This window comes from Condylostylus longicornis, unplaced genomic scaffold (genome assembly GCF_029603195.1).
Source record: "Condylostylus longicornis isolate FDR11 unplaced genomic scaffold, ASM2960319v2 ptg000153l, whole genome shotgun sequence".
Taxonomy (NCBI): domain Eukaryota; kingdom Metazoa; phylum Arthropoda; class Insecta; order Diptera; family Dolichopodidae; genus Condylostylus; species Condylostylus longicornis.
In genome coordinates, this window is record NW_026578121.1 from 1,537,152 (window position 1) to 1,609,240 (window position 72,089).

Consider the following 72,089-nt stretch of genomic DNA (forward strand, 5'->3'; position numbering starts at 1 on the left):
AAAATTGTTATATACATATTATGTATTAGTTAATTATATACATCCATATGTACATTATAGATATTAATATTATAAAGAAGAAAAGAGTATAAAGATTAAAGGTTTTAACTACAATTTTTATGAAAATGGATTTTTTTTTGTTTTCGGTATAAAATAGAAGTGTTATATGTTTATGTTCCGCGTGTTTTTTGGTTTCTTGTAATATTCTACTGGTATATGAGTATATGGAAGTTAAAAAGTGTTATAATTTAAAAGTAATTTAACTAAATTTATTCAAAACTTCATAATAGTTGTAGCTGACACCTCGGTTCGCTCTCATCTTCTTTAAAGTATACTAATATCTTGTGCTGTTATATAACACCTCCAATGAATGTATATAGAAGGTGAACTCATATAGACTGTTATTTCTTTTAAAATAGAATAAATCCATTCATTTATCGTGTTTTAAGAAGTAAGGGGACAATGAACTAATTTTTTCTTTTTTTTTTTGAAAAAATGAACCAAGTAGTACAAACAAAATCGCGAAACTGAACATGTTAGCAAACTTGAAAAATTTAAAATTTTCTATACAAATTAAAAAAGGAATCAGTACGCTAGAATTTTTTAAGTAATATGTTAGAAATCTGATTCTGATAATGCAATATTAGAATATGAAGATTTTTATATCGTTACGATGTTGTATCGTTACAACGGGTCTAGCTGACCCAAGTGTACCATCAGAGAGGGGGGGGGCGCCGTGAAACCTATGTTGTTATTAAAATGATGAACATCCATTTAGAATATGAATATTTTCCAATATTAACTTGTGATCCAAAGAAGTACAGAATTCCTAATACTTCTGGTCACTGTATGGGAAGCTTTTGAATAGAAATCACTCTTTAATTTTTGGTCTTCAATTAATCTAAATCAAAAGTAAATGTGATATTGGTGCTTTAAGGTTCTAATCCAGATATTAAACACTTTTTTCTTCAAATTGTTTTCAGGATTTGTCAAAATATTCTTACCTTTTGTTTAGTTATACTTCTCTAGCAGTAAAAATCACTTAGCAAGGCTCCCAAACAGTCAACATACTTCAAATATATAAAGAATTTTCGGTTACTGCATCAAGAGGTCCATGTACTTTAAAAACTACACTGCACTATTATGGTACAGACTGAGGAAGAAGAATAATAACAATAAAACAGTTGAACTGAACAACATTGTATTAAATGTATTAAACTTGTATTAAAAAATTATGATAATAATAAGGAAAAACTAAAAATGACAAAAAAGAAAAGGAAGAAGAGGAAAAATAAAGGAAAGATAAAAATAAAATATAAAATAAATAATATGTAGGTATAGATGTGCTTTTATGTAATCGTGCATGTATACAAGATTTATGTAAAATAAAAGGAAAAAGGTAGTTGATTTTTTGCTTCAAATATTATTTAGAATAATAATAGTTATTTTCGTTTTCGTTTTTTTTTTTTTTGTTATATCAAAAGAATAACTATTATTCTGCATACGACATCGCATGTACACAGTGAAATCAGAAAAAAAATTTATAATAGAAAAATTAAATTAGTTAAAATAGGGTAACCAATATGTCCTTAATTTCTTACGATTCTTTGTTGAAAATTCTCTAAATTTTTTTATATAACAGTTTTTATGAGGTGATTTATAAAATTTTTCGGAATCTAGAAAATATTTTCAAAATAAATTAAGAAAATAAATCATATACCCTTCATTTGGAAAGCAACAATTCATTGAATCGAATCCAGTTTGAGGAAAAAAAGCATCTAATTATTTTTACTTAAGATATTTTTTCTACAATAACGCGCTTCCCATAAATTCTGAGGTTGTAGGATTCATTATTTATTTCAATTTCTCTTTTCTAGAACACTAAAGTGTTATGGAACATATTTTCATGTCTTACATATTTCAGACCGAAATATTTATTTGTATTTAATGCAGACGCGTTTGTATAACATAACAAATTTTGTGGAGTTCTTAGTATATTGGCATTTATTTTTCATATTAGGTAAAAGTATAAAGCCATCTACTACAGAGTAAATGTTCAGTAATATAACAATTAAATAAGCTGGCTGTATAGGCAGTTGTAAGTGTTATACATCTAAAGTGTTATACGGTTTAAGTGTTATACGGTTTAAGTGTTATACGGTTTAAGTGTTATACATTTTAAGTTTTATACGATTTTAGTGTCATATAATATTAAGTAAACTTTATATACATAATAAAATTTCTTGTTATATTGGCCTAATATTTTTTAGTTTCTTAAAAATTTTTATAAAATACTAAAATTATTTTCTGTATAGGAAGAAATTTCTAAGTGTTATACATCAAGAGTGTTGTACAGTTAAAGTGTTATACATTTGAAGTGTTATACGATTTTAATTTTTCATATTATTACAATAATGCTGTTTTTTACTTAAGGTTCATCCAAAATTTTTATATAAAATTTTTTTTGTTATATTGGCCTACTATTTGGTAGTACTCGTATCTTAAAAATTTTTGTAAAATATAGAGAATTTTATAAATTATAAAGAAATTTTCAATACTTTTAAGAGAAATTAAGTTTTAAAATAAAATTTTATGTTTTATTTTGTATAACACTTTATGCTTAATTCTAAAAATTCTACCTAATTATATATGGGATTAGTTCAAAATTACGCAGCTAGTTTTACAAAATAACAAATAATGTGATTGTAAGTCCGAAAAATATTTGATATTCGTAATGAAAAATCCTACTTTGTATAAATAATTAAAAAAATTTGAACATGAGTAAAAATGATTAAGAAAAATATATAGCTAATTTTTTTTTTTAATTTTATAAAAGAATCATGAAAATAATTTACTAATATGAGTATTTGAAATTTTTTGTCAGCAATATTTTTTTAATATAAATTAATCAAAAATTCTGTAAAAAGTTCTTAGTAAAACAATTATTCCATGTCCGAAATATTCGACATAATAAGATAAAAGAAGGCAAATTTCATATTTATGCTGAAAAACCTAAACAAAAAATAGAGGTTTAATTAAGCAAAATTAGTTCAGGATGATTTTTTTTTAACAAAAACTTTTTTAAACATAGTCAGCAAATTAATTATTCTAAATATTCTGCACACGGTGGTAATAAGCCAAAATATAAAGATTAAAAATATTTTGTTGTTTTCTTTTTTTACATAGTATAATTAAAATAATCTTCGTAATTAGCTTAGAATGCGGATCGATAAAATGATGAATAAACAAAAATTTTGTATTTTGCTGATATTGTCGAACAATGATGAAAATATACGTCCCATCTATGCCACCATATATGAATGCAATATACAAAATATCGCAATAAATCTTATACTTGTACATATTTTGACTTATGTAGAAATTAAAATCCTTATGATGAAAAGTTCCCTTAATCAACTTACATTTTTTTTACATAATATACAATAAATAAAAATAGAAATTCCTTTCAAAAGAACAAAAATATTATAACAATAAAAAAAAAAAATAATAAATACTGTTATATTCATTTTATTTGTAACTCTCTTTCAAAATGTTAAAGAGTAATTTAATTTATTTTCCGTAGTTTTATTTTCTGTATATGTATGTATATAAGTATATCTATGGGAAGATATATACATATATACATATGTATGTATATATATTTTTTGATTTATTTCAAATTTATTTTCTTAAGTAAGTAGTGCATATGTAATTACGGTATAACAAATATTGTTTTTATAGTAGTACAGAGTGTATTTTTATAGGAGTTATTTAAAATGATTAAGAAATCAAAGATTTTGACGCTAAAATTTGATGAAAACGAATAAATTTTAGAATAAATTTTAGGGTAATAAGTTGAAATTTTAATAAATGATTTGTTGTTTTTCTCTAACTATGCCTACAAAAATTATACTATAATTTTGTGGGCATAATTAATATAGTTTTATATTCAAAGATATCGAACTTTTGATAAAATAGCAATTGATGTTTTTATACAACCCACATATGTAATTTACAAAGAATACTCTATAATACGCTCTAAAATGGGTAATTAATATTATACAAAAATTTTGCATAACGTTAGGCGAATCGAAGTTGAGAAATGTTGAGATAATGTAAAAGGTGAAATACTCATATACGAGTATAATAAATTAATGTTTTTTTCAACAAAATATTATTTTTCTAGATTTTCAAATAATCAGTAATTCAATAATTTATTGTAGATGATTTTTGCTCATTAGCGCAGCTACACTGAATTTATAACAAAACAATGTAGTTTTTTTTTGTTAAAAAAATCTAGCTAATTAGCAAATTTTGTGATTAAACAATTAAATCAAATATGTTTTTGAATGAAACCAAATTTTTTGATGTCCATGTTTGCTCAACATTCAGTATTGGGTATTCAGCACTGAATTTGTATAAACTCAAAAATCGAAAGCTTATAGCTTTGTTTTAACCACCATGAAATTGTACTTAATAATTTCTAAAGGACAAACTAGAAATTTAAAAATTTTGCGTAAATTTCATTTCTAAAAAGTTAGAATAGGAGAAGTCTAATAGAAATTAAAAGTAGATATGAACGTTTTATGTCAACTAAAGTGTAAAATTTCGAAAGGACTTATAACTTTTCTTTTACATATGATGTTTCCTCTTGTCAAATCACAATAACCGAAATCAGATTTGCAATAATTACGTGCTTGGAAACTTAATTATTTTATAATTTATTTAATTTTAGCTTGATAAAACTAAATGTTTTTGGTCCAACAAAACTTGGTTGTACTCTATAAGAATGGTTTCTACAAGAATTGGAAATTAATAAAAAAAAATTTTTATGAACCAATAGAATTACAATTTCATTACATCGAGATAATTTCAAGTGAGATGTTACATTAAAAACATCATAACTCCTGAAAATATGCAATATTTTATGTTATAATTATTTTTATTATTCCTTATTTCTTCATTTACTTCAATTATATATAACAGAATTCACTTAATTAAATGAAATTCTCTAGAAAATTTCAAATGCTAAAATGCTCTTTTAATTTTGCTAACAAAAGGGGAGGCCCCAACAATTTCTCCATTTTCACATGCTTTATTTTTTTCTTTTAAAACTACAAATTCCAATTAATAAAAATTATCAAAAAATCTATTTCTTGAACAAAAAATATTTTATAATTAAAGAAAAAAAAATTTTATTTTTTTTAAACAGATTTTTGCAAAAAATTTTAATATTTACTTATATAAAGTGTCTCGAAATAAACAAAAATTTTATGTATTTGGTGAACATGACATTTATGAAAGTGTTATAAATTTTTTTTTTCTGTTTTTTTTTTTTATTCGTATAATCATTTTAAAAGAGTATACAACTATATTATATTATATAACATTTAGAATATAAAAAATTTTTCATCTTTGCCAAAACATTGTCAGAACAATTATAATAATAGTAGATAATATTGTTAACGATTGATTAATTTTTTGGTGGTTTCCTCTTCCGCAATAAGTGAATTGTTCCTCCTAAAATTATAATTAAAAAAAAAAAATATTAATAAATTTAATTGAATTTCTTATAATTTTAATTTGTATATTTTATTAAATTTATTAAGTGTGTCAGGAAACATAGGGTGCGTTTGGAACAGCATGTAAATGCCGAGACTTCTCGACTTATAGAGGAGAGAGTTTGGGCAAGAAGACTGAAACGAGTGAGACTTCTCGATTTAATCTAAAATGCTACATTCCTTCACAGAATGTACACATAAAAACACAATAGAGTAAAATTTATGGATAGTCAATTTGATTTGTTTTGGAAGTTTATGACTACCCAGGTGTGTTTTAGATTGGGTTAAAATCCCCTTACTATTGATAGGTTTAATGATGATTTGGGTCCGTTTATCTTTTTCTTTTCGATGATTTTTAACAACTGTATTAAAGAAAATTAAAACAAATTTATGAAATTATAAGATCTGTTTAGAAAAAACAAGACGACTTGAGACAAAACAGACTTAAGAAGTCTTAAGTTTTTTGACCCGTTAATTGACCTGTTACGTTGGTTAATTAAATAATTATTATGAGTGTTGTTAATTATAATGAGTTTTATGTTTATAACATAATTCAAATAATTCGATATTTAATGAAATATACAAAAGAAAATTTTCAAAATGAAATTTTTTGAGTTAATCAATCTTAATTTTTAATGAGACTACAATAGAGTATATTACATTCACATTTATTTTAATAAAACAATCAAATTTGAAATTCTTCATAATTAAATATAAAATCATAATAATTTTCATTCAATTTTCTATTTATTCGAATGGAAAATAATTTTTTATTAAAATTTTTGAAGATTTTTTTTTTTCTCACTCTTTCATTTATATACGCATATGTAGGAGAGCAATTTATTTTTATTTATTAACTGTTATTAAAAGGTGATTTATTATTATATATATATGTATGTACTGAAATTTTTGTATAATAACAACACATTTCAATATATACAATACATATATTTGTATATAATTATATAATATACGATATTATTACTGTAATTCTTATATATATGTATATTTATATAAAATTATACACTTACATTTTCATGGTGGGTATAACATTCAGTTAAACGTCGTCTTTCTAAAAAGCTCAAATTTAATTTATAACAAGGAAATGGAATATCATATAAAATTTCTTTTGGTTCTGTTGATGGTCTTCTCGGTTCTTTATTATATAACATTTTTACAACAACTAATAATAAATTTGATTTTGGTATCCTTTTAATATGAAATGGCCTCGAATAATTCTTTTCAAGTGCAGCATTATATTTTATATTATCGAATAAATCTTGTTGTTGTAATATATATAAATGTGATTCTTTATCACATGATCTATATTCGACAATCGGTTGTTTCGGTTTTATATATTCTTCTTCACCATCTTCATCATAATGTTTTTTTTGTTTTGGACTATGTTGTATTATTTCATCATAATCTTGATTACTTTCTTCATCATAAACTATATAATTATGAAATTTATTTTTAATATTGAAAAATTAGTTTTTGTTTTTTTTTTTTTAGCTTACATGGAATTGCTTGAACATAATAATTTAAACGTGCCCAATACCACATTAATTCTGTTACTAAAACATTAATTATAGATCCAATAACTTGAATTGGCTTCGTTTTTTTTTTTTTCAAATGAAATTCAAAATAAAAAATAAAAAAAAAAATTATTAAATTTCCTGTTGAAAATTTACGATAAAAATTTTATTAAAAAAAAACAAATTTTACTGTTAAAATTGTTGAACAATCAGATGATTGTTGTGTGACTTCTTTACAAACAGCTTGAAAATCATAAACAATAACTTCTTTATAAATTCCAAAATCAACCATTGCTTCCATAACAGCACCTTCAACATCACCAAAAAATTTACCAGTATCATTAACATTTTCCGATAAAATTATATAACCATTATTATCGATAACAAAACATTCATGATCATCGGTTGCACATGTTTTTGTACAATTTCCACACTAAAATTATTTAATTTTTAAAACAGCTATAGCTAGATCTATATAACAAAGAAATTATTTAAAATAATTACATCAACTTTAGATGTTATCGTTGCAAATCTTTGATACATTAAAGAATGTGAAAATTGAAAACCAACAACACTTCCAGGTGCTTCTAAACCACCATCTCTTGGGAATATTGCATGTGATGATGTTACTTTTAATTCAGAATCTTCTTCTGGATCTGATGCATGTGGTACAGAATATACAAAACTATCTGGATCGATTGCATGTTGAAGTATTGCACTTTTATACCAAGTTTCATCAATTGCTGTTGTATGATAATCACCAAATTCTTTATCACCTTTAACTTCAACTTCACCAAATATAAATTGCCATCTTGTTAAACCGCTCATTGTTGCAACAAAACGTAATGTTGCATTATACATTTTAATTAGAGCACGTTCTTTTTCATCAGTGAATTCCCATGCACCATAACTAGAATTTGTTACCTAAAATATTTACAAATAAAGTCATTTAATTTAATTTAAAAATAATTTTAGTTATTTCAAATACCTTTGCGTCAAATATAAGTAGCTCAACCAGTTCCTTATTACAATAGTATGCGTCGTCATCTAGTGATTTACGGCCACAATCTGTATATGGAATGAAGAAGAATAATATTAGCATTAGAAGAATTATTTGTTATACTAATCAAAACTTGGAAAACTAAATTTAATGTCGAATTTTTAGCCCCTTTTATTCGATTACGGGATTAATTTCATAAGAGATAATGCTGCTCTTAGTTTCTTTTGTATATTATTTATTGATATCGTAAATTATTATTGAAATTTTACACGAGAATTTCTTACAATATAAATTGTTGTTCTTTATATGTTTGGGAACGCATTGAATCTCGTATGTGAAAAAGAAACACGTAAAAATTTTGTGGAATTGTTAAAATATGAAATATAACTTTAAGGTATCTGAGAGATTTAATTGGGAAATTATGTGACAAATGACAATTATGTGACACTTAATATAGAGAATTTCTTTTGAATACCTCCTTCATCTTCATCTTCATCTTCCTCAGAATCATCATCTTGTTCATATTGTTCATGCCATTCCCATGTTTCACTATCCATTATTTTCCCCAAGAAATGTTTTAGCTCATCTTCTGGTTTCTCAAATTCATGTCCTTCAAGATAATGATATTTACAATACACCCTACAAAAAAAAATTCTTTTTTTAAAATTTTTAAATTGGATTTTTGTTTTTTTTGTATTCTTTATATACCAATCTGGATGAATTTTCCAATTTTCTCCAAGAAAATAATCCGCTATATTAATTCCTTTATTAATATTCATTTTTGATTCTTCACCAACTTTTATCCATGTTTTACCATATTTACTTGGTAAAACTAAACCTAATGAGAATGGTGTTTCTGGTATTGGTGCATAAAAATAATCTTGTTCCTCCTCAGATACTCTTCTCATTTTATCATAATGAAATTTTATTTGAACATTTAAATTTTTACCAGTTTGTGATTGTACCATATTTCGGCGAATTTCTAATAATTGTTCATTTATTTCTCTTGGATCATCATCGAAATCATCATTAATTTGTTCAATTTCAACTAAATCTATACTATTATAATTGACTTTTAAACGCTTTTGTTTCGGATGATCTAAATCATATTCATCTTCATGAATATACTAAAATTAAATTAAATTATATAATTAAATATATTTATGAATTAAAAATATTTATTTTACCGATGGTCTTAAATCAGGATGCAATAAAACATAACCATTATTACTAATTACAAATGAATAACCATTGACACCAAGCTAATTAAAGAAAAAATCTAAAATATAATTTCAATTGAACAGCAAATTCTATAATATCAACCTTGTAGGGTAGAGTAATTCTATCAATATCTTCAACTGGTATATCAGTTCCAGCTACACCTAATAAACGAGCTTGATTAGCTGTTGAATTCTCTTGAAGATAATCACGATTAAATGCTGGTATTCCAACAGCAATTAATAATCTTGGTGCTTCATCATTTTGAACATCTTCATCACCATCACTTTGCGGTTTATACTATTAAAACAAAATATATAATTTTAAATTTCTCTTCAATTTTTTCTATTAGACTAAATTTTTATTTACAGTTCTATCAGCAAAAGCATGTGTCCAAGTCGGTGGATGTTCTTCATTTTGTAGGACAAGCGGTGTAGCTATAACATCTACATATTTCAGTACTTCTCCTTGTACTTCGTCCAATGTTTGTACATGTGAATAATAACCACGATTTAAACATGCCATCCATTGTATTTCTCGAACTTTTGTCACTTCTTTACCCAATAAATATGTGAATATTCTGACTTTCATACCTTTTGTTGAATTATCTGGTGAATCCCAATTATATTGTTGATAAATTTCTGTAAAATTACTTGGTATACCATCTGTTACCAACATAATAGCTTGATTACATCCAACTTGTGATTCATTACAGCCTCGTTCGATGTAATACTAAAAACAAAATTAAAAAATCAATAAAATTGAACAATTCTTCGGATCAAATGGTGTGGTTGGAGCTTTAATTTAAGGGTCCTACTCAATTTGTTATTTTATAATTCTACTAACTTTTCTAAGCAATTCGAATGCTCTTGGAAATGCTATAGTTAAATTAGCATATCCTTCTGGTTCTAATTCACTTATTGCCTCATAAAATACTTTAATATTTTCTGGTGTTGCTTGTACTAAATTATCTTTAAAACATGGTATAATATCATCTGTTGTCTTTGAATAATTAAATATTGTAAAAAAATCATTATTCGAAAATGTATTCATTATTTCATTTATCGTAAATTTGGCAATATGATTACGAAAACCTCTCATCGATCCAGAATTATCCATTAAAATAACAATATCTTTTGAGCAAGTTGCCGTTTCAATATACCATGATCTTTTTCGGCAATCATATGTATCAGCTTCGGTTTCTTCAATAGTATCATCGATATCCCACTGTAATGCAGGATAATGTCTTAATATTCCTGTATCAGAACAAAAATATTGCCATGATAATGCTGGATCGGTTTTATAATTTTGTACAAAAACATCATCTAATTCTTCTGACCACATAATTGTTCTAAGTACATCTGGACCTAAAAAAAAAAATACAATTATTTTATTTGATAAATGGGCAATAATTGAAGAACAAAAAAACTTACTTCTATCAAAAATATTGGCTGGAACATGTACGGAACTATAGTTTGTATTTACATATAAATTAAAAAAATGTGAATCCTCATTTAAATCTAAATCTTTATACATATATGCATAGTCTTGTAATGTTGGAAACATTGATATATTTGTTGTTGGCTGTGAATTAAATTCAGAATATTTACTAGAATAATATTGAAATTCTTCTTCAGCATATGTTCTATTAAATTCAAAATTTATTGATACATTCTCAGCTTTATTCAGAATACATCTAATTGCATCAATTTTACGTGCTAGCATTCGGCTAACATTTTTTAATATCGATCTTATTAATGATTCACCATCTTTCTTCTCCACTCTGGCATTATATTCTTTGTATTTCTATGTAAAAAGAAAAATATTTGATATTAATATTTTAAGAGGATTAAAGGAAATTATTTAAGTATGTCTAGAATCTTACAGCTTTAATCTCTGGAGATTTTGTCATTCGTTTACCGAGATCCCATAATTCATCACCAATTTGTTCAGCCCACTTTCCGATCCTGAAAACAAAGTAATTATAATTAATAAAACAATAAAATAAAAAAAAAATGAAGTTTTTATTCTTAAAATAGAATTACGAGTTTTAGGACGCCATACGTACAAAACCTACGGAAGGATTATCGATATCACTATCAACTAACAAGTCGAGAAAATATGTAGTACACGCGAGGGTTCAATTGACTACAAATGAAATCTTATAATATTGCAGCGGGTGCTTTTAGCAGACACTTTATAAATTAAGTAATAAGCAAGGATCTTAAAAAGTTAACGTTCCATCTTCCGCTATTTTCCGAAATTGCCGAGATTTTGGGTTTACGGGAAACGAACTCGTGTTCTGCGAGTGTGCACGTAAAATTCAGAAGAAGAATAAATTTTCAATGGGGTTTCATTTTGAGGGTACGAAAGACATTTTAGAGTAGTTTGTAATAAATATGAAATTGACAAGGTTAACAGATTTGAAATGGATGGCCGATGGATTTTTATCAGCAGGAAGAATCATATATGAAGCTACATCTCTTCTCTTACTTTTTTCCCTGCTAGATTAATTTTCTCAATACCAATTTTTGCTGTAAATTAATGGCCCATTTCTGTCAATTAGTATGCACAGTTTTAAATAAAAATTCATATTTAAATTAAATTGCATAAATATTTATTCTTCCATTCGAATAAATTTTGGAAAATTTGTTGTGGAGTAAGAACAAATTTCAGTTTCAGTAAGATAAGCACATTTTATAAAAATTTGCTTTACAGTTACTTGATATTACTATAGAATATTAAATAAAATTTTTTAACATTTCAAATCAAATCAAATTGAAATTTATTATTTTACATTTGAGTGCCCCAAATAATTACAAACTTATTTAGATTGTTTAGTAAGCATATGGTTTTATAGAATTTTTTTTCACCCATGTACTTTACGTGATATTATAAACAAAACATCAAATATTAAATGTGTATACACAAAATTATTCAAAGTATATACATACATACATACACTACATGTCGAATAATATTAAAAGAAAATAAAGAATAAAAGTCCTTGATCCTGTGTCTTCGGTAAGTATTATTTTTTTTGTGTTACGGTCGGTTAAAATTCTGTTTTTATAAAATATTTATATAATAACAATGTGCCCTAATAAAATATATATATGTGTTAGTGAATGTATATATAAGTATATGATTGTATACTTAAATAGCCATATGATATGAATATAAAATTAATATTAAATTTAACCCTAATGTGCAATACTATAGATTTGTTTTTGAGATGTATAACAAATGCAGCGGTATTAATGTTCTTAGCATTACTAATTGTTACTAATTGTCGTTAGTAAGTAAAATAAAATATGCCAAAGCAATAAAATCTTAAAACTATTCTAAATTTAGCTGGCTTTATCAAGGCTTAACTATGGAAGTCAATTGTGATTTGGTCGACTTGTTTTTAATAAATCGTTTTTTACTGAATTTAATAAGTCGGAAACACAAACATTATAGACAACTGGGAGTAACAATGCACCGTAACCAGTATACAGATCCCCCCACCTCTGAGTACGGAATTTGAGGCATGTCTGTGGTGTTTGTATTCATATATATTTGCTGCATTTTTCCCAATAGTTTTTGTTTAATAACAGAAAGTGCATACGTGAACTCTTTGACATTAATGGAAATCGACATTTTTGTTTGTATGCAATTCTGTGAACATACAATATTCGGGACGTCCGTATATTGACTGGAAATTCATCTTTAGTTTTGACTATCTATATAATTTTATTTTATTAAAAAAAGGAACATTTGCAAAAAAAAACTAACTTTTATCAAACTTTTATCAGGCAGAAAACTGTTCGAAATAACAATTTTTACTGAAATAAAAGCGCGAAAAATATTCGATATTTTTCTTAATTTTGTTATCGTTCTGTGCCTGTAACCAATAATCTACAAGAGCAGCAAGCACATGTATAATATTAATTAAAATTAAATTAAAAAATTTCTTTATATTTAACATATTTACATATAATAATAAATTAATAATTGCTTTCCTATAGATTCCTTATATTTATTGTTATACATATACGTATAACAATAATAAAGAATTTAAAAACATTAAGTTTGAGGTTAAAAAACTAAAAATTTTTTGCACATGAATGTCATATTATTATACAGATATAATGTGTTATATTATGTATTACTCATATATAATTCAAGTATATACATATATATATATATATATATGGAGACACTTATACAATGTAGCTATTTTAATATTAATGTACTCATAATATTATATTTAAAAGAGCACATTTTATATTATTTTCTATATTATTACAATATGGCTATTATTTGTATATATATATATATATATACAACTATTAAAATATTTAATGTACCCGCACATATGTTTAAAATAGAAAAAATACATAATTAATTTCTATTATTTTAGATAATACACACATGCATATATATATATATGAATAAATGTATATAAGTATATATAAAATAAATTAAGGTACACATTATATTCAAATAAAAATAATAATTAAAATTTTAAATAATTTAAATTGTTATATGCCTCTTACAATTGTATACTCTTTACTTAATTATTATATTATTAATGTTGATGAATACATATATAACATAATATTATATATATATATATATATTTATATATAAATCTGACACATGTACTATGTATATTTATTTAAAATTTATTTAAACTTACGCATCATCTTCAGGGGTAGCACCAACATTTTGATTTATTAATATAAATATAAAAAAAATTAAAATTAAATATATTTGTATAGGATTATTAAGAATAGAGGAGAGTTTTGATGATTTTGGCACCTGATTTGAGGCAAATAACTTCATTTTCTATATGCAATATTAATTTTGTTTTTTTTTTTTTTCATTAAATTTTTTATTTATTATATTTTGACACTAATTTTTTTTTTATATGTGTTATACTTGTAGTAACATTATTATTATAATTTATATTATTTGAAAATAGTTAAAAGAGAAACTGTTATATTATTATTAACTGTTATATTTATAACTGTTATACATATAACAAAATTGAAAATTTTATAAAACTTTTATATTATTATATAAAAATAAAATGAAACTTTTGTTTTTTTTTTTTTTTATAATTTTTTTGTGGTTTTCTTGAGTTTATTTGTTATACATTTTGTGCGAATTGTGAATATTTAGAATAAAAAATATGTTTTTTTTTTTTTTCAATATCAAGTTTAGTTATAACCCGGATGCAACATATAATAAAAATATGCAAAACACATGTGTGTCATCGTATGTGTGTGTGTGTCTGCTATGTGTGTAGAATTTTGTTCGTTTTATTTTTTTTTTAATTCTTTTCAAATTCTTGTTGTCCCTCTTGTATTATTATTATTTTTTTTTTTTTGAAAACTAGGTGAAAAATATTATAGAGTTGATTGAATTGAATTATTTTATATAGATATTTTATTCTTTTGTATAAAAGAATATAACAGAAACAAAAATAATAACAGCAAACAACAACAACAAATTAAAAAGTATGGCAAAGATAACAATGAAAGAAATGAAATTTTTATTTTTATTTTATAGAACAGAAAAATAAAAAAATATCAGCTGTTCTATTAATAGTTTTTTCTTAAAAAAAAAAAAAAAAATTTTTTTTTAGATTTTTTTTTTTTTACATTTTTAAGGAAACATTTTTAATTTCACTTTATTAGTCTTTGTTTTTATTCTTTTCTTCTAATTTTTTTCAATTTAAAACTTTTATAAATTTCTTAAATTTTTTTTTGAATAGAAAACATTTCACATCACATAATTAAATTTTTTTTTTTATTTTATGTAAAAAAAGGAAATGAAAATCATTTTTTATTTAAATTTTTTAATAAAAAATATAAAAAAAAATTATTTTTTCTTTGTTTTTCTTTGTTTTTTTTTATTTCTCTATTTAAAAAAGTATAAAGTAGGTAAAAAAGTTATTTGGCATTAAAAAAAAAATTTTTTTTTTAATTTTTTTTTTTATTTTTTTTTTTAGGAAAATATTATGAACTTAAGACACTTGATTGAATGTATAAAAATAACTAAAAAAATAATATTTCTTATTCTCTTCGAAATTTTCAAATCGAATCGAAATTAACATAAAAAATGTGCTTTTTTCATTTTCTTCTATATATAAAAAAAAAAAACTTTTATATTTTACTTAAATATTTTTTGAAAAAGCTTTTATATATTTTCATAGTTTAATATTCTAAATTGGCGGCGGCGGTAAACTCCGACCCGATCCAACCCGAACAATTTTTGAAATCACAAAACACACTATATATACGAGTATGTTGGTGCGAAAAAGTTGCACATGCTCTCTTCTTTTGTTTACATCATGAAAAACACCGTGTACGTATATATACACTCAATAGAGAATATTTGCGTGTTTACTTTCAGAGAATATAGAAAAATTCACTTATTTATTTCGTTTTTGAAATTTCGAAAATCAAAAACAAATAATAACAAAAAATTAGAATGTTATATGTGGGTAACGGTATATATGGAACAAAAGAAAAAAACAAAAAAGAAATAAATAATAAATTTTAATAAAATTAACACGCAAGAAATGGGCACACGTTATATACACAATATAAAATATGTATGTATATAAAAATAAGGGCATTTAGGAGAGAAAGTAATGGGAAGAGTATATGAAAAATAGAGCAAACGGAATAAAAACTGAATGAGAGAAGAAGAAATTTGTTAAAAGAATAATAATTTTGAATATTTAATAATATTTGCTAGTATATTATACAATATAGTATTTTAGTAATTATAACAAATTTAATAGTACAGGATTGCAGAGGTAGAGAACAAATATGGATTTATAAATAAAAATATATGGTGGAATTAATACTGAATTTTTGGTTTAAAGAAAAAAGCGGATGAATGAAGAACTAATATCAAATTTTATTTGAAATAAAATTTGTTAATTATATTTAATCTTTTTAATGCGGTCGTATATATAAAATCATATTTGAGTAATGGTTCACTTAATAGTAACTATAATATCCAAGAAAACCAGTTAGGCCCACTAAGTTTTTATAAAAAATTTCTTGAAAATCTATTCATTATTTTATCAAAAATTTTAAACCGGGGGCTGTAGGATCATTTCTTGTTGCTAAAATCTTATGGACACTAAAATTTGATAACTTTGTCGCCTCAACAACTCAGTTATATTTCAAATTCAGGTATATAAATTTTCATGAAAATCGGATTCTATCCGAACTTGTGATATAGGGATACATACCTCATATAACATACCTCATTGTTTGATTTATATGAAAATTTCAGCGTGTGAAATTTGTTATTTTGGATAATGGGTTGGTAAATTTTAACATTTAAAAATATTTATTTTTGAAATTACTCTTTGTTTTTAACCTATTCAACACAATTCTTTTTAATTTTATGAAATAAGATATGTAATAAAAAATTTACTTTGATAAAATACCGAAAACATGCAAATGACAGTGATGTTATACTTGAAACAATTCAGTTTTTTTTTTCTTTGCTAAATTTTTCAAGTATCACGTGTATTGCTTAGTATTTAATTTACGAAAAATGTGCCTTATCTTAATTAACTTTCATCTTTTTTTTTTATTTCGCATCTTTATAAAATAATGTCCTTCATCTTATTTCTGATTCTAGTAGAAATATATAAGTAGGTATATGCAATATAACATATGTATATACTATAGAATTTTCATATTATTATTGATTTAATTAAATTTTAAATATTTTTATGATAAAATTTGGTCAAAATTATTCTAAAATAGAATTAAATACTATTATATTCACTATTATTTTCATGAAATACAATTCTTAATAAATTTTAGGGATTTTAGATATTTAAAAACTATTACTTACCTATACTTAAATATGTGATTTACTGCAAAAAACATACAAATACTAAACGAAATCAATATATAGTTGTTACGTATAATGTTGGGGTACTTTTATACAATAATTCTCAAGGCGAATAGTATTCGATTGCAGAAAATAATTTTTAACAAATTTTCTCTTCATTTTTAAATCTAATATTATCTACCCATACACATATGTTTTTTAATTAATTGATTTATGAGATATGAGATTTAAATAAATAAATTAAAGATATAATAAATAAAAATTGTATAACTCAAACTCTAAAATAGTTTTAAGCTAGAATTTTATACAAATTAAAAAAAAAAAAACAATTTAACCCAAATTTTTATATATTACTTAACTAGAAAATACCATTTTTTGAGTTATTACAATATAGAAATCAAGCACAATTTTGTATACATTCCGATATTAATATGTAAATATTATTAATCTATAATAATAATAATCTGTTATACAGATATTATATAGTATAATATACAGTATAATAATCTGTTATACAAAATTTAAATTGAATGCTGCTGGATTATTATTATTATTTTTCTTTTTAATTCAATAATCGTAATTAAATTTATAAAAAATTAAATTAGGATTTAAGACAGCTTAATTTAATGCTAGATTTTAATGTCACATACTCACACCGTCTTCTCTTTTGACCGCTCTGTTTGTATTTATCTCTCTTTCTCGATTATATTATGAGAGAAACATTATAATTATATTGTGTTGTGGGAAATTTTATAAAGTAAAAGTACACATGCACTTTTCAACTAAATTTCAATGAAATTTTATGTATTTTTGGTGTTGCCAGATGTACAAAATTAAAATAACTTTAAATTTATCTTTTTCTTTTATTATAATTTTATTTTCCACTTTTTTTGTATTATTTTTTTCTTTCTCTTGTTCATAAATATGTTTTTTGTTTTCTTTTTATTTTTACTCTTTAGTTTTAATGAAGAATATTTTTCTTAATTAATTTTTGTATTTTTATAATATTTTTAGGTTGTTGAAAAAATCAAAAATGCCTACTTTCTCTTATATAATATTATAAAGGTATGTATGTATATAAGTATATATTTTATAAATAATGTATAACACAAAAATAAATTTTCAATTTTCTCCCATTTTTTTCACTGTTTTTTTTTCTCTGTTTCAAAAAATATAAAAAAATTTTAAAGGGGAAAATTCACTTGGTTTTTTTGGTTTTTCTCTTTTTTTAAATTTTATCAGAAATAGTTCTACATTTTTTTTTTGTTTGTTTTTTTTTTATTACATACCTATCGTGATTTTAAAATTTAAAATTTTTTATCTTTTTATAGGTCATACACAACCAATATTTTGTTTTTGTTTTTTTTAATTTTGTTTTTGTAAATTTTTTATTTATAAGTAGGACTGACTATATTACAAAAAATTAAAAATTTTTATTTTTGTTTTAAAGAAGCTACTATACTTTAAACATTTATCATAAAATATGAATTTAACATAAAATATATAGGTAGGTAACTATTCGATAGATTTAAAATTATAAAAAAAAAACATTTAAAATTTATTTTTTAATTTTCACATTAATTTAATAATTTTTGTTTTTTTTATTTCTCATCTGCAATTATTTAAAATTATATATGTACACTATATTTTATAAATTTTACACACATAATTATTATCAATTATATAATTTTGTATAATTAATAATAATATTTAAAATTTTATTTTGTTTTTTATTGATGCCATTAATTTTATTAGCTCTTTGTGTATATTTGAATATAGTTGAGTAAATATTAAGTATAGCTGGCAATATTTTCATTTTAATTAATATTATTTTTAAATTGATTGCATATATTACGAATGAAATTATAGATTAATAAAAAAACATTTATAACATTTTATTGGATTTTTAATGGATGGCATTATTATAATTAATTGTAAATAATCTAATCAAAATTAGATTAAAGAATGAAAGGAAATAAGGATACCATAACAGCATAATAGGTTTTATACAGGCTTTGCAAAATATATTCGAAAACTTTAATAGATTTATTAAGTATGAATTACTGTATAGATGAAATAAATTTAAAAATAAAATAGAAATCAATTCGCATTGGGCAACATACTTTAAAAGAAATTTTTTATTAAGAAATTTTTAAATATACAAACAGTTGAGATCATTGATTTTCTAGAAATTGAGATCATATAAAATTTCTGACAAGAACAAGTGAAATCATTTTGCTTTTGAGAAATATGTACATTATTCTAAAAGTATGCAATCAAACTCAACTTCTTATATAAATATCAAAAAGTGTATTGTTCTTAAATCTACACAAACTTATGTAATTAATTTTTTCTTCTCATAAAATTGGCATCAATATTAGACCATATATTATTATAAAATATTTAAATTTTTAAATTTGTGATATGATTCACTTATTTTATGTATATATATATAGCATGCCATTAATGTCAAAAGAATGTCTATATAATAATATTTTTCTACAAAGTATATAATTTGTTTGTTTTTGCTTTCTGTTGAGATTACAATGAACTTGCTTAACTTTTTTTTTCTTTTTTTAATTTAATTAATAATTTAATGAGATTTTTTATATTAAATATTAAGTGAATTCTTAAATAATATTTACAATTACATATGTTATTATAATTATGTATGTATATATTTTTTACTTATAGACTAATTAAAGTTTCTTCTCTATTTTAATTAAATTAAATTTTTAGATTTTTTTTTATATATATATAGATAATTTAATTACATTTATGTATATAATATTTTTTAGATTGTTTTCAATAATTTTAGGTTTGCTTTCTTTCTTAATAATATTTTTAATTTAATTTTAATTTTTTTTTGTTTTTTACTAAATTTGCTAAGGGTTTGATGTTATATCATTATTTTTTGTTGATTTACTTATTAAATAATTGTGCTCCTCATTTGAAAAATTATTTAATTTATTTGAACATCCATCACTTGGATCATTTGTCTTATGTAATAATGGTGTTTTTGCATCTTCTATTTCAATATCTTGATCTGTATTCGCTTTTATTTCATTATTTAAATTTTCTCTTCCATTATGTAAATTATGTTTCTCTTTGGAAGGACTCTCTAAATTATTATGACAAACTAAAAAAAAAAAAAATGTGTAAATGTAAAATTAAAAAATTTTAAAAATTTAATTTTATATTTTTGTTTCTTAAATAATATTATTTTTTCACCTTTTGGTTCTTCATTCATTAAATTTTGTACATCCGGATCGGCGGGTGGATTAACTGTTTTCAATGATTGGGGTGAAATTGATGTGTTTCCTTCAACTGATTTGCCCTAAAAATAAAAAAAAATTAAATTTTTAATTCAATTTGCTATTGGTATTAAATTTTAATTTAGTTACCATTAAATAATAAGTCATTAATTGTCCTTTTCCTTTAACAGCTACAAGACCTCGCTGTATAAATTTATAATCAAATTCTCGCAATATTAACATTGTTTCTTCAGTAACCTGCATGTAAAATTAAATATTATAGTATATTGTTAAATTAAATAGATATTGATTTTAACAAAAATTTCGTTAAATAATTTCAAAGTCGCGATTTTACAATTTTTTTTAAATAATTACTTGAATATAACCAGCTTTTCCAGTACTTTCCATTCTTGAAGCAACATTAACTGTATTACCCCATATATCATAATGTGGTTTTCTAGCTCCTATAACACCAGCTATTATTGGACCATGATTAATTCCCATTTTTAAAACAAAGTGATTAAATGATTGTTCATTAATCCCTTGTAAAGCTTTCTTTAATTCTAATGCAAATTCTACTAAATGTGATAAATGTGCCCATCTTACAGTAATCGAATCATTTGGTGCAATTTCACGTGCTGGATTTAATCCACTTGCAGCCATATAAGTGGAACCAATTGTTTTTATTTTAATAACATCTTGAAATTTAGGTAATTCTAATAGCTAAAAAAAAATTAAATAAATAAATATATAAAATTTTAGTTTTTTTTTTTTCCGAAATTTTATATATACCGCATCAAAATCTGAGATCACTTCATTCAAAAATCTAAGGCATTCAAGACCTTGATTGTTAACTGTTTCTTCTGAATAAAAATCAGTAAAATTAGGCATACTAGCAAATAATACACCAACTTCAGCATAACTTTGTGAATAAAGATAATCATGTGATCTTTTACGATTTTTCATAAAATGTTCAGCCACATGAACAGGAAGAATGTTATAAACTAAAGCTTCGTTGCGTCTACGCATATCACTAACCTTTTCATTTTGTCCAGCAACTTCATTTTTCCATTTAAATATAACACGATCTTCTTTATCCATCTACATATATATATAAATTAAAAAAATTAATAATGAAATTAAAAAAATTGTATAAATATAGAAAAATGCTAGTAAATTTCTTTTAAAATCAATAAATTTTCCATTTCTTAATTGATGTATGCTCAACAATCACTTTTTATATCATATTCTTGCATCTCATAATTCATTTTACTTGTCTCGAGTACTGTCATTTTTCTCATACTACGATAATTCAAATGAATTGTGTATATTTATGTAGATATTTTTGTATGTAAATGAATGTACGTCAGTTTATGAACGCAAGGACATGATAAAATAATGAAAAAATTTTCCTATTGCAAACATTCCTATGGTGAAGGTTAAAATTCTAAAATTGTTTGATGTAAAAGGAAACATGAAATTTTTTGTAATGAATATTACGTGAAGCATGGAATTTACCGTGACTTCAATAATGCGCTTAAGACGTAAAATTTTACAAAGTATCAAATTCCAAAAAGTTTACTAAAAGCTCTTGACATTGTACACTTTTCCAAAATGCGTTTTATACGTAATGGAGACGTAAAATAAAAGTAAATCGGGTATCGAAAAAATCGAGCACGCTTTTCTTATACCTTGTTATATAAATGTTACCAGAAATAACCGATAAAATAAACTAGCATATATTTTCAGCAATAAAGTGGTAGCTATCAAGTTTTTTCCAAAATAAAGCATAAGAATGCTATTTTTCCAGTGGTGTGGTAACGTTTGTTAGTTATATAAAATTTAGTGTCATTTGTCATATTTCAAATTCATAAACAAAAAAGTTTTTTGAAAACATTCACGTACATGTTAATTTTTAAAATTTGAAAAAAAATGGAAAAAGAGCAGATTTAATATTGATTTAACATTTAATTTTAGCAACTACTTGAACTGTTGCTACTATTAAAATCAATTGAATTATTTACAACAATATTTGCGAACACATTCATTTTTTTAAAATTAACATTTGCACAGAACTTTAAATTGAAATTTTTAAACAAATGTCAAAGTTGTATTGATATGGTAGAAATTGTATTCCAAAATGTATCAAAAGCTTTAGTAGTTTTTTTTACAATGTAAAGGTATTGAAAGCTCTGAGACGGTACTAATACCGTATTAATACCGTACTTAAATCTTTTTTAAAGCATTATTGAAGTCACGGTTACCTTACAATTACCATTATTATTACCATAAATTTTTATTACGATAGTGTTGGAAAAATATAAATATGTATAATATGCACTTTTAATTGAATTATTCTCGACACTTTACAAATAGAAATTAATAAAATTAGAGATTTTAAGTACAAAGGATATTTAATGTACATTGACAATCATTATCAGTTGCTGTTATTTTTAACAATTACTTAATTTATGATTGAATTTTGTATAATGCCGTGTAAGTTGTTTACATTTCGAATTGGCTATAGTAAACTCATTTCGTTGAAACGTTAGTATACTAATATTCAAGTGCTGCACTGTATATGAAGTGTGTACAATAGATATTTGAAATTGCTTAACCATTATGTGATTAAAAGCTTTTAAGTTAATTGTTCATTACTTTTATTCTTTTTGTTCACTGTAAATAATAAAATATAATTTCCGGTAACGTGCGATATTCAAATACAATATTTTATATACACGAATGTATATGCATGTACACTAAATTATCAATCAATATCGGAAAGAATTTTTTTTTACCTAAATTTTCATAATTTTTTTTTTATGTAGAACTAGAATGATTTCGATGATTAATTGACACTTTCAATATTGTTAGTTAATTTCTAAATTTACGGTTTTGTTTTCCTCTTGAAATTCTTATGTACAATCAAAATTACTCGTACTTTGTTTGTTTTTAAGTTTTATTTTTTAAAATTCATAATGACTTAAATAATGACAGAAAAATAATAGATCTGTCAACAGTAATAAATTACAACATTAATAAAATTTATAATCACATATTAAATATCAACATGGGGGAGCAATCATGTTGAAATCATGTTGAAAATAAAAATGTCAATAAAAATCAACATTAACACTAATGTTCTTAAATTTAGTTTATGAAATTACCGCAATATTAACAAATAAATTTATATTTAAATACCACCTAGTGGTTAAATAATTAATTATGAAATATCATTAAATATTAAAATTATTAATAGTGCCTACAGACAGAGGGCGTGGGGGAGGATGTCAATGAAAAGTATTAATTAATTTTTGTATTTTAAACTAATTAATAAAAATATTTACTTACATGTCTCGCTAAAAATGATAATATTAAAGCAGCTAAAAGTAATGTTAATGACACAGAGTATTTCACAGAAATATTCCTAAAAAAAAAAATTTTAAAAATTAACTAAGAAATTTTGAAATTTTTTTTTTATACTTACGGAAATGATGCATAAAAATCTTCAAATTCATATGAATAATTTAACAAAAATATATTGAAGATGCAATGTAATACTAAAAAAAAAATGAGAGTAAAAATATTTTGTATTTAAAATTTAAAAAATTTTCATAACTTACTTGAAATTGAAATCATTAATAAAGCTTTACATATATGCGTTAACTGAGCGATCACAGCTATTGCAATTAATATTAATATACAAAAATTACTCATATATGATGGAAAATTTAAATTATCTTCTGTAAAATCGGTGTCAAAATTATTTATTTGTTTTTTAGTAAAATTAGGTACAGTTTCTTTGATTATTTCTGAAATATTTTCAAAGCTGTTATTTACTGACATTGCTTTTGTTGTAAAATTTAAAGAATCAGTCTTATAGTTATACAATGAAGCATAAAACCACTAAAATAAAAAATTAAATAATTAATATAATTTGACATTTTATTGCATTTGATAATTACCATATCAATTAAATTAGATAAACCCATTGTCAAAATTATTAGTACAGCAGTAGTTTTTCTAAGCAGTACAATATCATTAATTTTTTTACTTATTTTGTAAAAAAATTCAGGAAAAACCTAAAATACAAAAAAATAAAGGTTTGTAATAACTAAAATATTTGGGTAATTTGACAGATCCTATACATGCCAAGAGTATTAAAAACAAAAGTCATCATCATAATCTAATAAAATTCCAAATACCTTTTGAAAACTTTCTGCCATTAAAAATAATACTAAAGCGGCAATAACTGTAAGTGGTACTAAAACTATTAGAAAATGTTGCCATAACCTAAAAAATCGTTTTTATTTTTTTAAATCAATTTTTACCAAATGTCAATAATAACAATAAAAAAATAATACCTTGGCAAAGCTAAAGAAGAATATAAAACATCAGTTATTTGCACAATTGGAGCGGCCATTAGGAGATATGGTGAACATGATTCTCTTTGTGTTACATATAATTTTTCTAGTTCTTTATCTTTAAAAGTCAAAAATATCGTTGTATCTTTTGACAAATCCCTATATATAATGATAATGTTATCATTTTTACTGATTGTCTTATATAGTTAGAATAAATTGTTACCTAATGTCATCTTTTTTAAATAATTCGTTGCGCAAACGTTGTTTAAATACTTCTTCTTTGTTTTTGGTGTCTTCTGAGTTCGCCTGAAATTTTTTAATAATAAATAATTAAGATTTTATATTTAAAACAGATAATATGCCAAAAATTTATTAAAAAAAAAAATAAAATAAAACTTCCAATAAAGCCTTACTTTTGAGTCTTCATCTGGAACTATTTCTGTGGCATCCGGTTCAGTTGTACCATCATTATCATCATCGCTTATATCACCAGATGTACCTGATGGTGTTATTCCATTTATTTTATGTTCAGATGAAACAAACTAAAATTAAAGAATTATAATGTAAGTTAAACTATGACAATTACACTCTGAATAATGGCTGAATTATTTCAAAATATTCTCATTTAGAAACTAATTTCATTTTATTAAACTTACCGGTTTTAAAACACTTGTTATAAAATATGTTTTTAAACCAGCAATTCTAAGTGCTTCTTCTCTTTTTTCACCAAAAGCTGGTTCAATACCAAATTCACCATTTAAAAATGCCAATGTTTTCTCCGATATATGAACACGTCTTCAAATCCAATAATTTGAATTGAAATGTTAAAATGAATTTAGAAAAAAAAAATAATATTAAATTTAATTTTACCCAGCTTTCCCACTTGATTCCATTTTATTTGCTAACTCAACATCTTTTGAGTAGACATCAAATTGCCATTGACGTTGTCCTAATATTCCAGCTAAAATAGCACCAGTATGTATTCCAACTCTCATATCAACTGGACTATTAGTTTTTTGCTGCACGTATCTGAAATTATATTAAACAATAATGATGGTTTAATAATAATAATATGTTTTCCCAATATTACATTTAATATTGGATCGTTAATACTTACTTTATTGCTTTTACCATTGATAGTCCCATATGTACACATAATACAGCATGGTCAGGCCGTTCTATAGGCGCTCCACTTATACAATAATAACAGTCTCCCAAAATTTTTATTCTTAATTGTTGATATTTCTAAAATAAAAAATTCAAAATTAATCTTATAATTTTAATAAAGCTGGTTATGCTTAATTTCCGGAGCCGTAAGCATTTGTCATTGTTTTATTTTTTCTTAATTGTGAATAGACAATCTTCAGTCAAAATAATGTTTTACTTACCTCAGCTAACTTATCAAATCGTGCAAATAATTCATTTAACATTTTTACTAAATCTTGTGCGCTATATGTGGACGAAATGGCTGTAAAACCAACAATATCTGCATATAAAATGCTATAAAAATTTAAAATAATTAATTTTTGAATTTTGATTTAATATAAAAAACAATCTTTAAGTTATTTTTGACATTAATTTTACCTAACATTTTCATGCCGACTCATATATATTTTTTTAAATTGTTCAGAATTTTTTGATCCGAGATCCTGTCGCATTTTAACAGCAACATGTTCTGGCAATACTGATAATAATAATTTTTCCTTAAAAAAATTAATTAACAATTTTATAATTTGTTTTCGGGTATTATGAATTTGTTTACTTGTTCTTCTGATTGTTCTTCAATTATCATTTTAACTTCTAAACTTTTTTTGGCTTCTAAAAATGCTCTTTTCTGTTTTCTTTCACCAACTAGAAATGCTAATAATCCAATACTGGTCGATGATAAAATTACAATTAAAGTGGCTGTAAACTAAAATTTCATATAAGATTTTATTATTTTTTTTTTTTAATGAAATTGCTATTCAATTAAAATACTTACTTGCTCTCCAAAATAGGAATCATGTATTGCATAAATAAACATTAAAATTAAATAAACTATTTTGAAACCCAAGCCATAGAAACCTCCAATAAATATTAATTGTAAAGGAAATGTTACATAAATTAGAAATACAATTAAAATGGTCCATCCTAATAGTTCTCTAAAAATGCAAAAAAAAAAAAAATTTTATTAAATTAAATTTATAAAAAAAAATTTAGGTTTTTTTTAATTTACCTGATTGTTAAAATTGGTTTTAATATAGAAAAGAAAACTACTTGTGCTATAACTAAGAACCAAATAGGAAATGTTAAAGGTTTCCATATTTTCTTATTTAATTTCGAGCCTCGAAAATATATCAGAATTAATAATATTAGGCTACAAACAGCATTACCAGCAAAAATACCTAAAATTTTATTAATTAAAAAATATTTTAATTTATTTCTTTATTTTATTTTTAAAATCGTGCCCCCCAACTATAAATTCTCTCATAGATTTCCTACAAATTGCAAACTTCAGAATTAATTTTCATATTATTTCGAATAAATTCGGCGAAATCTATATTGCTACGAGAGAATTTATGATAAGGGTGAATTATAATTATGGAAAAATTAAAAATTTTAATGAATTTTTATATTCACCTAAAGTTTTCCAACAAAATCCATGTGGTGTAATTATACACCAAATGTCAAATAATATTATTGCACTCAAAAAAACTACCATGGCAGGTTGTCTTTGTTTAATTGAATATGAAATGTACAAATCATTTAGAACTTCTTTTGATAAATTAACATCAGGTCCAGTATTAGAAATTGGGCCGCCATTTTCTTGTTTATTATTACTGTTAGCAATTTTATTATTTTGTTTATTTTGTTCAGTTGGTTCTTCTTTTGACTTATTTATTTCATCTTCGAATGTGACAGTTGCTTTAGTAGATGCCATTTTAATATTTTTTTTGTTCCTTATTTATTTTGTTATAATTTAATTTTATTTTTTAAATGATTCTAATTGAATAATGATGGAACTAATTAATTTTAATTATAATAGCAATTTATCGAATTGATCAACTTTTTTTTATTTTACTTATGATTTTAATTTCATTATTTGAATATTTTTCATTTTGATCAAACATAATTAAAATTATTTTTCTTTTGTTATTAAAAAATTTCTTTTTAAAACTTTCACACTTTCACTCTCTGCAGAATTTGATCTATATAAAATAATTTTTAAAAAATAATATTAAATTATTTAAAAATTAATTTAACTTTTATTTTTAAATTTATAAAATAAAAAATTAATTTAAAATTATTACTGTACAATGGCAGCTTTTAAATACTTGTGTTGGCAAGAAGTAAAATAGGAAGAGGATTAACTCAAAACGGGAATTAATTTTATAGAGTAGGTATACATTTGGAGCTTGTTTTCGGTAAATGATTTAAACATGCAGAAGCATTCAAGGAAATTATGGATTTAAAAGTAGATGCTAAACACGATTTAATAAATAAATTAAGTGGGTTATACTCAAAATCTAAGAATACGGATAGGTTTTCTTAGATCTTATTATTTATTATAATATTTTTACTTTCTATAATATTATTTTTAATATGTTAATTTCGAAGCCATTTGTCTTAGAAACATGACATAAAAATTAAATTTATATTTATTATTTCTATGTTCCTTCGAAAATTCATCCTTCATATAAACCGGTTTCTATTATTTTATAATTATTTAGTTAAATTTCGCTTTAAAATTTAAAAATAATTTTAGTTTTAATGTGGTAACTTGCTTTCTTCTGTATTGTCTGCTTTTAAATCCAATTTTTATTAATATTTTCCAGTTAAATGCTTTCATTTAGTTTTATTTAAACTAATTTTAACTAATTTTTTATAAGTATTTTTATACAATTCCACAAAATTTTGAGAATACATGAGAAGTTCTTCTCTACACGCGTTCTCAATTACAATTGTAGTCTTTCTATACATAGGTATCTAGAAATGTGTGATTTAAAAGAGAAAACTCTTTTATTAAATTTTAAAGAAATTAAGTAAAAAATTAACGTAATAATATATAAAGAATGAAGTCACCTACATGATTGTAAGCAATAAATCTCAAAATTTATATAAATAACTTTAATATATGTGGAGTGAGTTGCTGGAATACATCACATGATAATTATACATAAAAGTATATTATAAATGTATATTGAAAATAAACAGAGGAATAAGAACACAATAAAATCCCGATATATCCGATATATACATTATATATATATATATAATTATTATATATATATAATAATTATGATATATATATATTAATGACATATATATATAAATAATGATATAATTTATATATATATATAGATATATATATATATATAAATACATATATATAATGATATATATCATATATATCATTACATATAATGAATTTCTGTTCGAAAGTGTTTTAAAGTGCGAAAAAAAATAGTTTTTTTTTTGCATAAATATCTTTAAAACTGTTATATAGTGAAATGATCTTGAAATTCTATATATTCTTTTAAAACCTTTGAAAAATAAACATTTTTCAAAAATCTTTAAATTTTGTTTACTTTTTTCGTGCAAATATTATTTTTATAATCTTGTCATATAGGATTGTCATTTGTATTATATATATATACATATATACAAGGATATTATTTCAAATATAACATTAAAGCTATTTTTGTTTACTCATTTAAGAATTTTTTATACTTTTTCCTCATCTCTTACATTAGTGTACATGTATATATGTATATATAAATATATATATATATATATATATATATATATATATATATATTTTTTTAGTTTTGTACACAACACTTTAAAAACTCCCCTGGGAATTTTTCTTTATATTTCCCTTATCCGTTATTTAATTTCACTATATATATATATATATGTATATTTGATAGGATTTATATATTTGGATTTGTATAGTCTTTAAAGTAATGTACACTAAATTGTTTTTGTTGTATTCTTTATAAATTGATAAAAAATTGAATTTTATCACTAAATAAAATCTATTAAGAATTTTACAACTTAATTAAATTCAGGTGAACAAATTAATATACAATTTAATACAATATATATATATATATATATATATATATATATATAAATATATATATATAAATGTAAATATAAATTATTGGTTATTAATGATTAAAATTAAGTTGAATTTTAAAATGAATATTTTCTTTTATAATTTTACACTTTATATACACACATTATTAATTATTAAGAGCATAATGTTCAGAATAATTTTTAACAAGAAAATATTTTAGAAAATAATTATTTTATTCATTATAATTTTGAATGAAATTTTAATATTTTAATTTTATTATATTTATAAAATATTTATCTAAAATTTTATCAATTTTATTGCGAGAAAATTTTATAAATGAAATTTTCACAAAATATTCTCAACTCTATTCAAAAATATTAAATTTTAATAATTATTGCTATTTTATTATTACTCTTATAATTATTACTTAAATATTATTTTTTTTTTAAATAATTAATAAATAAATTATTATAAAATTTTCCCAAAAAATAAAAATTAAATTTTTTCAATTAAATTTTCAATTTTTTTTTTTTTGCATAAAGCAACACCAACTTTAAAATTTACATAAAATTTTTCGAATACACAATATACATACAATTTGCAAAATAAGGAGCAAAAAAATGAGAATAAAAATAACTCTCTTTCCTTGCTATTTCCCAAAAAAAAAAATTTTTTTTTCCAAACTTTATTTTTGTTTTTTTTTTTCATAAAATGTTATAAAAATGTTACAGCAAAAAATAATAACTAACTGACATATTCCGATAAATAAATCACTAAAATATATGAAAAACACTAGAAATACTCAAAGAGAGAAATTGAAATGAATAAAATCAGATTCGCCTAAACATATGCAATATTATTAATGAACTTTTTGTAATAAAATTTTACTCATTCTTTTACATCAATTTTCTTATTTTTTTTTTTGTTTAAATTAAAATTTTAATATTTAAATAGAATAAAATATAATGATTATATATACAAATATATTATGTATTTATGTATATATGTTAAACAAAATTTAATCACCGAAACAAATCAAGAAATCTCCATTAAATTGGAAACACTAATATTTGTATACTGATTTTTAGTTTTCACATTTTTTCACATTTTTTTTTCCTAATTTTTTTTTTTCTTTTATATTTTCATTTTATCCTTATTTTTCTTTTTTGATTTCTTTATGTTTTTAATGTTTTGCTTGTTTTGTTATTATTCTTGGTGTGCTTTCATATAGTTAGTTAGTTTTTTTCGGGTAGGTAATTTAGGTAGGGTTAATAAAAAAAGAGAAGAAAAGCAAAAATGAAATTTTTTTTAATTTTTGTTTTTTTTTTTACATAAAATAACATTTTAAGATTTGTATTATGTACACATTCCCTTATATATTTAATTGGATATATATGAATATTATGTATGTATATATGTGCATAATGAGTGTATATAAATCACAAATATTATTTTATAATAAAAGTTTTCTTTAGAAAGTTTATTTATTTTAGAAAGTAATTTTTATTATTTTAATTAAAAACCTGTTAAAATGTTTTTGATTATTTCATTGTTGTTTTTTAATTTTGAGATTTATTTTTAAAAATTTTATGTAAATAGCATGTATGTATATAATACAATAAAGAGTAAAAGTATAACAAAACTGTTAAATTTATTGTATTGAGAGAGAGAAATTTTTGCCGTTGTTTTGATGACAACAATTCTCGTATATTTTGAATAATTTACAAGTAAAATAAAATAATAATAATGAAATTAATGGAAATTAAATCTTAATATAAAAATTAGATTTATAAAAAAAATTTTTGAATTAAAATCCTAAAATAATGATAACTTAAATTTGAAAATAAATTAAGATTATATTTATATAGGAGATAGATAATGTAGAGCTCTCAATTGTTATATAAAAAATTCATAAAAATTTTTACTATTTAACAAATTATAACAAATTTTAAAAACAGTACGAAATTGTAATTTTAATATGCAATTATATTTATTATATAAAATTTTCATTATGAATTAATTGTATTAGATTTTTTAATATTATTTTAAATTTTCATCAAATTAAAAAATTCAAATGTATTTTTAATGAAAATTTTCAATTAATACTTGTATAACACTTGTATATCACAATTAAAATTTTTAATTAAATCAAAAATTGAGGTTTATAATTAAAGATTAAACTAAATTAAATTTAAAAACTGCATCACTTAATTTTATTTTATGAACAAAATTTACTAAAAATTATTTTATACTCTGATTTGGATTTTTTCTTAAATTTATGAGTATTAATATGCATAGGGCATGTAGATGTGTATATTATATATTTAAAATTATTTAAAATTTTAAAATGAAATTTTTTCTTTCTTAAGAATTCAAAATTTTTCTCACAAAAAAAACCTTTAGCATATTCTAAACTGATTTATATGAGTTAAAATAATATTGTCACAATTCACAATTTTAAATAAATTAATGTTTGACATAATCATATGCTGTGCCATCCAAATCGTTTTCCAGCAAAGTTTTATAACAAAATTTATATACCGCTCTATTCCAAATTTATGTTACCTAAACAATATAGTGTAAAAAAATTTACATTTATGTTTTGGATAACTATTTTATAAAAAAAAAAAAAATATTATTTAAATTTTATGATTAAAATTTTCATAGTATGCCTTGAATTGTTTGTATGCATAATGTTTTGAAAGTTTAAGTAAACTTCAAATTTTTCGATACACAGTTCTCTTTATTTTTACTTTAATTTAGCATTTACTAAACATGTTAGATCAGTTGACACTGTAAAAATTTTTCAATTCACAATTTAGAATTTAAAACTTTGTAAAGTTTGCTTGCAATTTGGATGTCACAGTATTGAAAATATATATATGCATACATATATATATATGTATGTGGTATATACAGTTATACTTTTATAATGTATTATAATACTAACTTATCAAATTGTATAATTTAAAATTTTCACTTTTCTTTTTCTCCCATAACATTAAAATATTAAAAAACTAAAAATAAAAAGCTTCAAATTCACCTAAAAATCAAGAAAAACAAAAACAACAACACAAACAAATGAATTTTTTTTTTCTTATTCAATCATTTGTTTGTTTTCTCTTTTTCACTTTTTGTACATTTTTTATTTTATTTTCTAATTCACAATTTATTTAATATAATTTTATATTATATTTTATTCAAAATAAATAAATCAATTTCAATTTATTTTGTTTTTTGTTTTTAATATGATTAAATATTAAAATTGTTATTGTAGATTTATTAAACATTTAAGTAAACAAAAAAATGACAAAAAAAAAAAAAAATAAATCGTGTATAACAAATAAATAAATAAATAACAAAAGTAATAAAAAGAGAAAGGAAACAAAAAAATAAAAAAATTAGAAACGAAAAAATAAAAATTAAAATTTTATATAAAAATAATAAAAACAATGAAAAAAAAGGACATACAAGCAATATAAAAAAGCTATACAGAGACATAAAATTTAATAAAAAAAAATAAAGAGAGAGAAAATGAGAGAAAAACAGAGAAAATCCGGTGCAAAATCGATTTTTAACTAATTACTTGTTTTTGTGTTTTGTTTTCTTCAGGATAATAATAATGTTAAATATATATACATACATACGATTACATACATATATATAAATATATTATAATATGTGCATATTAAGCTTGTTGTTACTGTTGTTAGTTGTTACCCGTAAAAAATTCTTTCTTACTCCATCTATATTTCGCTTATACTATTACCCTATTACTATATTATTATGCCTCTATCGAAAATTTTTCTCTCTCTCTCTCTCTCTCTCTCAATTTTTTATATTCTAAACATATTGTGTGTATGTATATTTTTTTTTTCTTTATTACTTTATGAAAATATTTTTTCAAACATCTTATAAATTAAACTTTTCTCTTCATTTTTTTTTTTCAATTAACTTTAAAAACTATTTGAACAATTAATAAAAAAATAATAATGAAAATTAACACTTTAATTTTGTTCTTAAATAAAAAAAAAAAAAAAAAGGAAAATTTTCAATTTTTACCACACCACAATTATTTTCCACCACACAACAAATATTTTATTATATGTACATTTGTATATATGTAGGTGTTGTATAAGATTTTTATTTATTATGAGAATTAAAATCACAAAAAAAAAAATTTTTTTTTTTTTTCTATTTTAAAATAATTTTCACGTTTATTAAAGCGTTTCTTATTTTTTTTCTTAATTTTTTTCCCTTCTATTCATTTATCTTTTCAGTTAGCTTATCTATCAAGGACTAAAAATGTTAAAAAAATTCCGTGTGCCTATACAATAAAAATGTTTAATCATTATAGTTAGAGAGTCAGCAGCAGCACCAACAGCAGCAACAGCAACAACAACAGAAGTAACAGTAACAACTATACACGTTATAATGTGTTATACAAGAAAAGGAACAAGAAAAAGGATAGAAACCAAAAAAAAATCAAAATGAGAGAAAAATTTTATTTATTTTCATATTTCAAGAGAAAATCGTGGACATATACACCTACATATACATATAAAATATAAAGAGAAAATTGTATAGGAAAATTGTCATATAGAATATATATATATATATATATATATATATAAGAACAATATTTTATATAAAATTAAAGAGAAATTGAAAATAAAACTTTGAAAAATGAAAAAAATTAAAAAAAGTTTTACTCCGTTTTTCTTATTATTCTTCATTTCCGTTTTCTTTTTTTTGTTTTTTCATATTTAAAATAGAAAGGATATTTTTTTTTCTTTGGCTCGTTTTCTCAATATATAAATTGTATACAGAATATATTATATAGCTTTTATTCATACATACATACATAAACACATTTATGAACAATTTATTGTTTATATTAAAAAAGCTTAAATACCGTTATTTTATATTGTATATTTTTTTTTGTTTTTGTGTTTTTTTTTTGTTCATTCGGATATTGTAATATAATATTTTTAATTAATATTCAATTACTACTTTTAAATACATTTCTATACACTACGTTATATGAGTACAAATGTGTTATACATGTGTGTATGCAATGATATTAGACAGGATTCTATTATCAAAATTTATGATATATGAAGATGTGTATAACAAGTATATAGTATAAAAATAGAACAGAATGTTTTAAATATAAATTGAATAGATTATTTTTAGAATCAAAGGCATGTGAAATTTTGTACTAGATATATTATTAATTAATGAATATAATTTTAATGAAATTTAATTGTGTATACGTGTTGGAATTGTGTAAATTATAACACAAATAATAAAATAATATGGTGTCATTGAGCTATGTTGAGTATTTTCAATTTTAAATGAAACGCAATGTGAGCCTTCGGATGAGAATAAAATATTCAACAATTTGTATATAGTTGATCATTCCCTATTATATACAAATCATACAAGGCTATTATTGAATTAAATTCATTAATTATATATAAGTAAAATAAAATTTACAAACACATTCATATTTCAAAAAATTCAATATTCTTAATTCAATATTCATCTTAATACAATATAAATTCTGTTATACGTACGCAATACCCTGTAGCTAAATTTTATAGAATCAATTATTCCATTATTAATAAATGAAGAAAAAAAACAAAAAAACAAGTATAAATATATATATATACTCGTATATATAGACAGTAATATCCGGAAAATTTTAATAGTATATATAGTAACCAGGTGTTCAAAATATATTTTTAATATTCATAATTGTTATAACACATATACATATACAAATATATAAATAAAAAATTTAAAAATAAATTGGTTTTTTACTTGAAAATACTTATATGTCTATATTTATATATATATATTGAGAGTATATACATACATATAATGATTATATGAAAGGCTGTTGAACACATCCCGTCTATATAAACTTGATGAAGATGAATGAGGTGTTAAAATATGTATAGATATAAATTAATGTATATTTTAAAAATGTTAAAGAAATTGTTAAATATTTTGTTATAAAATAAATTGATGCCAGTACAATAATTTTTGCATATACTAAGGCGCCTATTGCGTATATTTCAATCTTTTACTCACTATATATGAGGGCGAATAAAGTAAAAGAGTTAAATTTTCAAGTGAGAAGAATTCCGTTCGTGTTATGTTTCTTGTATTTTATTTTTCTAAAATACGTATATATGGTCTCATCGCCTTGGCCTTTTCATTTTGGCAAGTTGTTCGAGTTAATTAAATTTGTTCTGCATATCGCTTACTTTGTATGTCGTATGCATAATCTAAGTTCTCTAGTTGTCGAGTAAAACTCCAAATTATGGCTCTTCTTCGCGGGCAGATGAGTTATAATATGCTCTAGTCAACATAAAATTAAAATTTTGTCAGTATGTATCTGAAAGTAACGAATTTCGATGATAGTTTTAAAATTTTTGCATGATGTTTTGAAAACCCCATAGATAGGCTTTTTTTTATACTTTTCGCATTTCAGCAATTTTAGTTAAAATTGCAAAACCTTGTTTATTAAATGACACATTAATATAAAATTCCTAAATTTAAAAATCTTTAATTTTCCATTTTGTAATTCAATTGCACAGGTATTATTTACATATTTGCATATACACATTATGTGTGGCTCTCTTCAAAATAAAAAATAGTTTTTCACCTTGCAAATCATCATACTGAAAATGCATGTAATTAACAGTACATACCTTATCGATAGGGTAATTTAATTTACTATATGCTACGTTGATGTCAATTAAATTTTTGATATTAAATGCAATGCGAATTTTATCACTTATAGAAATAAGACTACATTGTATACGGGTAGTACATAAAATATCAGAGAATTTTCTATCAATTACCTACATATATTATTTAGGTTCAATACATTTCTTTTGGAATTCTTCGTATATAAGCAAAAGAAAACGAATTTATTGAAATATTTTGTACTTATTTAATTAACTTTAGTATAGTAAATCGTAATTGGGTTAATAGTAGACAATATTAATTAATATAATTTTAGCAATTTATTGAATTTATTAAATAAACACTTAAAATTTGGTTAACATCAAAAAAACATTGAAATTTGTATTTAAAGCTTCTTCCTATATAAATTTATAAGCATATATCAAAGAGATATATAGAATATAATTATATACATGGATATATAACATTAAATAAAAATATATATGAATTTATAAAATATATAAAATAACATAAAAACAATTAAGAATAAAACGTGTTCGGTTTCAAAAAATTTTAATTATTTTTTGATTACAATGTAAATGATTCATGTTACTTTATAGAACATTATTTTAGTTTCTTGACTACTTATATGCACAGGAAATAGACTGTAACTATCAGCGTGATAGCAATTTGTATTTAAATGTAAATATATTTTTAATGTTAGTTTATTAAATGACATTAATGCATATGATTTTTAATAATTATTATCAGATAACATATGAGACGAATGAGAATTGAAATAAGATACTTGCGTTAAATTTAAATATTTAGTATTATCATAATTATTTATAATATATATTCTGAGAAGATGTAATTGAAATCTACAATATGCGCTCATCGATAAACCTTAAATAATTCATTCATATAAAATGCAATAATGAGTGCAAAGTTATTTAATATAATTTTATTATAATATGTGCATGAGCCATTGCTCATTGATTCATGTTTAAAACTTTAATTAATTATGACAGATTGACAGATAGAATGTCAATATGATTTAATAATTATATTTACTAAAATTGCCTTTCTTAATTTATACATTACTTATGTCAAAGTGGTGTTAGATTTGTTTTTAAATGGATTTGGTATAACATTGTGATTAAACTGGTAATTCATTTACAAAATATTTCACGATATTTTAAATAATTTTACTTTAATTAAAAAAACTATTTATTTAAATCTTATTTATAACATTTTAATTAAAAGCACGACCACATTATATCAGTAATTTCTCCCTTAAATTTATAAGATTTTATAACTATGATTTTCATTTGCATATACTCTCATAAAATATTACACAATTGATTTATATTATTATAATGTAAATATCACCATTAATATATATTATATATGTATATATATAATATATGTAATATATATAAATAGTTATATATATTAAATATTATACACGATTCATTCAACTTTTGTCTAGTTTTCTGAATTATTAATTACATACGAATTAATATTTACTACAGCTAGGTATTTAAAATTAATTAATTTATTTATTATTTACATTTCATATTTACATTATTTTCGTTGAGTATTATAAATTTTTAAATATATATGAATAAAAAGCGCAAAAATATTTTTTCACTCACAAAATGTGCAGTACTCGTGTCGTAAGCTTATACTACCTTACTACATATTACATGAGTATGTTTGAGAAAAAAATAATTCAAATGTTAAAATTGAAATTAACAATTTTCATGTGCTGTTGAATAACAACAATTAATGAAAAAAAAACACACAACGCATCAAAGTGCTTAAATTATTATTTAATTGAGTTTGGATCGTTTGAAAATCAGTTGAAAATTCTATTATGACGTAATGAGAGACGGATAAATACAATTTTTTAATGTTTATATTTTTTTTTTGTAATATTTTTTAATTATTTAATAATTTTTTATACTAGTATATGATACATTTTAAAAGCTTGAATTTTTATGATTTTTTTTCTAACTTAAATTAACTTTTTTTCTGTGTTAGTTAGAAAAATTTTTTTAAATTGGTTTATTTATTTCGATTATTTAGTATACACACTGTAGCAAATGGCACGTGTAATTTAAAAGTATGTAGGCATATTGTTGAAAGTAATTACATTTCTTTTAAATGAAAAAGCATTAATGATTAATTAAGAGCGTTTTAGAATTAATCTTATATTTAAAAGAGCATTAAGTGGGAAAATTATGTGAAACCTTCGGCATCGGGAAATTGAAAGTGGTTTAGTATATGTCATTATATCATAGTAATCTCGTAATGAAATTCACAAAAATCATCAAAATTCGCATTTAAGATCTTTGCACCTTCCGAAAAGTAATGGTTAACATCATAGTCAAATATTGTATATGTGGTAATAAATTATATTGAATGCATCATACATGACTTACATAATTTCCCGGAAAATCTGTTTGATTTACAGTTTTCATGGTTCTAAGTCGAATTTTAACGAAATATTATTACTTTTTTATTCCTTTTATACCACTTTTCATATTTTTATGGACACGAACCTTTGAAAATAATTAAACGAAAAAATTTTCCTTGTTTCATTGTGAAAAGAATAAACATTGTGATTGAATTCACAATGGTTATATATTTTACGCCATCTACGTATATTCTCTTACTTTTAATTAAAATTAAACAAATTCACAGTTATCTTAAAAAAAATTTTCTCTAAAAATAAAAAAAAAATTTACATAATTAATTTCCTTCTGCTGTGGTTAAAATTCAAATCACCCCAAAATAAATATTTTACATTCAATTTAAAAATAAAATCGAAGAAATTGTTAAAGTTTTATTACACGATATATTATTTTTGTTCCTATTTATCAGAGTCATAAACCATTTAAAAATTTTTTCGAAGAAACTAAAACACCGCCTCAATGACATTATATTTAAAAAACATCACGAAATGTCATTATGAGTTATATATATTATATGTCAAAACTTAGCATTTTAAAACTCACATTTATTTTTTTTATTCAATATTCATTTTGTAAGTAATAGATTGAAAAAAAGTATTATATTTGAATGAAACTTTATAAAATATTTTAGAAATGAAATTAGAAGAAATGGATGAAGATATATCAGATCTAGGAGATGAAGATAAGGACGAAAGTATAGACGAAGAAGATAGTATGGTTGAAGAAGATAGTGCGGTTGAAGAAAATAGTGTGGTTGAAGAAGATAGTGTGGTTGAAGAAGATGGTGTGGTTGAAGAGGACAATGTTGTTGAAGAAGATAGTCCTGAAGATAACCATTTTCAAAAAAGTTTATCTGTACGAAATCAAATAAATCAGTGGGAGAAAGCTGTCGAAATTTGTATACATTTCCAAAAATGTATTCAAATAGCCAATATTTTACCAACAGAAGAATCTTTCAAAACATTTTCAAAAAATGAAGAATTTTCGAGTACAATAACTGAAACTACAAAAGATTTACAATCCTTATTTAAAAATTTAACTCAATTGCAAAATTTTAATTTTTCGAAAAGTTCTGAAGCAAAGAAAATTAAAAAAACTAGTATTTCAAGTAAATCTGGGAAAGAAATTGGAAAGAGTTTAGAAAAAAATTTTCAAAATTATAAAGAATATCGTAATGAAACATTACAAAAATGGTATAGCAGAGCCTATGTGACTGGTGATAAAAATAATTTAAATGTAAATAAAAAAATTGAAGATTTAATGTTAAATAAGGATACCATTTTAACTCGGTCACAAACATTAAATCCTCATTATGTACAAAAAATTTTTCCTACAGTAGGGAAATCAAAAAATGAAGATGATGATTCTGACAAAAAAATAATTTCCAAAAATATTTATGATGACACAGATTTTTATCTTAGTTTATTACAAGAAGTTATAGATTCCAAATCAAGTTCAGATGATAAAAATCTTAAAGAAAAATTAAGTATGCTTAGTATAGCAAGACAAAAAATGAAGCGTAGCGCAGGAAAAAAAGCATCAAAAGGCCGGAAAATTAGGTAAAACCATTAATTCATATTAAATAGCAAATCGAAAACGATAATCAAATATTTTTATTTTTAGATTTACCGTTCATAATAAATTGGTAAATTTTATGCCGACAAATCCATCAACTACATATGAAGATGACCAAAAAAATATTTTATTTCAATCGTTATTCAGTTCTTAATACATTTTATTAATAGTATTAGAAAATAAAAGATTTGTTTTTAAGAAAAAGAAAAAGATGCTTTATAATAAATAGAATCATTGCAATATTTGTAGATAGGGAGTAATATTAAACAGAAAGAAGAGGTTTTATGACTACTTGTGAAATTTGAGTATAAAATTACTTCAAATCTTAAAACTGAAATTTTAATTAGGGAATAGGCACGTAAATTTTTCTTATATAATAACATTATATATTAAAAAATAAACTTTGTAATTAGATCGTCAACCATTTTATTATTAAGCTATGAAATTTTCTTGCTATTCAATTGTTAGTTCCCTAGAAAAATGGAAATTTTATTTTTCTTTAAATTTCCTGTAACACTCCCTTATATATAACTACACATTTCCACTGAATTATATTCCTATTCGGTAAAGAATCTACAATAGGAATATTAAAAAAAAATTACCCATTTTTGTAAAATAGTAATTATGGTTAAAATTTAAATAATTCTCTTGGCAATATTTGTACTTACATATATTTTTTCTAAAAACTTGGATCTTTCAAACTATTTTCAAGGTATAGTCTTGTTGACCTTTTTAAATTTTCTTTTTTCAAGGATACAAGATTTAATTTTTAATTTTCTTGAAATTAAAATCCATTGTCATGAGTTTTTTCCTGAGCTTCGAAATTCTGGACTATGTAGAACAAAATCCTTAACATTTCTAAAATTATAAAATGGAATAGAAACATAATTTTGTTATACATATGTAAGTACAATTAAAATGTAACCATATTTTTTATATTTCCGTCTTACATCTTTTTTTAAGTAAAATTAATATGTCTATAAACGATATAGTTATGTGTTAATTAAGTTATTTAAAATAGACTTTAAATGCAAATTTTATTTACATATATTTTAATATTTACTATAATAAAAAAAAAACAAAAAACACGTACATTCATACATATTTAACCTATAAATCAATATTTTCCCTTAAAAAATAAAACATGCAATAATTTATAGTAAAAAATTCATGACTTCCATTAGGATAGTTAAATAAGGCGAATCGTATTAAAAAAATTTACACATTTTCATTATTATTTTACAATTTTACACATTTTTTTTTTCATATAAATATATATACATATTTATAAGAAAAAACACGATGTACCCATCTTCTTGGCCTTACAGTAATATAATAGTTCATATATAATAAAATAACCAAGTAGATTTCCATGTATTTTAATTTTTTTTGTGTATAACATTTACACTAACTATTTCGAATGCGAAAAGCGCAACATGTGCATAAAATTGTTATACGTTTATTAAGAGGAGTGGTTCGCTCTTACCAAAAACAGAACAAAAAAAGGGTGCATATATATAGAGTTTCAATTCCCTAAGGGGTGCAAAATAATATTTGGGTGCTTCATTCGCTCTTCTGACATGGTATCTCCTCAATTTTCCCTTAATACTTATTGCATTTTTTCTTTTAGTTGCTGTTTTTTTTTTCCTTTCTGCTGTTATAAATAGTTTTATTGCTTTATAATATGTTTATAGAATGGTTAAAATAATTTGAACATATTTACCGGATTTCAATTAGACACAAAAGTAGAGTACATATACGATTTAAATTTTATATGTACATAGGTACTTATTTTTTTTTTGAAACATGGTAAAATAAAAAAGAGCATTTCAGAGTGACAATGATGTTCAATCTGTGTAAATATAAATAAAGAAATAAAAAATCTGCTCGTTTTTAACTTTACTCTTATATATAAAGTAAAAGTATACTTACAATTTTTTGGATTTAACAATTTTCAATTACGTGTCTTGCCCCTAAGGTTTTATGTAAACTTTTTTATATCATTATTTTTTTTTTGTTAACATTAAATAAGAAAATTATTTATGTTTTGTTTTCATAAACTTGTTTTTTGAGGTCAATAATATAGACTGGAAAAAAAATAGGTAGGTAGGTAAGTATTTTATAGTAAATTAGATTATTGTTATATTGGGGATAATTAAGAAAAGAAAGGAGAATGAAGAAAGTATTATTAAGAAAAGGATAATGCAAAATTTGAAATTTTAATATTTTCATTAAAAGAATTTAGGAAATGTCCAGAATTCCTTGACTCGCCAGTCACATTAGAAGTAAATGGTTGAATAAATACTTAATTTCCCAATAATAAATTAATTTGCTTTTTTAAATAATCCTTGAAATAAATTCATATTGTTCAATTAATTTTAAAAATATTCATTTTAATTTAAAATTTTTCAATTTAGTCAAACCAAATAATGTACTTAAATCGAAATCATAGTACGAAATAACTCCTGTATTGGGGTTTCTTATGGGTTTTGATCTGAATTGAATTATGTTTGTTTTGCATTTTATTGATTTATATGAAGAAATAATATGTAAGAGTCTATAGTTCTAGTATATGGGCGGCCATTATTAGATTTATATTCCATTCTTATACATAATTCTTAATTTCTACTACACTACGGATTATATTTATTACATACTTAAAATCAATTGAATATTCGGGCGCTGCATACCACATTGTGTGTTGTGTCCTAATTTGTTCAATGATAAAAATTTTCAGTATTAGCTTCTTATAATTATTAAAATTTTATAGACTTATTGAAATCCTTTACTCTTTTAAAATAAATAACAAATATTAAAATAACATGAAAAGTAAAAAAAAAATTATTTTAATTCTTCAAGTGTCCCATGTATGTGACGTACAATATGTATGTACATTTATGCTTTATTAAAAGTTACAATAATAAATAAAAAAGCAAAAAAAAAATTTATGCTCTTACATAAATACTTTTCACACTTTACTCTTTTAATGGAACAAAAATTTTTTCTCAAAAACAAAATAGAACAAAAAAAAAACTTTTCAAATTCATATAAAGTTTATGTCACACACACATACACACACAAATAAACAAACGTACAAAACATTTTCATCAAAATATTTACTATTTTTTTTTAATATTATTGCATGCATTTAAATATCTTGCAATAGATGGCGGTAAAATGAAAAAAAAATTTTTTTTTATCAAAAATCATAAGTGAATTTTAAAAATAATGTTAAAATACACTCTTTCTACTTCAAAATTATTATTTTACATATTATTCTTAAATACATACCTACATGCATATACATATATACAAGTGTGTAAAGCATTGAAATAATATGAATATGCAGCAGCCTCTTTTCTTTAAGTACCAAAATGAATTTTAACATCTTTAAATATGAAAAAAAAAAAAAATTTTTTTTTTTTTGGTGAATAACGAAAATAACAAAAAAAAAAAAAAAGATTACGGCTTGTTTTAATAACTTAATGGGAATGTGAGCAATTGTGCAAATACACTTTTCATCATCATCAGCTTCAGCATCATATACCAAATACAACAAAAATATAAAAATGCTAGGCTATATTTGAAAATAAAGAAAGAAAAAAATAACCAAAAAAAAACATTTCTTTTATACTGCTGAAAGATGAGTGTACCCACTATATATTATGTTTGTTATAAAATGTTTGTATTTAATGTGTGTACACACAAAATAAAAACCAAAAATATCAAAAATCAAAATAAAAATCTGTTTTCTATAAGTACCGTGTGCCTTTGACACTTGGTATTGTATTTCTTCCAAAATATTTTGAAATTTTCAGACTTAAGTCGTCTATATAAAAACTACCAAAAAAAAATTTTTTTTTTTTATATTTTTCTATTTATATTTGATTTGTTTTATATTACACGAACACACACATAAACACGGGGATGTTATATTAAATACATACTTTTATAGAAATGTAAAGAAAGCATAAATGGTAAGTTTATCAAAAAAAAAAAAAAATCTCATCTCTTACACCATAGATAATTTCGCATCACTGTTGTTTAGGTCCAACAACAATAACAATAATAATATTATAAAAGTGTTTACATTTCGATACATTTTGTGTTTAACAAAGACTATGCACATATATGCATATGTATATGTGTGTAAAGAGATTTTTTAATTTTTTCTTATATGAGTCATGTTTGTGACATAGCCGTATTTAATTATGGGGTTGGATTACTTTTTATAGTACTTAATATTTACACTAAAATAAATTCTAATTTTTATTTTTCTTATTTTGTTTTTTTGTTATTATTGCATCTTAAGTAGCAAAAAATCAAAATAGCCACGTTTAAAAAAAAATTTTTTTTTTTCTTTGTTTATTTTCTTTGACATTAGAATAATCGGAAAATGTGATCTTTAAATGCATTAAAAGTATTTTAAATGTGTAAAGTTAATTTATGTATGTACTTTGTTATTTTTTGCTTAATACGTGCATATATTTCGGGGTTAATTCAATTAACGTTGAAATAGGATTATGTTATTAGGGCATTATTATATATAAAAAAAAAATTCTAAGAATTGTGACCAAGTACATATAATTTTGACGCTTAGCACATTAGTGGACGCTCAGGCTATATATTTGCAATAATGACGCATTTCGAGTAAATTACGATTGAAATATTTAAATGTTTAACTTTTAAGAAAAAACGTATGTTTAAATAGAATGAAAATAGGAGCAAATTAAGTATTTTGAAAATATAGAACAATTCTTAAAGCCATTACAACTCTATTGGACATAATAACTCATTTTTGTAAAAATGTCGGATAATCCACTAATTTTCTGAGCGGCTCAATTGGAAATTGGGTACGTAATTTGTATTAATACACGAATTTTTCTTCATTTTATTGACATTAAATCGCAGTTAATCGTTCTTTCGTAAATTATTTTAAATTACTTGTCAAATTTCGTTTTCCAAATTTGTATATCGTTTATACATAGTACATACATTCGGTTAGTTGGTGCAAGAGGATGAAAATATTTTAAGTAAATATGATATGTCCTAAAAGTTAATTAATCCTTAGATAGAGTGATACTTAGCGAAAAAATACCTTCTCTAATTGAATTTCTTTAATATGAAGAAGATCATTTCTTCTGAAAATTCGGTACATGAAATTTATTTATTTCGCTAATTTGCCCGTGTTAACGTCCCATTTCAAACAAGAATCAATCCACAAATCAATTTATTTAAATTCTACTATATGCTGCAATATTTTATCATTTATTTAAATGTTTAACTCTGATTTTAATAAGATTATAATCACATGTTTGGGTTTTTGTATTTGCTCGCATTAATACTGAACTTTTGGTCAGCCGTCAATTTACCAATTCAGAATTCATTTCATTTTCTAATTGTTTTAAGTTATTAGTTTCAAAAATCACTTATATGCCACTAGCGTATAAACATATATATCCACAATATCACTTGTATTCTGAATACTATCCATATAAAGTAAAGCATTTAAATTAAACTAAACAGTAAAGCATTTTCTATACTACCTTGAGAAACTCCCAATTCAGCAATCAATTACATCAACTCATATAAATTAAAATATATTTTCTAAATATGATTGGAACCATGTATATTGTATGCCTGTCATTCCAAACGAAATTTTGTGCATAACAATACCTGGATTATGCAATGCGGTCGGCAAGAAGTCGGAATAATCTGTTTTTAAAATCAGTAAGAGAGAGTGGGGGAAAAACATTTTTGTTTTATTAAATTTTCTGTTTGAAATTAATTAAATTTAATTAAATTTTATTAATACAATATTGAAGTTTTGTTTATACAAAAAATTTTTGCCTTATTATATAGAACACTGTCTCCTTATTTTCAAATTTCAGAAAAATTTACTATTTAAACAATTGTAATAATTTGCTCAATGGTTTTCACTGTTACAACATTTAAGACAAACAAAAAACAAAGTGTAAATATTATGGTTTCAAGAATCCTAGTTGATATCATAGCGAATTTCAATTATTTCCAGTAAACATTATTCTGTAATGTATATATTATAATGATACAACATGTATGTATGTAATAGGAATAAGAAAAAGTTTTGTTTTAAGAAACTCCACCCCGTCCCAACAGCAACAATTCATTTTTATAATTAGATAAACAAAATATAAGCTCTAAATCAATATAAATTAATTGAAAACGCAAGAGTTTATTTTTTTATTATGAACGCGATCCTAGTCTTATCTTTGCCTCTTATATTATCACGCATATATCGCACTACCAAAACATAAGATGTATGTGTATGTATTTATATAAGATTGAAAAATTTTCCAATAAGGATAATAAAAATTATTTTCATGCTTTGAGCATAAAAAACGTAAAGAAATTTTGAGGTAGTTGTTTGGAAATTTTAAAGATTTTTAAGAAAATCGACGTTTAGATATTTGGAATTATTTTTAAATATTGTGGAAAGAGGAAAATACAAGCGGAAAATTGAACTTTTTTCAAGAACAAATCAATATTAAATTACATGCCGGTAGAGGTTAATATTGTAATCGTTATCTCATACTCTAATTAATTTGTCTTGGCTACATTCTTGGTCCTAGAATACTGTTAATCAAATTTAAGACTTTTTGTATAGTTTATCGAATTGCTACATGAAAGCGCTTCAAAATGACCTCGTTTTCAGCAATGGGATGATTATTTTAAAGTAAAGGCATCTAGGCAAAGAATAAAGAAGAAAAAGGTATAAAATTGCAAAAAGGTAAAAATTCTAAAATGGTAAAAGGTAAAAATTCTTTATAGATAATCGAATTTTTGTATAGAATTTGATTTTCAGCTGAATTAATCGCTTTACAATTATACCAGTGAAGGTCTTTTAATTTTGTAGGACATTACAGTGGGTTATTTTAGTTGTTACATGAGCAAGAGTGAAAAAATGTGAATGAGAACATTTCTATTAAGCAAAGACTTATACAAGAGCATTGAAAATCATGGCACCACGGAATATTTTTGGAATAATACTATAAAATGAGAACAAGTAGAATATAACTATAAAATAGCTATAGAACAACACGAATTAGCATATCGCCCCTTAAAATATTGGGTCATTGACAAATTAAAGTATGTACTATTTAAGCAAACAAATAATTCTTTCTACAAATGCTTAATTAATTAAAATATTAATAATGAATTTTTCTCATTGCATCCTTTCAAATTTTTATTTTAATATTCAAAACAAATATTTTTTTTTTTCTAAATTATTTCTTAAAATTTATTTCTTATTTTTTTATTTGTTTTAATAATTAATATTCATAAAGAAATTTTTAATTTTAATATTTTCCACATGAAGTCTCCCATTAAGCAAAACTTTTCTTTTCTTCTTATTGTCCTTTCAATAATAATTATTCAACGACGAATTATGTTTGTTTTTTTTTTTGTGTCCTTTCAATAATAATTATTTGTTTCCATACATTTCTTATTTTCCAATATTAGACTTAACAAAATATATTCTGAAATTCTGCTAAGTAGAGTCAGAAAAAAAAATTCACTAACTAAACTTCATATATGAGCGATTCCACATGCACATTCGTATATATGGTTCACCGGGAATAATAAAATTCTGCGAACAAGAAGAATTAAAGAAAGTCAATGGAAAAAATTCAAAAATTTTTTTTTTATTGTTCACAAGAATATATGTATTCGAATTTCAAGTCCATTCCAATTAATATGTCGCATTAAATATATTTTTCTTATATAACAAAAAAAAAAAACGTAACATTTGTATTGACTGCCTTCAAAAGTAATTTAGAGAGAAATTTTTCCTTTTTATATAGAAAAAGACGACAACGCTTTATTATTATTATTTTTTAATTTTGCCATATGGATAATAATTTTCCTCTTAAAAAATGAATAAAATAAACAAAACAAAAAAAAAATTAAAATTGATGCTACTACGTAATAACAACAACAATAAATATAACGGTATATAAAAGGATATTGTCATAGAAAATTAAAATGTTGAATATTATGCGGCATTTATTTGTACCGTTATATAAATTTTATACATGTGAGTGTATGTACATTTTGTTCACAGTAATGAGACATTTTTAAGTTCTAAGAAAGTAAATTTTTTTGTTATTTTCGATTTTCAAACAACAGGACATAAAAAAGAATCTGACGTATCAGCACATAATCGATGTGATTCTATAGATTCTGTATAACACATAAATTCAAAATAAGTCTATTTCTATTAATTAATCGAAAGTGTGTGAACAATTTTACGAAAATCTCAGTTTTAAACACATATTTTAAATTCTACCAAAACTAGTAGTCTTTTACTAAAAATACCAAGAAAAATTTAAATTTCACTCTTAGTCGATATTAACTTTCTGAGATACGATATTTACTTAAGAACTTTATCAGTTTGATTTGTTTTTAAGGCAACAAATAGTTTTGGTTGCAACTATAGGATCTTGGATATGATTAAAAATATAAAATTGGTCTTTAGTGGAAAATTGATTTCCGAGTTCTAATATTCCTAGAAAATTTTTTTACTTTACAGTCGCATCCAAAATAAATATTGTAAGTCGGAGCTGTGTATTACAATAAATTTCAAAGAAATTGTTTGTATTATAAAAATCCTTCAAAATCGGCTCAACGGCAACCGAAATATATTTGTGCAGACCGATAATTTCTCTTAACACTGCAAGAACTAACATAAATTCTCGTTCATATTTCAATATATGAATTTTGATGCTAATACAATACCTTCCTTATTGCATTCAATACGAAATTACTGTAATTTATAAGCAACAAAATATAAAAAAAAAGTTTAAATACAAAGACATTATTGTTTTTTTTTTGTTTTTCTGTAAAAAGGAAGTCGTCGTCAACTTTACTTTATATGTGTGTTTATATGTGTGTATGGGATATAGAAAAAAGGAATCTTTTGTTTTTTTTTTGTCATTCATTTTTTGTCATCACCTTAAATAAAGGAGAAAATTCATCTCTACTCTTGTTGTTTTTTTTTTTGTTATAAGAGGAAAAAAATTAATTTTTTATTTTTATTTTCATTATTATTTTTTTTATATGAACCGTATGAATAGTGTGTGTAGTGAACAGTGCACAATTATACAATTGTTTGTGCTGTTGTTGTTATTATTTGAAAATTATATACATAATATAGTACGTAAAATTTAAAGTTAAATTTAACTTTGGGAATTCCTACTTATTATTTTTTTTTATTTCCTATTTTTTTATTATTTAAAATTCTATTGAAAGTGAAAAGAAGTTATTGAAATTGTATTATTCTTGTAGATCTAAATATTATACTTTTGTATTTTTCTATATATAATGTGTTTTATTGTGTAAAATTTTAGAATGTACGGATTACACATAATATATACAAAACATTCTATTGTCAATGAAACACTAAAGATGTCGTGTATTAAATGAATTTTAACAATGAACTTCAATTTGATCTTTTCTTATACTTGTATGGAAAAGAATAAAGAAAGACGTGTTTTAATCAATAAATTTTTGACTTTTTAATTTGACAGTGCAAATTTGACAGTTTGAATATTTTTCATTAATTTTTAGAAGGGGACAACTTTAAAACAATAAATAAACTAAAATAATTTAAATGATTGGAAATTATAGTCTAATTTGATAGTTGATATGTCAGATAAGATTTCATGTCACATAAATTTCAAAAATAATGTTACACATTTGATCACCACGATTTGAGTGAAACGTCATTTAAGAAAAAATTTTTAAATTATTTTTCAAAATCATATGCTATCTTACTTCACCAAGGACATGCATGACACTCACTTCTTCTATACTAAAATAATGTGCTACTTAAAATTATTCTTTTATTTAAATTGTTGTTAAAACAAATGATTTATAGTGCTCACTGTTTGCAAATTTGCAAAAATAATGATTAGTGTTGTCAAAATGTTGTAACCTTCCCCTACAAATATGCTTTGAGAAAACTTGAACGCCTATAAGTAGGCCTCCATGGAAAATACCAAAATATCTTTGATGAAATTAGAACTCTACTTTTTAAATTAAAATTTTATATAAAAATTAAAATTATTGCCGGTATGCTTTTATCCATATATGAAATTTTAACATACTCTTCATTATTTTTGTTTTACAATAGAATTTTTGTTTTGTTACGACATTGTTCTATTACTTTTTATGTTATGTATTCTAATCCTGTATTGTTCGACTAATCAAAGCTTTTACCTAATTTGCTTCTATTATGTAACAAATATTACTCTGTGGAAAAGTAACAATCACTATAATCTGGAAGACCTAACCGCAATATTATATTGACCAAGGTTAAATCTGACTATAATAAACAAAATTCAAATTAGAAGTTTTAAGATACGCCTGAGATACTCACCTTATTTCATGACATTTATTAACTCCTTTAATAATTTGTACAGTTAAATTATTCTCTAAAACGCCTAACTATTGACAGCTGAAATTGCGTTCTCTGCAATGTTCTCTCTTTATAAATTATTTCCCAAAATATCCTTTTCTTACGGATCAATTCTCAATAGTATAAAAAAATTTGAAATTTTCAACTACGTTTTTATTGAAAATTTTATGATTTTATTGAATAAAATTTAAAAGCGAATAAACTTTTAAAACAAAAAGAGAAAATAAAAATGAAAAAATATAAACAAAATATAAGATAAACAAAGAGAATAAAATAAAAAAAATAAGATGAGAAAAAGAACAGGGATAATAAAAGTTTTGTTATGATGAAAAGTTTTGTGTATTTTACGGCAAAGAGCCACACGTGTTTGTCTTTTTATTTTTCTGTATTTACCTTGAAAATAAAAAAACCAACTCGATAAAATTAGAGAAGTTTTTTGTTATTTTTTAGTGTTATGGCAAAAATATAAAAAGCGAAAAGGTTTTGCCTTTTTTTTTCTTTTCACATTTGTGTTTACCGCAAAAATGATTCCCACTGAAAGGAATTTCAAAAATGTTCAAATGTTGACAGTTTTAATAGTTCAAGCCACAGCCTTAAAAATAAAAACTATAAAAAAAAAAATATATGAAATGAAATACGTTATAAATACGGTAAGTATGTGTGTAGTATATTGAAAAAATGTCGGAATAAATATTAATAAATTTGAAATTACAAGTTTTTCACATATAAATTTCAAATAACTTTCTTTTGGAATGATATTGTCGCAAAAATTTTTAGAACACAAATAATAATTGTAAATGTTTTCGCATCAAAAGATAATTTTGGTTTATACCCATGACTGGGTTCCACGAAATATGTTACGGGAAATATTTTTGAATTTTGAAAAAAATTTTTTGAAATTTACGCCGTGCCGTTGTCGCAACACCAAAATAGGAAGCATTTTCGATGTCGTATAAATATTATTGCTCGGAATAGAGTGCTAAGTTGATTTTCGTTTATCTATCTGTACATTTGTTGTTGAAATGCTTATAAAGAGGACCGAAAGTGCTTATAAAGAGAACCAAATTTTTTCATATATCATATATCAGTATCGCAATTGCGATTAAGGGGGTTAAACAAAAATAAATTGTGCAAATATGTTCTTGCGTCATATTATTGAAATTATCTTGTATATGACATACGATTCCTCAGGTCATGAGATTTATGCCGAAGAAGGTCTTAAATTATTAAAACTTTGAAGAAATTATTAAAGCGAAAAAAAAACTTTTTAACAGTAGACGAATATATTATTTTCGGTATAAGGACAAAACTAACTCTTTCACTTCATCTGAAAATAATGGACAGGACAGGCGATGGGGTTTGCCATTTGTGTCTGGAGGAGAACGAAACGGTAGAACATTTATTAAGTGATTGCAAGGCAATTGCTCGCCTGCGACTTGTTTCTTTCGGTGTTGGTGGGGGTTAGGGTTTGTAGCCCGGTGGGGAAACTCGCGGTTTGAAATGGCTGTTATACTGCAATTTGTCCGGAGCCTGGGTATAGGGCTAATGTAGATAAGGATGAAAATCACAAAATAACCTATGGATCGATGTGAGAAGGGCTTAAGGATCTCCATTTGTTTGTAATTCATATATTGCTTTGTTGGAATAATATTTCTAAGGTGTGGTTACTCAAATTTTGTTCAAAAGATTCAAAATTTTCCCTATTTTTTTTTTTTTGTTTTAATTTCCAAAGAAAATCGAAATTACCATTAACATCTGTAATAATTTATGAATTTCTCTTAATTCTTACAGCAAAAATTTATATTAATTAAGATTTTTATAATATTCTTATAAAATATTACAGAAGATCAGCTGTTATTATTTAAAAAATATTGCCATTTAAATTTTATCCCAAAAATTAAAATTTGTTAATATTATGTACACAATATAAATTTCTTCTAACAAATTTGTTAAAAAGTTTTACGATATAAAAATCAACAAAGAAAGAAGAGATGACTAAAAGCAAAATAATAATAATAACAATATGACCGTCATAAAATTTTTATAAATAAGGTACAGATAACAAAACCTGAAAAGCAGCAAAATTTTTAATAACAAATAATTTGGGGAGAAAAAAAAATAACTCAGATTACAACTTATCTTTTATTCATGCGGTTATTTTCGCGATAAACAAATACGTACTCAGATACATAAATGTACAAAAAGAAAATGATAAGCAAAAAAAAAGGTATGTAAAATATTTGGTATTAGTTGGTCACCGCTTTTCACCATGTCGATTAATTTTTTATATAAAAACTTCTTTTCATATCCTATACATTAGTCGAATCTGTTAAAACCATATTACTTGTTGTTCTGGTAATGACTAACAACTGAATGTATTCTAAATAGGGTTTCGATGTTACCTTATATTGTTGGCATATCTATCTTACAGCATACAACTTAGACAGCGTTTACAATATCGAACATTGTGAATGAATTTTGTTTGATTTGATGAAAATTTGATGTTGAAGTTGAAGTCTCCGTTGCTGTTCATCATTATATTAGACAAATGTATGAGGTAGATATAGCGTCACTACATAAAGACATCAGTTGGCGTGTAGTACATAAATTGACAAAAAGCCTTGAACATGCCGATGATATTTTTCTACTAACACACTCAGCTGAAGATACGTAACCCATTTTAAATATTAGTTAGGATAAAATACAGCAACAAAAAAAGGTCACAAAGTAAACATAGACAAGACCAAGCTGATGAGAGAAATTAATGCGAAAAATCAGCCCTCCGTTTGAATTTACAGAGTACTCTCATTAAGGAGGTATGAGAATTCGAATACCTAAGCACGAAAATAGCAAAATCTAGTGAAAATGGCGATATATAAGCCAATGTTAGGTAACAAAAATGCACTTGAAAAGGAGAACTTGAACATGCCTCTAAGAACCTATAGGCTGCTGCTTCGCAACGCGGCAGTAGAGCCGCCCAACCTTAGATAGGCTAATGGAGCAACATGTAACGCGACAAGGAATTCGTGGCTAAAGCTGGATTTACGTTGCACAAGGGATCTGATCTCTTTCAGAAGGGAGGATATCAGTGCTATGGTAGGGGTTCTGACGGACCATTGTCTGATTGGCGAATATGCAAGAAAAATGGGCTACCCCGCAAACGATCTTTGTAGGAGCTGCTTGGACGAAATGAAGGAGGAAACGGTGACCCACCTTCTATGCCCATGTCCGGCGCACGCGAATTCTAGGCAGAAATTCCTTGGACTTAGCGAATGTAAGCGTTGGGAATTTGAACTGATTTTTGAGGAGCTGGGGCTGGTTAACATAACCTAACCTAGGTAGCAAAATTTAGAATAGCAAAATCCCATTTTAAATTTTCCTCAGAATTTTGCATAAATTTTCAAAAAATTTTAATTTAAAATAAATTTTATTTTAATAAATTCCAAATAATGACTATACACTTAGTAAAATATTTCGATAGAATGAATTTTTAAAATATTATTAAACATTTTTGCTCAAATTTTAAATAACAAAATAAACATAATAGAAAAAATTAAAATGTACAATAGAAGAAAAAAAAAATTTTATTTTTAATGTAAAAAACAAACGTACTTGAAAATATCCAAGGATAACTCGATCTATTCAATTATTCTATTTCTATATATTCTATTTATGTATATGTATATTCAGATATATACCAACATTTATACCATCAATATAATTATAAACTGAAAATTTCATTTTATAAATAAACATTTATTTAAGCGAATGCGTTCAAAAGCCGATTATTTATACAAATCTAATATTGATTTAAAAATGTTTGTACGTACACCATCATCTTTCGTCAAAAATGAAAAGCGTGCGCCACACAAGAAAAAAAAAAACCAATCATTGGCATATACATACATACATACATACATGGATACATAGTAAATTTTTTTTATTTTATTTTTAACATTTTTAAAGGCAATTTCTATATTTACCAATTTTCGGTAAGAGAATAAATAAATCTATGCATACTCTCTAAGTACTTATATATATAAAACGTACTAAAAATTTCATTATGTTGTTGGTTTTTTTTTCTGTTGTCTTTAAAATATATGAATATACTATCAATATAGAATGGGAGTATTATGTTAATTATACATAGTTTTGTTTTATAACAAATATTTACATTTATATTGAGAAAAAATCTTTTAAAATGAAAACTGCAACCGACCGTTTTATACCAATTTATTGAATAAACTATACACATAGGTATACATATTTCAATTATATATTTATATGATATACAAAATATTTGTATATTTGCGATCAGGAAATCTAGTAAAATCAGTTAACTATATATGAATAAATTGAAAAAAAAGAATTGATTTTATTTATATTACATAAAATTATACTTTAAAATTTTTAAGATGATGAATTTGTTTAAGTTTTGAAAGAATTTTATTTTAAATTTGCTATAACGTATAAGAATTATTTTAATATCGAAAAGAATGTAAATTGAATAATAAAATCTGATGTGATCAGCATATGACCGACCCTAAGGTTAGTGGAAGTGTTATAGAAGATTATGAAAATGCACTTCAAATATACTTCTCTCAAATTTTAAGGATGTTAGAATGGTTGATTATGCGCAAAAATGTAAAATCGACCCGCAAAAATGCATAGTTTCCAATGCCTCACACATCACAAAAGTTGATCAATCCGTTAAATAACCAAACTCACATATAAAATTTGATCAAAATCGGTTCAGTCAAACGTGAGATACACGCGTGCAAGCACAGACAGACAGACCGACAGATCGACAGACTGAATGATCGACATCTCCCGAAAAATACACCGAAAATTCGACATCCAGAATTTTATGTCATTACATAACCTCCCTTATTTTATGCAATGTGGTAGGTTAAAATATTATAGGAAATTGATTATAGGAAATTGATTCGGAAAAAGCTCAGTGTTCTATGTGCTGGGTGTGAATAGTTAAAATATGTTTTTAATATTCGTTCAAAACCGTTTACCTTTCTGATTTTAAGGCGATGTTATAGTTATAATTTGTAATATACTTATATGGTTTATGTGTCCTTAAGACTATTCTATAGTCCCTAAAGACACAAAGTCTTCAGCATTTAAAACAAGTACGTTTTTTAAACTATTATGTTATCTTCTATATTTCCGCAGCTTAGAAATTTCTTATTGTTGTTGCCGTCATTTGGAATTTAATCATAGTTTATTATGGCTGACTTCCTGTTAATAATTGAGCCGATTTCATTTTCAACTGTCATGACTCATAGGCATGAGAGTAATTATGTTTGCTTAAATAGCTGACGTTCAGTATTAACGTTTTAACTATGATTGCCCATATATTTGAATGTTGTTGCCTTATTATTCATGTTGGCAATTAATATAATTCATGGGGCATGCTACTAAAAAGATTTGCTGCTAATATTCTAAAATTAATAATCTTTTTTAAAAAAACTTTACGAAATACTTTATAAATTCTTTTCTGCTATGAACTACTTTTCTTTTCAAAACTACAAGCAACTTCTCACCTATCAGGCTAATTTTTCAAAAATGTTCTTTTTGTATTCTCTGTGTTACGAGTGTCCTCTTATCATTCTCAAACTTTCTTTTGCTCTGATAATCGATTTGTTTTGCAAAAATTAGGGACTAGGCTCCGTTTTTCTTGTTTTCCATACCCCGATGTCCGAATTTGTTTCTTGTTTACTGCCATTTTTCTCATATTCTTCCCATTTCTCAATCTGAACCTCTACTACTTTAAGACATTAGTTGGCATTAATGTAGTTTGTCTATGGAAAGAGGTGATATTACTGCTGTTTGTATCATGTTCTTTGATAATCCCCAACTATTTTTCTTCCGATTGCTCATATGTAATAAAACTACAAGACAACTAATAAAAAATATTTTTAATCTAAAAAAAAAATATTTTATTTTTTAACCTTTCAAAATAAATTTATTAAACACCTATGTAAATTCTATATAATATTAAATCAATTGTGTTTTATTATATAAGAGCTATTTTATAGCTATGCCTAAAATTAAAAAGTATGTTCAATGTTACATTGAATATTAAAGTATGTGTACACGATAACACCAATTTAGAATTTCAATATATTTTATTAATAAACTAAAAACAAAAAAATTTTATTTTATATACCTTATTAAATTATTGTTTAAGACTGCACAACAAATTTTAAAGTAAAAAATTTTAAAAGTTCCCGCATATAATTTTTTATTTTTATTTGAATTTTATGTGTTACGTATATAAATATTTAGTGTTATAATAAAATTTGATTGACTTTACGTATAAGGTTCATTTTAAATTTTAAAGTTTATGTGTTTAACGCGAATTATAAAAATAAAATATTCAAATGGAAACAAAAAAACGAGCAAATAGAAGAAATTGTCGGCATATTTTTAGTTTCTATTACTTATAACTTGATTTATTTAACAATTTCAAACTCCATTTTCATAAAATTAACAATATATAGAAGCTCATGAACGCACATATATCAACATTTTAAAAGAACAAATACAAAATTATTAAAAACAATAACCCCAAAAAAAAAATATCAACGAAAATGCAACAAAATATTGAAGTGGCACTTTCCATCTACAAGAAAATTTATTAAGAACATTTTCCCATTTTCCAATCAAAACTTTTATACATATATGTATATTTACATTTAAATTATATGCACAATATTACATACGTTTTGTTGTTGATAGAACATAAATTAAGTTTTTAAAAAGAATTTTTGAATTTTTTTTTGTTTTTCGATTTTCCGAAATTAAAACGCGGTACTGAAATTGTATTGTTTGCAGATGGAAAATATTAAATTCAAATGTATGTACGTACGAGTACCTATATGTATAACATGTTAAGGTTAGAATACTCTTTTATCGTTAAAATTTATATGTGTTATACTTAAAATATAAAACAAGTTAATTGAAAAATTTTTAAAGTGGTTTTTGTAAGTGTTTTGTTTTTAAAAATCTAATGAATTTTTTTGTTTTTCAATTTTAAAGTGGTTTTATTTTTGTATATTATATGAGAACACATTCGTTTTGTTTTCCAAAAAAAAAAAATTTTTTTTCCTTCATAAATTTGACAAATAAATAAAAATATTTTTTTTTCGTTATTTCAAAAATTGTACAAAAAGGAAAAACTATTGTGGTTTTTTTTTTTTAATAAATTGGAAAATTTTTTGTGTTTTCTCTCTTTTTTGTTTTTTCTCTCTCAAAATTAAAATTTACACATTAGCAGATGTTTTACTTTCAATATGTAAGTTATAAATTTTGAAGTTCGAATTTTAAAAACAAAAATTTTTATTGCAATTAAATAAATTTTTTTTTCTATTGGTTGGAAATTTATTTTGAATATTATACGAGTATGTAGGTTAGGTTAGGCCAAATAGGCCCGTTGTGATACCGCCGGATCTCTTCCCTCCCGCTCCTCATCTGAACCAGACCGAACCATTTAAAAATCGGTACGAGTATGTAAGTTTGATTAAAATAAAGTGAAAATAAATTTAATTATCTAAATCAAATAAAATAAAAAAAATTAAAAAAATTTTAATTTTAGTTATAAAAAAAGCTATAATTATAACGCTGTCATTAATTTGTCAAATTTTCAAAGGAAAATAGAACTGGTAAGTTATAACTGTAATTTTTAACTTCATTATCATTATGAAAATTTATTATTAAAATTAGATTTTAATTCGAATATCTATGGTGAGTGAAAATTAACCTATAAATTTAAATGCCAAGGTTTTGACATTTCTTTTCCTCTCATTAATACAGGATCATTCCTTTCAAACACAATATAACAAATTGATGTCATATTAGATACATATACTTATAAAGATAAAATACTTAAATATAGAGTAAAACGGTTACTACTGGAATTTTTGTCAATCACTAATGCTATTGGAACGACGCCGACGGCTGCAATGAAGATTCTGTTAAATTTTTCTTCAATATATTTTGAGGTTAGAGCCCAGGCTGATTTTGTTGCGCTGAAGATTGCTACACTTAGTTATCGGGACTGGCAAACCATCCCACCTTAAGGGAAACCTTGGTAGATTCGGGCTATCCTGATATTCCCTTGGACGAGTGTAAGCTATGATTTGATTTCGACAAACCCTTCAAAGTGATTTTTCCTAAGTTTCCCGCGAGTTCTTCATGCAGAGGTTTTTGCTTCAAATACGTGAAAACATTTGTGATATGTGAAAAAAACCATTAATATATTCTCGAATAATCAGGCGGCGATTCAAGAGCTTGACTTTTATCAAATAAAATTCTGTTCGGGTGTGTCTATGGTCGATAATGAAACTTGGTAAGCGGAATAAGGTTGTCCTATTGTGGCAATGGCTTTCTATGGGTCGTTGAGTTGTTACATAAGTCCGTATGAACAGAACGAATTAACTACTGGCAGCAGGAGGGTTTGCATTAGGCTTCGGAAATTCATTCTTGCTCTGATACAAATAACTGAATATTGTAGATTGGGTTATCACTTGCACAAATTAGGACAATCTGTTCATAGTTTGTGTAGATTTTGCCATAATTAAGATTAGACGGCTGAGCATGTGAGTTTTATAGTCTTATTTATCGCTTTATAAACGGTGAGATTTTATGAGAACAACTTATCGCTGCAGTGATCTGTTCTAAGGATGATTAAATAATTAGTTTTATATGTAATTAATAGGAACTTTTCTTACAATTTAAACATAAATAATTGGAAAAGTTCCTGGTTCTTGATAATTCATTTCCTGATTCTTGGTTACAATGTGATCCTGGGTCTTGGGTTCCTGATCACAATGTGATTGAAATATAATATAAACAAATCACATTTAATTTAATTTAAAAAGAAATCAATGTTCAAACTAGCAACTATTCTATTTTTCAATACACCCCCCCCCTACTTTATACAATAGAATGAAAATTGTATAAAAAAAAAACAAACGAAACAAAAGACTCAATCGATTTAGTAAGCACATAAACAACATTCTATTTTAATTAATTCAGATTAATGTTAATTTTTTAATATCAGAATTTTTATATTGTCGAAATCATATTTTTCGATGACTTTTAAAATTAATTTTTACATTTCAATATAAAATGTTGCGCTTTCTTATCATTATAGATTTGTTACACCCCGTCTATTATTGATAATTCATAGATAACTTTATTATTTAGAACGTATAGACGGAATACATTCTATTATTTTTAATAATAAGCTTAGTTTTGACCGATATTATAAGCTGGTCGGTCGGTTTTTTTTTCGATTAGATTTTACCATTTCCTATAAAAATTAAAAAAAAAAAAAAAAATTTTTCAAATTCTTTTGTTCCTTTAACAACCTATTGGTTTCCATTCTTCTCTTATGTTTTTTTTTTTGCTTTATGATTTTTAATTTTTGATATTTTTACCTTTCGGCTGTCATAGAATTTCAAAAAAAAACAAAATCGAAAAACTAAAAATACTGAATAATTTTTAATTTGTCGAAAAGATAAAAGGGGCAATTAGCTGATTCAGCTATTTTTTTTTTTCTTTAACGTAAAAACACTTAGCCAGCCACTTAACATAACGCTTTTTGATGTAATTCTTTTTTTTTTTTTCGTTTGTTGTTTTTCTTCATGTCTTTCTTGAAATTATGCTTTTTTTTATTTTATTGTTGTTTAATATTCTTAATTCTCATTTAATATCGGGACACCACAATAATAATATTTTTATTTCTTGTTTTTTTTTTTTAAACTTCTCAATGCATTTTTTTTTGTTTTTTTGAGTCAATCAATATAGCCTGGTGGTGATATCTATTGTAGCCATCTTGTCGTCCTGTTCGAAAATAAATAAAAAGAATATAACAAGGAAAAAAACAAAACAGATAAATATGAAAGGAATAATATAAAACAGACAAAACGCAATGGTTGGCGACTATCATTTCATTATTAATTTCCAAATGCATATATGTACATAATATTAACTAAAATGCATGTATCTAAGAACCTATGTGTGTATACTCATATGTACATATATGTATGAGCTCTGCAGCCTTACCGATTATATTTTATATTTATATGTGAAATAAGAAATCTAATATTAAAGTTCTCCTAATCATTCTGTTCGGCCCGTATTTTCCTCCTTATACTTATAACATTATATAAAGTGTATGTATACCATTAAAGAAAAAATATTAAGAAATTATTTTTGATTAAGTTCCATTGATAATTTTTCGGTAACATCTATAAGAGAAACATTTTTGTAATTGTATACTTGTAAGAATTCTTGTTCTTTTTATGAATATACAAAATGAAAACAATATAAAAATAACAGTAAGAAGAAAAAAAGAGATCAAGAGAGATCGGCACCTTTCATATTTCATATTATTCAATAAATAAATTTATATATATATATGTATATACATAATTTACATACACGTATGCAATATTATGCTTAATATATACAAGAACAAGATTCATGGATCCTATATCCTATATCAAATACATACATTAATATTTTATTACAAAAACAAAAAAAAAAAAGAGGAGAAAAGAGAAAAACTTATACAAGGTTCTTGTATTATAGTAGTTTGTATATTTGATGTATTATTGGTTTGAATTGATCAAGAAATATATGTATACATATTATGTAATTCATGTTTGATCTGTGTTAAACATTTAAAGGCTATATGTAAATGAAATGTCCCTATAAAATACTACAAGAATTTTTAAATTTATTGACAATGATAAAAAAAAAAAAGTAAGAGAATTTTTATTAATTTTCTTTTTTGTTTTTTTTTTTTTTTGGAAATTCTTCTCTTTTTTAATTTTATTATGAAATTTATATAAAATGTGCATGTATATAGTGAAAAATATTGTCAATTATTATTATATTGTGGTAAAGTCATGGTTGCAGTCAAAAATGACATTTTCACAACGAATATAACAGAGAATACGCTAGCAGACAAAAAAAAACATGCGTGTATCGTAAATGCAATAAAGATAAAATAAAAAAAATTTTAAGTTTTTTGTAAAATTTGTGATAGTAAAAAAGTTCACTTACTGTTCTTTATAAACGGTTCTATAAGTTCTTTATATAGAAGCACATTGAACTTTTGAAAATTTTTTATTCAAAATATTTCTTGATATATAGCAACAATGTTATTTTTCAATTGCATTCAATTAAGTTAACTGAGAGCTAAAATACCGATGTAAGCCGTTTTTTTTATGAAAAAGCATTTACTTTTCAGTTGAGATCGGGAACACCTTTTAATAAATTTTTGCACTACGTACCACATATTTTTGCAATAAAAAATTAAACAGAAATGATTAGCAACAAAAAATTAAACAGAAACGAAGTAACAAATTAGTCAGCTTTGATAGAAAATTTAAGTATGAGCTACACAATAAAATTTTGCTGGCCAAAAAAAATAGGGGGTAGCCCAAGAAACAGGGTCACATGAGATTCTTGTAAATTTTAAGAAGGAATTCAGATGACCTTGGCCCGAGCCCTGAAAGAGAGTTATAGTTTATGAAGAAATGAGGCCACTTTTGAAAGACTGTATATGACCAAAGCAGCTCAAAGAAAAAATGAGAGAAAATAGGCTTGAAAACGGTGAAAATTCACTTGAATTTACTATCCGATTTCCTATTTACTATCCGATTTATTCCGACCAAACGATTAAATCGTTTTTTGATTATCCGCAATCTCTCAAAAGTAACCTTACCTGTAGATGTGAGAATAAATAATAGTGCAGGCTTTTTTGGAAGGAGAGCACAACCTCTAGTGAAATGTTGAATAAAATTAAGAAAAATTTTTAAGAAATACAAATTGATGGCGACGGAACCGTCTTTCACTATAGTAGCACGAGTTTATAGAAAAATTGAATTGAACCGATTTTAATAAAAAATTTTTGCCTGCGTACACGACTTCGCCGTCAATAATTGACTTCACTTGCATGTTATTTGCAAAAAATTTATCACTATACGACAGTTCTATTTTACATCGACAGTCATTTTTAGAGGTACATATATTAAATATAGCCTACCAATTCCGAAATTTATTATAAATTTTCATAAAAAAACTATTCTTGAGTTTTCCACCAAACTAATCCAAATATTTTTCCAAAAAAAACGCAAGTACATGGCTCCAGAGTAATTTTTAAATTCAAAATCACAAAATCTTAATAGCATTATTTTTGCTGCCTTGCAAGTTTTTATTTTTCTTGTAGGAACCAATAATTATTTTATATATTACAATCTTTAAAATAGCTACTTCTATTATTAAAAAAAAAATTCTCTACTAATTGATTCATATTTTTTTCTTATTTTACACATTTTTCAACTACTTTAACACATACATAATGTACACATTTACCTGTTAACGTAAACTTACCTTTATCATGTAATTAAAAGAGGTTACTTTTAATTTTCTAAATGTACGCTCACTTGATATGCCTATATATCTTGTGTTGTACATAAAATAAATAACCTCCAAAATGCCCCTGTTTTTATTTTACATTCCATTCCTTTTAATAACCAACTATGTGTCTTTAAATATAGTTGGTCTTCGCGTTTCTCTGTGTATGTATAGAAACTAAATTGAAAACAAAATAAGTGTCCACCTATTCAATTTATTTTCCATTATATACAAAAATGAGTGTAACTATAAAATTAAGTAATAAAACAAGGCTAAACTCAATGAAATATTGCTGTTAAAAATGCTTATAATTTTTTTGTACCAGTTTTTCTTTTTATTTAATAATTCTTTCGTTCTTATCATTCATCTAATTTCAACTAATTCAGAAACTAGATAAAAAAGTGAACAGTCATGTTTTTATCTTGCCTTTTTTTTTGTTAGTTAATAACTTCTTAGTTTTACCAGGTTTTACAAAAGTAATAAGTAAGACAAGATTTCTTTTTTTGTTTCGTTTTTAAAAATTATTAACGCTTGTACACTAGTAACTTAAATTTTAACAAAATGATTTAGGGGCTACTTTTTTTTTGTGTAAATTACTGACATTAATCTTTTATAAGAACGGATATGGTAAATTTCAATTATTTGAGAATATAAAAAAGTTCTATTTGAAAATAATCAAAACTATCTAATGTTCTCTCAAAAAAATTGAGAAATTTTCAAGTGACATGGTTGATTTCCCGTCAAAATTAAGCCTTACGATAGAAATGAGCGAAATTTTTTGCGAATTCAAAAACTTTGATTTTATTTAATCCTGTAAACTATTAACCGTATTCCAAACGAAGTGCACAAGCCCCAATGGTATTCATCGCCTATCTTTTTATTTTGACCTTCTACCTCAATGATATTATACCTAAACATGGAGCCTTCCTTAAAAGCATTTTCTTTTTCTCATTTTTTCCCTTGTAAAAGACCTATGAAATCTGAGTGGAAGACCGGCAGAACAAACAAATTAAACTGATCTTATAACCAGAGACATGCTGTTCTTTTAGAAAAGTTATTCTCCCTTCCGTACGTAAGGGTACAATATTACCCCAAGTCCCATTAAAATATAGCACGAAAACTAGTTAAAAGTCAAATTTTTAATCAGTTTTCAAGGAAATCAGTCTATATGGTATACATATATGAAAATATATGGGGTAATATTGTGCCCCTACAAATAGACATAGAATGTTTAAAATATCGAAACAGTGTCACGAAGTATATTGAGTTAAAATATTTAAAACTAAATATAAAAAAATATCTTAAAATTAACATTTCTAATCATCCTTAATAACTTCTGTATCGGAAATATTATCCAAGTCTCGGATAAACAATAATTTTGCAAAGTTTAAAAGATCTTCAAAAACGAAAATCGAAACTTCTCTACAATTTAATTAACCGTATCCTTATATTCATCCGTAACTTCATGAAATCATTTATTTATGTTGGAAACATTATCATAATATGATAATGTTGGAATCCGGTTGATTTTTATTTCATTTCAAAATTTATTCGAAACAAATTAACACCAAATTATGAGGAAGCTCCAAGAGCTTCTAAAATTTCAAAACAAACTTGGTTTTAGATACTAAAAGAAGTTGTAAGTTCATTTTAAAACGTGCCTCAATACTCTATATTAGTAACTTTACTCAATTGAATTTCAAAACTTGAAATGTAACTTTTGCCATTTATGGTACACTATGCTGTCAAGGGTTAAAATTAAAATTAAATGTATGAAAAAATATTTTCTTCTTTGTGCTCGCTCTTTCTCGCATTTAAAGGAAAATTTTTATGAAAATAAATTTTTGTTCTCACTACAATTTTTTTTTCTTGTAATTTTCACATTCATTAAAAAATCTACATGGAAGCGACTTTTTACTTCAAATAATTTTTTTCTTTAAAACAAATGCTTTTTTATATTTTAATGTTTTATTGTGTAAAAGGACTCCCATGCTTGCACATATGCGCTGAACTATAATTTTCTGATGAAATATTGTTTTTAATAAAAATTCTTAAAATAATTTTTGGGAATTTTCAATTTATTAAAAAGTTTCTATATTTACATACGAATTATAATGTACGGATGTAAGTACGTTTGTGTTCTTCATTTTAAACAAAAACAATAACAAAGAAAATATTATTTTGTTTATGCTTTTAAATTAGATTGCATATACGAGTAGTGACATTGTGTAATCAAAAGAAAATAAATTTCATTTCAATTTTAGACTTTAAGCGATTGTTGGAATTTCTTGTTTAACTTTCTTCGTATATGTTGTATATAGAAAGATATAGATAGAATTTTTGATTGAAACAACATTCTTCAAAAAATTGAGTTGACATTGTTTTTAAAGATGACAAAAAAAAACAAATGAACAAATAAATAAAACAACAACACTGTTCAAAATTCAAAATATTTATGTGTTCATTTCAATTGAAACCCGGGTAGACTAAAATAGGTCTTTTTTTCTCTGTTTAATTTTCTAAATCACTTAGAATTAACTCCAGAAATAATGAGCAGTTTATGGTTAACGAGACCCCAATCGAGGATGTCGCAAGATTCAACTACCTGGGTAGTATAATTACTACAAATGGGGGGGGGGGCTGAGGACGACATTGACAACCGAATTAGATTGGGTAGAACGGCGTTTGGAAGACTGTGGGCAACATGGAGGTCACCACACTTGGCCAGAAGTACCAAAATTAGAATATTCGACTCCTGTTACAAGTCGGTTCTGCTATACGGCAGCGAAACCTGGCATGTAAACCAGAAATACATTAACAAAGTCCAGGTATTCATTAACAGGTGCCTTAGAATCATATGCAAGATCTTCTGGCCTAGAAGAATTAGCAACGAATACCTGTGGGCACTAGCCGGCGAGGAACCAGTAAGTTTGCAGATAAAGAGAAAAAGGTGGAGATGGTTGGGCCATACGCTGAAGAGGCCGCCGGGAGCAATTGCACGACAGGCGCTTGAGTGGAGCCCACAGGGGAAGCGGAAAGTGGGAAGGCCTCGGACAACTTGGCGGAGAATGGTGGAGAAAGAAGTTAAGGCTAGTGGCAAGACCTGGGCACAAGTAAAAGTAATGGCAAATAATAGAGTACGGTGGAGAGGTTATGTGGAAGCCTTATGCTCCCAAAGGGAGTGAAAGAAGGAAAAAAAATCTATATGCGTATACAGAAAATAAATGGGTTTAATCCCATAAACAAGGGCTCCGGAAGACATGTAATTTTTAGTTTTGCAATTGCTGCTTGATTGTAGAATCGTTTTGAGCATATCTACCCAACTAAACTATTGGGTCAATTTCAATCGAGTGCGTTGATTAAAATTTGCACGCAGTTTGTAAAAAATTATAAACTTTTTAATTGCTTAACTACATGCAACCATACATGTATACGAGCTTGAATATAAACCTATGGATGGAATACAAGTAAGCAATCAAACAGTTTCAAAACTTCAAAATTGCATGTCTATTTGAGCTTTAAGTTCACGTAAATATTCATTTTATACGCGCGTAATTTTTAATAATATAACTACTAACTTTTTAGAAATAAGAGGGAATCTTTGCTTTTAGAACAAAAAATTTCGAAAGTTTTTGAATGTTATGAATTTGAATAAAGTTCACGAGAAATTTTCAAATTTCTGAACATGAGATATTTATGTATATTTTAAATGGGATATTTATATTAGAAGTCTATCTGGGATATTTCTATAAAATTCAAAAAATCCAATTTGAAATAGAAAAAAAAATGGGAATCAAGACAAATTTGTTTTATTATTAAATTCAGTACTTACCATCGATTCGCAATCTGCATGGCAGTTGTTATCCAACTCTAAAAATTATTCATTTGAGCCTTTATCTATTTTGTTTTTTGCTCTTTCATCTCACTGTTCGATGAATACTCTCGCTTTTCATTATTTTAGTTCTCGTTTTGTGATGCGCCTTAAATAATCCTTTATTTAAGGTGCATCACAATTTATTATGAAATATAGTAAGCTGTCCAACTTCGACATCTTGGAAAAATTTACAAAATTTCGAAATTTATTCAAATTTCTAATAAAATATTCATTGCATAAATTTGTCCACAAATATTCATATATAATGCAAGTACTAATAATTACAAAATGCAAATGAATTACCATAAATACATAAAAGAACATTAATTTTCAAATCAATTTATATGCATTAAAAACCATTTCCCTATACATATATAAAATCTCCTTAAAATCCAAGAATTATTAAATATGAACCCGGGATTAACTTTCTATATAAAAATATAATAATGTACCGCACATGAGATTTTTATTGATCATGCATTATTAATTAATCATACACAATACAAACAAATGTAAATTTTTCTAAATAAAGTGCAACAGTTTTTATATTTAACAACTATGATAAAATATATTAATTATATACTTACTTATAAAAATTTTCAATAAATCTAGGAAGACTTCAATGACGTGTCCTTATAGGAAACCAAGAAAAAATTGAAAAAACTGAAAAAAAAAACACATAAAATATTTCTTTTTCATCATAAAGCTATTCATCAAACAATTACTGTATGACACACCCCTAGTTAAATTATTCCTCATGGGTTCTTCATATATCTCTCTCTCTTCATAGTTATAAGTACATTAAAGTTCCTTCAAAAAAAAAATTAAACAACATCTAAGTATTGCAATAATCGAAAAATATAAGGAAAATTAAAAATCACGATCAGTAGTTCAAAACACACGATAATCATTATAATGTGTCCTGTAATCAACTAATAACCTATATTTTTTATTTTTTTGTTGTTTTACTTTGACAATTATCCCTTCTCCCCTTTTTTCTTTTAAGATATTATTTTAATTGAAAAAAGTTCCAGCAAAATTGAAAAAAATACGTTCAATAATATTCTTCTGTCCGTCCGTCGTGCTTCTATTTATCAAAATTCTTCTCCTTTTAAGATAGTAAGCTAAAAATTCATAAATATGCAAGTAGATCTTTGAAATCTATTTCTCTGGAGAAAAAGTCCTGCTTTACCTCCTATTCTCTACAAATTCTAAAATTGTAAGTTTTTGTCAAATTTTGTCGAAACCACAAACATATTTGAAATTCAAAAATGCCGAAAAATAGCGATCTGCTTATTTTTCTCCAAAAAATTAATGAAATAATGCCAAAAAGTCGGTTCAAATGGTTTTTTTTTTCTTAGAATTTTTAATGTTCTTGTTATTCTTCTAAGGCGGCAGTTGAAATTTTTCAAATTTTGTATAAATTATTTTTATGGAAAAAAAATTTTTTTACCACCTCCCTTCTATTCCGAATCATCACTTTTAAAAGTCACTAAAATTTCAATTTTCAGCTGCTTATTTTTCCGAAACTTCTCCAAATTTCTATGAAAGCAAAAATAATTATGATAAATTTTTGCCAATCAGAAAAAATTATAATTCATAATTTCAAATAACTCACTTTATAACCCAAATATAACAAATAACTCACTTTATAACCCGCATCTTTTAATTTTGGTTGCATCCTCAAAAAGACACTAGGTCAGGTTAGGTCTAATGGAAGGTGCACTTAAGTCATATAGGCCCGTTGTGGTATAAAACCGGGCCTCTCCCTTCCCCTTCCATTAGAACCAGCCTAAGTTCCACAGACACCCGTTTAAGAAAAATCATTTACACTTGGAAATATGCTTCTTTACAAACCATGCCAATTTAATCCGAATTTATTCATTTTCACATTATAACCAGGAAAAATGAGTTTATATAATAAACGCATATAGTAAAAACGAGGAAAAGAAGTTTAGAAGATGAAAAAATAAACCTTGTTGCGCTACTATCAAAACAAAAACAACCCTCAAATTTCTTCATGTTACTTTTATGCTATTTTTAAAATAAAATTGAAAAACACATAGTAGTAATAATAGTTATACTTTACAGTATATAATATTTTTATAACCCTCTTTACATTTTTTTTTGCCGTTCTTCATCTCCTTTTAAATTAAGGATAAACAACACATGTCACTTAAAATAACCAAAAATATTCGAATCAAAAAAAAAAAAAAAAACAACAAGAGAAGAGAAATGTTTTAAATAAATTGCAACAGGAGAAAAAATCATTTATAGATGATTTTTCTCTTCCTTATTTTAATATATGAGTACATGAATGCATTCAATCTATTAATATGTTTGTATATTTGTATGTATGTAAAAAGATGACAATCTAATGCAATAAGTTTTTCTTTTCCACTTACTTGAAAAATTTATTAACCAAAAAAAAAAAAAGAAAACATAATAAAAATCCTGTATAACGGGAACAATTTGGAAAGCGATAGAGGAGGGAGAGATGAGGAAAAATGCAAAACTATATAACAACATTAATATATTAATATATGAGAAGATAATGGACAAAGGGTGTGTTTAGAGTTCACAATATTCGAATAATATGCAAGTATTATAATATTTTAGTACTACTACTTTACAGAGTTTAGACTTTTAATACAATAGAATTAATACTATATAGAATAAGGACAGAATCAATCAATCCTGATTAGTTTTGCAAGTACACCCCATCATTGAAATAAAAATTTATACCGTGACGAAAAATAAGAGGATATAGTCGGAATTTCCGCCAAAAAAAAAAAACAACACAATAATAATAATAATAGAGTAGAGAAAGAAAACAACAAAAATAAAATTTAAAAATTATATAAAGTATAGTGTAAAACATACCATAGAATAGATCATAGGTAGTTGAACCGAAAAAATAAAACATAATATCCATATATAAAGAAAAATTATTACAAGGGAATAAAATTGTATATACACAAATTAATGATAACAGGCTATGACGATGATGATGATGACTTTAATTCTATAAAATAATTTACTTTTTATATTATAAAGAATACCATATGGCCTAGTATATCTTTTTACATATTACACATAGTGTACATATATGTATGTATGTATTTATGTATGTAAGAATTTTATTTTATAGTTTTTGTAATAATTTCACCCTACCCTTAATTTCGCAGTTTCCTCTTAATTTATTCATATGTTACTTCATAGCTTCTGCGTGAGTGTTTTGCCACATAATAATAAAAATATTATTTTTATTCGAAGAAACTGCTTTAAAAATGAATGTAACAAAAACAGCCATAAAAAAAAAAGTTGTACTTTTTTTTCTATTTACAATTTTATTAATTAAAAAAAAAACACAAAAAAAAAAGGAGAAAAATTCAATGTAAATATGGTATAATGTTATAATAACAGTAAAATTTGATATACGGAACTTTTATTTTCAATTACAAAATGAAAATCATGCGGCCATCATGTATAAGTAAGTAAGCAAGTAAGTAAGAGAGAGGGGCTCCACTCGTATTCTCGCGCAAAGCTCGTTCACAAGGCCAACAGAAAAAGGCCCATCAGCAACCTCCAAAACCCAATACCCAACAACCCCCATGCAGTCCGACACACAAGACCCCCCATCCAAACCAGCCAACCTCCCTGGCGAAGTCCAAAACCCGCGCAAGAGACACCCCCGAAAGGTCCCCCAGGCCATCGTAAAAATAAACCCCCAAGACACGCCTTCCCTTTCACATTAGAAACGCACAGGCACAGAGGATATGCTCTACATCCTCCACCTCCGCCACATCCCCACATCCACGATATATTTCTGTCATAGCAATTCCAAGCCTCCTGGCCATTCTCCCAAAAAGGTAATGCCTCGTTGGGACCCCCACCAGTGTGCTGATCAGCCCTATTATATCTCAACAGCATCCTCGTCCTCCTCTCGTCCTGATAGGTCACATTTTCCTGGTCACCCTACACGTGACCAGGAAAATGTGACAAAACCCCGCTCCTCCTCCTACGCTCACCATCTATGACGGCAAGATAAGCTCTCGTCGGCAGACGAACCGACGTGTCTACCATGTCAGCATCTCCGCCAGTCCCAGCCCTCGCAAGACGATCTGCCATCTCATTACCTCGTATCTCGCTGTGACCGGGAACCCAGTCACCCTGCACATAGTACATAGTGCCCCCCTGCATCGACCCAACAGAATAGGACGCGAGGGCCCCAATCGCCGCCCTGCTATCCACAAAAATTGCCAGGTCGCATGCCCCAACAAGTTTTGTGGCAGGCAATTCCGCCACCCTGAGCACCGCCAGAATCTCTGCCTGAGAGACCCCACATCCATCAGGCACCCTATACAATAGCTCTGTCCCCAACTCCTCGAAGAACCCGCTCGCGTACCTTCCATGGTCCTACAACCATCCGTGTAGATGGATAACTCCTCATGCGTGCATAAGCCCCCCACACTCTAACCTCCCTTTGTGGAACCTCAACCCCATAATCAACCCTTCAGTCGGTATACGGAACCACAAAATCAGGCCTAATGTCCATATTCTACCAGAATTCTACTGTGTGTGTATTCCCTGTTTTTAAGTATGCCCATCGCCTGTAACCTCAAGGCACTCCTCGCAGCCGCCGCTTTCACCTACTCACCGACCCGATCCAGGTCGAGAATAAACTCCAAA

The 72,089-nt window shown here is 24.5% G+C and overlaps 3 protein-coding genes across 5 annotated transcripts; 1 reads left to right on the plus strand and 2 right to left on the minus strand.

Moving 5' to 3' along the window:
- Window positions 1–5,065: 5,065 nt before the first annotated feature.
- LOC129615861 (voltage-dependent calcium channel subunit alpha-2/delta-3) lies at window positions 5,066–15,184 on the minus strand. 2 transcript variants are annotated; one of them, XM_055531251.1, is made up of 16 exons: window positions 14,966–15,184; window positions 13,999–14,328; window positions 11,200–11,281; window positions 10,748–11,120; window positions 10,161–10,681; window positions 9,684–10,046; window positions 9,420–9,614; window positions 9,284–9,358; window positions 8,805–9,223; window positions 8,572–8,735; window positions 8,085–8,164; window positions 7,601–8,020; window positions 7,287–7,529; window positions 7,079–7,172; window positions 6,593–7,011; window positions 5,066–5,520 (listed from the first exon to the last, which is right to left on the minus strand). In XM_055531251.1, exons 2-16 carry the CDS (start codon window positions 14,142–14,144, stop codon window positions 5,410–5,412), a joined length of 3,705 nt encoding a protein of 1,234 aa, XP_055387226.1. In that variant the 5' UTR covers window positions 14,145–14,328; window positions 14,966–15,184; the 3' UTR covers window positions 5,066–5,409. The 2 variants fall into 2 exon arrangements, with proteins under 2 accessions (XP_055387226.1, XP_055387227.1); XM_055531252.1 differs by lacking the exon at window positions 14,966–15,184 and having other exon boundaries at window positions 13,999–14,866.
- Window positions 15,185–19,959: 4,775 nt separating this feature from the next.
- On the minus strand, window positions 19,960–34,148 carry LOC129615862 (adenylate cyclase type 3). Of its 2 annotated transcripts, none has more exons than XM_055531255.1 (23): window positions 33,937–34,148; window positions 27,427–27,995; window positions 27,023–27,191; window positions 26,789–26,948; window positions 26,570–26,719; window positions 26,392–26,510; window positions 26,196–26,307; window positions 25,925–26,052; window positions 25,678–25,836; window positions 25,464–25,602; window positions 25,221–25,349; window positions 25,031–25,113; window positions 24,808–24,966; window positions 24,649–24,736; window positions 24,409–24,525; window positions 24,067–24,349; window positions 23,931–24,003; window positions 23,795–23,870; window positions 21,236–21,544; window positions 20,819–21,166; window positions 20,594–20,701; window positions 20,421–20,526; window positions 19,960–20,328 (listed from the first exon to the last, which is right to left on the minus strand). In XM_055531255.1, the coding sequence occupies exons 2-23, from the start codon at window positions 27,725–27,727 to the stop codon at window positions 20,075–20,077; spliced, it is 3,570 nt and encodes a 1,189-aa protein (XP_055387230.1). In that variant the 5' UTR covers window positions 27,728–27,995; window positions 33,937–34,148; the 3' UTR covers window positions 19,960–20,074. The 2 variants fall into 2 exon arrangements, with proteins under 2 accessions (XP_055387230.1, XP_055387228.1); XM_055531253.1 differs by having other exon boundaries at window positions 33,932–34,148.
- Window positions 34,149–39,531: 5,383 nt separating this feature from the next.
- LOC129615931 (protein Aatf) lies at window positions 39,532–40,809 on the plus strand. Its single transcript, XM_055531360.1, has 3 exons — window positions 39,532–39,620; window positions 39,680–40,607; window positions 40,672–40,809. Exons 2-3 carry the CDS (start codon window positions 39,682–39,684, stop codon window positions 40,775–40,777), a joined length of 1,032 nt encoding a protein of 343 aa, XP_055387335.1. The 5' UTR covers window positions 39,532–39,620; window positions 39,680–39,681; the 3' UTR covers window positions 40,778–40,809.
- The last annotated feature ends 31,280 nt before the right edge of the window (window positions 40,810–72,089 follow it).

Excerpts from the sequence above, each read along its gene's own strand:
- LOC129615861 (XM_055531251.1), bottom strand. The coding sequence starts at position 14,144 with ATGAAGTTATTTGCCTCAAATCAGGTGCCAAAATCATCAAAACTCTCC. Across the intron at positions 8,736-8,804 it reads TGGAAAATTCATCCAGATTG|GGTGTATTGTAAATATCATT; the intron begins GTATATAAAGAA and ends TTTTTTTTGTAG. Across the intron at positions 7,173-7,286 it reads ATTGTTCAACAATTTTAACA|CCAATTCAAGTTATTGGATC; the intron begins GTAAAATTTGTT and ends AAAAAAACGAAG.
- LOC129615862 (XM_055531255.1), bottom strand. The coding sequence starts at position 27,727 with ATGGCATCTACTAAAGCAACTGTCACATTCGAAGATGAAATAAATAAG. Across the intron at positions 26,949-27,022 it reads AAACCAATTTTAACAATCAG|AGAACTATTAGGATGGACCA; the intron begins GTAAATTAAAAA and ends TTGCATTTTTAG. Across the intron at positions 25,837-25,924 it reads TCAATGGTAAAAGCAATAAA|ATACGTGCAGCAAAAAACTA; the intron begins GTAAGTATTAAC and ends ATATAATTTCAG.
- LOC129615931 (XM_055531360.1), top strand. The coding sequence starts at position 39,682 with ATGAAATTAGAAGAAATGGATGAAGATATATCAGATCTAGGAGATGAA. Across the intron at positions 40,608-40,671 it reads TCAAAAGGCCGGAAAATTAG|ATTTACCGTTCATAATAAAT; the intron begins GTAAAACCATTA and ends TTTTATTTTTAG.